This window comes from Hyaena hyaena, unplaced genomic scaffold, assembly GCF_003009895.1.
Source record: "Hyaena hyaena isolate Hyena2069 unplaced genomic scaffold, ASM300989v1 scaffold_66, whole genome shotgun sequence".
In the NCBI taxonomy this organism is placed as follows: Eukaryota; Metazoa; Chordata; class Mammalia; order Carnivora; family Hyaenidae; genus Hyaena; species Hyaena hyaena.
The window spans coordinates 4315877-4382183 of NW_024080696.1; the positions used below are offsets into that span (position 1 = coordinate 4315877).

The 66307-nt window shown below is 39.6% G+C and overlaps 2 pseudogenes; one reads left to right on the forward strand and one right to left on the reverse strand.

Annotated features, from left to right (window-relative positions):
• Positions 1 to 2779: 2779 nt before the first annotated feature.
• LOC120231873 lies at positions 2780 to 3477 on the forward strand (annotated as a pseudogene).
• A 34302-nt stretch (positions 3478 to 37779) lies between these two features.
• On the reverse strand, positions 37780 to 37922 carry LOC120231894 (annotated as a pseudogene).
• Positions 37923 to 66307: the final 28385 nt, after the last annotated feature.

Here is a 66307-nt window from a genome sequence, read left to right on the forward strand (position 1 = left end):
CAAAAATAAAGCAACACGTGTGGATTGGAGTAGAAGGATGAAAAACTCCAGGAAGAACAGTTTTAAGGAGAAAAGATTAAACTGATTTATTTGAGCGTATGGAAAATATTGATAGGTATGCGTGATAGAGACATTATAGCATTTGGAGGAAAATTACAACAGGCCCAAAGAAATGAAACAAATGCAAAGTGATAAGTATTAATTCCAAAAGGATTGTACAAGGTAAGAGGCAGGATTGTAGTATATTACTGGACTTGGAAGTGAACATTATGTTCACCATCATAATACTCTTAAGCACAGATGATCAATTTGAGCAAAATTTGTGATTCTACTATTTGGGGGTGGGGTGGGGAATAGTAGCTGGGGATGTGTGTGTCATCACTGTGACAAAAAATTAAGACGTGATGTCCTGAACATTTAAATCAAAATTGTGTGTGGGGCGCCTGGGTGGCTCAGTCGGTTAAGCGTCCGACTTAGGCTCAGGTCATGATCTCATGGTTCGTGAGTTCAAGCCCCGCATCAGGCTCTGTGCTAACAGCTAGCTCGGAGACTGGAGCCTGTTTCAGATTCTGTGTCTCCCTCTCTCTCTGATCCTCCCTGTTCATGTTGTCTCTCTCTCTCTCTCTCAGAAATAAATAAAACAATAAAAAATTTCAAAATTGTGTGATATATGTATCACATTAACAAAATGAATGATGAAAATCAAATGATCATCTCAATAGATGCAAAAAAAAGCATCAACATTAAATTATGATAAAAATTCTCAACAAAGTGAGTATAGAGGAAATGCACCATAACACAATAAATGCCATTTATGATAAGACACACCTCATATTCAACATCATACCCAACAGTGAAAAATTGAAAAGTTTTCTTTTAAGATCAGGAATATGACAAGGATGTCCATTTCTGCTACTCTTATTCAACATAATATTGAAAGTCCTAGCCAGGACAATTTAGTTTGGAAAAAAGATAAAAGGCATCCAAATTGGAAAGTAAGAAGTAAAGTAAAAGTAAAAAAAAAAAAAAAAGTAAAGTAAAGATGACATGACTTTATATATAGAAAATCCTGAAGACTCCACCCAAAAACCGTTAGAACGTTCAGTAAAGTTACAAGATACAAATCAATATACAGAAATTTGTTGCATTGCTATACACTAACAATGAACTATTATGAAGAGTAATTAAGTAAGCAATCACACTAATAATTGCATCAGAAAATATAAAATATCTAGGAACAAATATAACACAAGATGTTAAAGACCTGTACACTAAAAACTATAGGGAACAGATGAAAGAAACTGAAGAAGATACAAAGGAAAGATATTCTGTGCTCATGGATTAGAAGCATTAATATTGTTAAAATGTTCATACTACCAAAAGCAAACTACAGATGCAGTGAATCTCTATCAAAATTCCAATGGCATTTTTCACAGAAATAGAACAAACGATCCTGAAATTTCTATGGAACCATAAAAGATCCTGAAGAGTCAAAGCAACCTTGAGAAAGAAATACACAGCTGGAGGCATCATGCTCCCTGATTTTTTTTGGGGGGGGGTTGGCTTTTTAAGTTTTTATTTTAATTTCAGTTAGTTAACACACAGTGTTATATTAGTTTGGATATACAATATAGTGATTCAATAATTCCATGCCTCCTGATTTCACACTATACTACAAATCTATAGCAATCAAAACAGTATTATACTGGCATGAAAATGGGCACGAATGGAATAGAACAGGGAGCCCAGAGGGCTGGCTGGGTGGCTCAGTCGGTTAAGCATCTGACTTCAGCTCAGGTCCGTGGGTTCGAGCCCCACATCGGGCTCTGTGCTGACAGCTCAAAGCCTGGAGCCTGTTTCGGACTCTGTGTCTCCCTCTCTCTCTCTGCCCCTCCCCAGCTCGTGCTCTGTCTCTCTCTGTCTCAAAAATAAATAAACGTTAAAAAATTAAAAAAAAAAAAAAAGAACAGGGAGCCCAGAAATAAAATGAATGGTCAGTTAATCTATGACAAAGGAGAAAAGAACATACAATGGGGGGAAAGATAGTCTCTTTAATAAATGGTGTTGGAAAAACCAAAATCTTTTCATTCAAAAGAATGAAACTAAAATACCACCCGAGACTACACACAAACATTAACTCAGAGTGAATTAAAAACTTTATTTTTTTTTAAATTTTTTTTAGCATTTATTCAGTTTTGAGAGACAGAGAATGAGTGGGGAGGGGCAGAGAGAGAGGGAGACACAAAATCTGAAACAGGCTCTGAGCCATCAGCACAGAGCCCGATGTAGGGCTCGAACCCACAAACCGCGAGATCATGACCTGAGCTGAAGTCGGATGCTTAACTAACTGAGGCACACAGATGCCCCTGAATTAAAAACTTTAAAGTAAGACCTGAAACCAAAAACTCCTAACGAAAACATGGTCAATGATCTTAGCAATGATTATTTTAGATCTGACTCCAAAACCAAAGGCAACAAAAGCAAAAACAAACAAATAGGACTACGTCCAACTAAAAAGCTTCCGCACAGCAAAGGAAACCATCAACAAAATAAAAAGTAACATACCAAATTGGAAAAAATATTTGCAAATCATATATCCAATAAGGGATTAATATTCAAAGCATATAAAGAACTCATACAACTCAATAGCAAAATAGCAAACAATCGAATTAAAAAATGAGTAGAGGATCTTAATAGACATTTTTCCAAAGAAGACATACAGTGGCCAACAGATACATGAAAAAATGCCCAACAGTCTATTTTCATGCCTAGTACAGCCATGGCTCATAGTCCCAAAAAGCATGTGAAGCATTGTAGCAGCTCCAAAGCATTGGATACTGGATAAACTGACCAATGTGTTTGCCCTTCATCCAACTACTTGTCCCCATAAGGAGAATGTCTCTTTCTCATTATTTTCCTTAGAAACAGACTTAAACATATCCTAACAGGAGATGAAGTAAAGAAGATCTGTATGCAGCGTTTTATTAAGATTGATAGTAAGGTTCGAACTGATATAACTTACCCTGCTGTTCTTATGGATGCCATCAGTATTGACATAACTGGAGGGGATTTCCAACTGATCTGTAATACCAAGGGTCTCTTTGCTGCTTATCAGATCACACCTGAGGAGGCCAAGTAGAAGTTGTGCAAAAAGAAAGATCTTTGTGGAGACAAAAGGAATCCCTCACCTGGTGACCCATCATGAAGTTCCCTCCATCCTTATCCCGATCCCCTCATCAAGGTGAATGACACATTCAGATTGATTTGGAGGCTAGAGAGATTAGTGATTTCATCAAGTTTGATACTTATCATCTGTGTATGGTGACTGGAGGTGCTAACCTGGGATGAACTGGTGTGATCAATAACAGAGAGGGATACTCTGGTTCTCTTGACGTAGTTCACGTAAAAGATGTCAATGGCAACAGCTTTGCCATTCAGCAACAAAGGCAACAAACCATGAATTTCTCTTCTCCATAGAAAGGATAACTGCTTCCGTACTGCTGAAGAGAGAAACAACAGACTGGTGGCCCCAGCAGTGGGTAAAATGGTCTCTAGATGATGTGATTGGAAATCTTTATACTTAATAAAAAGTAATACAGCACCAAAAAAAAAAAAAAAGACAGAAAGAAACGATGCTAAACATCAGTAATCATCAGGGAAATGCAAATCAAAACCACAGTGAAATACAGCCTCACACTTCCTAGAATGGCTATTATCAAAAAGACAAGTAGCAAGTGTTAGCAAGGATAACAGCATTGCAGTATTATTTACATTAGCCAAGATATGAAAGCAACCTAAGTTCCCATTGACGGATGAATGGATAAAGATGTCACACACACACACACACACACACACACACACACACACACACACAACTACTCAGCCATCAAACAACAAAAAAAAAAAAAAAAGAATTAAATCTTGCCATTTGCAACAACATGCATGGACCCTGAGGGAATTATGCTAAGTGAAGTAAATCAGAAGAGAAAGACAATATGATTTCACTTATATGCAGAATCTAAAAACAACAAATGAACAAATAAGAAAAACAAAACAAAACACATAGAGAACAGAGCAGTGGTTGCTAGAAGGGAGGGGATCAGTGGGTAAGTGAAATGGGTGAAAGGGGTCAAGAGGTACAAACTTCTTTAAAAAAGAGGTACAAACTTCTGATTATAAAATAAACAGTCATGGGGGTGTATAATATACAGCCTGATGACTATAGTCAATAATATTGTAGTGCATACTTGAAAGTTACCAAGAGAGTAAATCCTAAAAGTTCTCTGGGGTACCTGGGTGGCTCAGTCAGTTGGGCATCCAGCTTCGGCTTGGGTCATGATCTCACAGTTCGTGGGTTTGAGCCCCACGTCGGGCTCTGTGCTGACAGCGCGGAGCCTGGAGCCTGCTTCAGATTCTGTCTCCTTTTCTCTCCGCCCTTCTCCCCTCTCCTGCTCACTCTCTGTCTCTGTCTCTGTCTCTCTCTCTCTCTCTCAAAAATAAACATTAAAAAAAATTTTTTTTAAGTTCCATTACAAGAAAAAAAAGTTTTGTTACTTTGTATGGTGACAGTAACTAGACTTATTGTGGTGATCATTTCATTATATATACAAATATTAAATCACTATGTTGTATACCTAAAATTAATATAATGTTATATGTCAATTATATTTCTCTAAAAAATAAATAAAATAAATATATAAAATAAACTAAATGAAATTATACTCACACATACACACACACACACACACACACAAATTATGTGACAAACATAGTTAGCTAGATTTGACAGTGGTCACCTCTGGGATTAGGATTTGGGATTGAATGGGATATGAGTAGATGACTATAATTTTTCATTTTAAGCCTTAATGCATATATTACTTTAATTAAATTTTTAACTTTTAAGTAACTTTCAAAAATAAAGGCAGTCTTGTTTCTCTCTCTCTCTTAGAAAGATAAGTGAATTCCCAGCTGTCCTTCTCAAGAAACTAGGACTTGTGAACTAGGTGATGAGGGGGTCTCTCCTGAGTAGGGTATCCCAATGAAGACAGAGCCAGACAGAGTCAACTGGACCCAACAATAGAGCCTTAGTCTGACCTCAGAAGGCAAACAGAGCCTCCCTCATGCAGAGCATACAGGCTATCCCTTAGAACTGTTTTCACCCCAAATTCCCACTGAACCCCTACCTGGGGATTATGGAAGAGGGAAGCACAGTTGACTCTGAACAACACGGGTTTGAACCGCACAAGTCCACTTATACATGGATGTTTGTCAATAAATAAATACAGTACTATAAATGTATTTTCTATAACTTACTCTGTTGTAAGAACACTGTATATAATACATATAACATACAAAACATGTGTTAATTGACGAGGCTATCAGTGAAGCTTTCAGTCAACAGCAGGCTATTAGTAACTAAGTTTTGGGGAAATCAAAAGTTAAACACAGATATTCAACCGCACTGAAGGGGAGGTGAGGGGACCAGTGCCCTTACCCCTCATATTGCTCAAGGGCCAACTGTATGAGCAAAAAACACAAGAACTAATTCACTAAGAACTATGTAGGGGCACTCAGCCCAAAGACTGTCTGCCTTGGAATCCCTCTACCAGAATGTGTCCTAAAAGTGGGGAAATCCCTGGGCACAGACCCTTCCCCAGCTGGGCACCTTAAGAGCTCCAGGACAGTGGAGCAGTGTCCAGAAGGAGACCGAGGTGCTAGAAGAAATGGACACGGCTTCAGAAACTAAAGAGCAGGGCAGGAGTCTAAACTGTAAACTGAGTGACTGCTGACTGGTCTTACTCAGAAGGCACACGGGTGTAATTCCTGAGGATTCTCCCCTTTGGAGCATTTTGCAGTCACCCAATGGGCTGTGTGAGGAGATGGAGTGACACCAGCTAGTTCAGGATCTATTGCCCTGTTGCCCTTGTGGGCTGGTGACCTGAAAAGGCAAGTCTTCCTGAATGAGATACAAATGTGCTGGCTCAGGCCTCTGGCTCTGGAGCAGAGTTTCACCCGACCAGCGTGGAGTGCTCTTGCCATGGGCAGTCTTCCCAGATACTTCCCAGAGAGAATATAATGCTGAGCAACGGCCCACACCTCCCAGAAACTTCCACGACACCACTCATGTGCTGCCGCACCTCAGACATCTCCAGTAAGTCTAAGAAAGGGGCTGTGACCTTGAAGAGTCAAAGCTAAAGCATGCTCTTGATGCTTGGGTACCAAAGAAGAAGCTCCCATCACCTCCTGAGAGACAAAGCAGCATTTCTGAACCTCCTCCCTTCCTCTGATGGTTCTGTTACAATGGATAAGGGGGATTTTCCACTTGAGGATTATTTCCATTTCACTAACAGCAGGACCTCTCAGAGATCACATTTGAGCCCCTAACCTGCCCTCCCCAGCCCAGATACCCAAACCACACATCCCATTATTCAATGATATATCCTCTCCAAAGGAAAGACCCCTATTTTTCATAGGTTGATCCTTTTCCTCCAGCTAGACATTCCAGAAAAGCAAAGATCAACCTTAGACATCTATTCTACAGTCCCCAAAGCACCAGTCTTAGCTTAATAAATATGCTGGAACTCAATATGACTTCACTAGTGTTTCAACTGAAATGGCTAGTTTAATAAGAAACCTGAAAATGGGCTTGTTAGGGAGGGAAAAATAAAGAAAAATTCACAGGTCCTTCAAAGTGTTTTTGATATTCTCTTCCTCTCCTTTTTCAGCCCCTTCCCCAACCCCCTACATGCTAAATATATATAAATATATATAAGTAAGAGTCTGATAGAAGCCAGACATTTAAAATAACATATTTTTAGGGTTATTTTTTTTTTTAAATAAGGTCTGAATGCCTATGCAGGCTGTAAATTTACAGCTGATGACCCTCTGCCAGAAGCTCTTTTGGGCGCTTACAGCTGTGAAATACAATCTTTAGTCGACTACACAGCCCCTCCTTGCTCCCAATCTGATTCCAACAGCCTATATTCCTGACAAAATAACTCATCACAACAATAATGAAATAACAAGAATATTTATTTGGATTTACACACCCCCTTTCACCTAAGGGTCCCCAAGCAACTTCAAACATAGCTGAAATGGTTCCAAACCATGTACCTTTCCAACTTTGATTTAGAAGCTAAAAAAGGAGTCACTCTTCTGTGTGTAATTCCTTGGCAAAAATCATACACTTCTCCATAAATGGAAACAGTGAGTCTTGGCTCTTCTTCGATAATCTTCTCTGCCCTCCTTACACCTTTCTTCTTTGCTGAGAAATAAGCCAGTGGTGTAATCTAGACCCTCCCCTGAAATTTGTATTGTTTTGTGCTTTGAAGATTTTTTTTGTGCAAAAGATACGTATACTACAAAAATTAAGCATCTTTCTACTTTGCAAGATTCGTTGAAATAATTCTCATTTGGGATACCTAAGCATTGGGAAATTCTACATAAGCTATGATTTTATTTAAATGGAAACAATGTCTTTTCCATTTCTTTATTTTGTCAACACTTAACCTTCTCTTTGTATGCCAATTTCTGTCAGTACTGGGTGCTGACACAGAGTATATAGATCTGTGATGGACTGACTTGTTTCTGAATTGCATCCACAACGGAACATTTTTCTAAAATATGTTATGACCTCAATGTCTACATTAGGGTACAAATGAGGGGTAAAAATAGCAACGTCTAAACCCTATCTTTTACTCTACTGGACCTATACAAACAACTACCCTGTGTTGTTAGGTGTTAAAGGTGTTAACTATCTTTCTCACTGGAAATAAGGAAACCAGCGTACAAGACCTACCAGCATAGAACCCAGATCTGCTTTGGTCAAACACAACATTAGAAGGAAATTCATCTGAAACCTCGGATTATGTCAGCCCTATTGCTGGGCATTTAAAATGCTGATCTACTTAGAAAACTTTGGCTCTTAGTCACTCATGAAATCTAAAAAACAAATCTACGATGTGGAGACATTGTGCTAAGGGCTGAGGATATAAGAATGTAAAGTGCACTGCCCTGCCCCCAAGGAATTTGTAGTCCAGGGAAGGAAACCATCAGAAAAACAGAGAAGAACACGATAACACTGTATGTGGCATGACATAATTATACACAAGGTGAAGGCAGCTCCATTTGAACCCAACTTGACTGATGCTTCTTCCCAACCACAGGCTGGGCCAGAAACATACTTTAAAACCCTGGGCTTTGAACCTACTTGCCCTCCTCTGGAGTATCTAGTTATCATCACACCTGGGGCAGTACTCTGTCTTGGCATCTGAGAGTGGTGTTTTCTGGCATCCTCTAGAAGCTTTCTGGCTTCTTCCCTGCATGCCATCTTTTTGTTCTCTCTTGGCTTATTACTCTGGAGCCCACAGCCCTGCTTGTTTTCTCTTTGTACTTTAACACTGTGGCTAGATGATATTTTCAGATTTAATGTTTTTTCTGTCTGTATTTGTTTGTTGCCTTCCTCCATTTCAGATTGGTAGCAGTCTCGATATGCCGTGACTTCCAGAAGGTATGCATCAGGGCCAAAAACAGAAACTGCCAGCAAGTCCTTCTGGCTCCCCCCCCTCCCTCCTACCCCCCCCCCCAAAAAAAACCTCATGTTTAAGCCTTTAATGGAACTCAGTGGTTTGGGGATAAGATGCGAGACAGTCTGAGAAGCAATAAGGAGGGGGATTCATCCTTCCTCTCCTCTCCGCCCTAGAAAGAGACGTCCTTCAAGTAAAAGAAGGAGGGAAGAGAGATACCACAGGGTCTCAGAGCACCCATGCTTCCCTATGCTCCCATAATGTTGACATCTAAACTCCAAGTGGAAGGCCTAGGTAGAGTTGAGGCTAAGCAGACAAGACCCCAGGCAGCATCACAAGGCACAGCCATAACAGAGAAAAAGGGATCTGGTGGGAAGGATGGCAGTCTTGGCAGTAACCTACCTGGAGAGATGACCAGGGACCAGATAACCCACTCTGCATCCTGATGCCTTGGCACTTCTTAAGAGGAAGGAAAACTCAAATAAATGAAATTAAGCTTTCCCTGAGACTAAAGGAAGGGGTGCTCAGTATGAAATGAAGTCAACTTATAAATGGTAAAAACATGTGACATTTCTAACACACCTGAGGTGTATGGGCTGACTAGCACCACACTCTTTCTGGATGCTCTGCCTTATCCATTGTTGAATTCTAGATCTAAACCTCAGGTTTTGTTTCCTTTCTCCATAATTTGGACTGATATCTCCAGCTGCTTTCTAAATATTTCATTTCAAACTTATCAAGTCAAAAGGACTGTTATCTTTTTTCCTCTTCCCCACCCCCACCCTACCATCTCTCTCCCCCATATTCTTTTCTCTGATAATAGCATTAAATTCCACTCATACTAAAAACCTCACATATACTCTAAGCTTTTGTATCTCCCTTACCATCCAGGCCAGTCAATTCTACCTTAGGAATCTTCTCTATTGCCTCAGCCATATCAGTTTCCCAGAACTTCATCATGTGTACTCTATCCATGTATCAGCCTCCTCACTGGTATCTGTGTTATCAGATTCTCTTCTACTCTGCCCAAGGCGTCCAAGATCTTAGACTCCTCCAGCATCCTACTAGAGAAAATCCACATTCCTTATCAGAGAATACAGGACTCTGTCTAAATAAGGCCTGTGACTACTTTACCCTCCACTAACTTATATGTGGTACACCATATAACTCACACACATACTCCAGAATCTCACCACCTCTCATGATCCAAGAAGTGACTATCACTAAGCAATGAGTTAGAAAGTGGTAAGCTTGTGGCTGAGCCTAGCATACAAGCTGGTTAAGCATAATTAAGCACGAAGAAAGTCAGAGCTTTCTTCCAATGAGGAAAAAATATTGTGTGGTTTCCTTCTAGAATTCTCTTATGTTACAAGAAAGCAAACCCAGGAGGGGCTATTGCTTAGGATCATGGTCAACATGAATGGCAACTAAAGCTGAATTCTGTAAGGCTGCTCCGGCCAGCCCTCCAAGAGACCTTGGCCACTTTTGCGATGCCTGTAATACTGCCATTCTTGCAGAATTTTTGTAGGAATGAAAGTGACACTTGAGGGAAGAGGGAAGTTCTCTGTAAACTGCAAAGTGTTGTACAAAATGTAAGGATTCACACTTCTTTCTTGTAAATAAATATTCATTCACTTCTGTCTTTTACACTTCAAAATTCCTTAGGAAAATACAACTCACAGAGGGTCCATCTTATGCAAAAAGGAAATACCCGTGACAATCCAAATAATTTTTTAATGAAATAGTGTTGGGAAATGGCAGGGTATCTTTTACTGAGAACATGGGAATCCGTATGAATTCAGAAACATTACACCATGGTTGTTATCATCGGGGCAGCCTTGGTGTGTCTGGCTGAATTTTTAATATTCTATCTTTTTAATCTTGCATGACTCTCCCTGGCAAAACCAGTCCAAAAGAAGAGACGCTTAATAAACATTTGAGACTGGGGACTAGCTGTTTGTGAAACTCGCTGTCCATTAAGTAATTGTAGGTTAGGCTAAATAAAATGTTTTATGGAGAGTAATATATCCATGGTGAGGCTTCATTAAATGTGTTACTGTTTTTATGGCCCCTTCAGTATAGAAAACAAAAAACCTGTCCTCTTTCTCCAGAGGCTACTCTGACCCCCAAATCTGTTTTGCACTCGCCTCGCATGCAGATCAGGTGTCACAGCTGGTTTTACAAAATTTAGGAGTGCAACCAGTGCCTCCCTGCTTACCAACACCCTGATAATACAAGGAGAGGAACAGTTTTATTTCGGTATCCCCCAAACTGTGTTCCATGGAGCATTCATTCTGTAAGATGGTAACATGTATTCTGAAAAACTGAAAAAGAAGGAGGCAGCCATGACAGTGGCTCCTCCATGAGCAAACAGGTTTGAGAAACAATAGGTTAAACAAAGGTAAGCAGTCTTCCTTCCCACAGGATATGTAAGGCCTTCAGTCAGCCAAAATGCTTTGTGAATCTCCTAGAGGGAAACACAGTAAATAGAGCACTTCTAAAATTATTTGACCATAGAACTTATTTTCTATAGAACACAGTACAAAAGGTACTAGTGTTCCACAGAACATAGTTTAAAAGAGGCTGTTTTATTTAATAAAGCCAAGTAACCAATGACAACCAGTTCAATAATTTCCAGAACATCATATTTCTCGGTGAAAGTCCTAAACAAGGGAACATCTCCCACAAGCAATATCATTACAAGAAGCATGAGACAGAAGCATCTGCAAATGAAGTTTTGAGTAAAACGCATTAAGATTTCCCTACAGCCCGAGGATCTATAATTCAATATTTGGAGTCATTGTTTCTCTTATTGAGAATAGGAAAGAAAATTGACAAAGGAGGTTGCCATATTTTCTACACTTTGCTGCAGGATGACAATCCTTACTTAAGCACAGGAAGGCAAATATTAAAAAACAAAAAGCCAAGTGTGTTTGCCATCTATGTTTCCCCTTATAGTTATACAAGAGCATCTTCAAGAGCAAAAAGCTTATAAAGTAATATACGTCAGCCAGAGCGGCCAGCGTGACCAAGAATAGGAGCCACATTCATGTGACTCTACGCTGTCTTAACATAATGGATGCTGATGGTGCCCATTTGGATCCCTTTCACCTGGCATCCCCACTTGCCATGAGTGTGGATTACTGATTAGCCCCAGAGGTTTCTTCCCAGGAGAGTAAACCTCTGCAGACCAAGACTTATCTTACCCAGTAGATTCTATCACTCATCCATTCCGGAAAGACTGGCCTCCTTTCCTCAAGGCAGGACCAGCTATGTGCAATTCATGCATGGACCTCTGGCTGAGACCACAGCCCCGCTTAGTGTCTTGCCTGGCCCTATTCTATTTCCCTTATTCTCTTATTCCTGAGACTACTCCAATGATTCATACACATACCCCAATACCAGTCACAGGCTCTGCTGTTAGGGAACCCAGCCCAATACATCCAGTTTAGAACTTTGTACTTAAAGAAGCAGGGTTTTTGGGGGGGTTTTTTGGTTTGTTACTTTTTTCTCTCAATTATAATTATCTGGTTCATAACAGCTCATCTTCTTACCTCTTTCAGGAATCTTACATCATGTTCCACCAAGAGACCTTACTTAGATCAGTATTTCACATCGTGGGGATTTGAATCATGCATATTAGAGTTAGCAGGGTACTTGCTAAAAAGTAGAGGTTGCTAAGGCCCTCCTCAGGCCTACTGTGTCAGAATTTTGAGATTCGAATACACAAATATTTTATACATCATGTACTTCTGATGCCAAGTTTAAGATCCACTATCAAGCTGCCATGATTGGGGCACCTGCGTGGCTCAGTTGGCTAAGCATCTGACTCGTGATCAGGCAGGTCATGATCTTGCGGTTCATAAGATCGAGCCCCAAGTCAGGCTCTCCACTGACACTGACAGCATGTGCACACACACACTCTCTCTCTCTCAAAATAAATAAGTAAACATTTTTTTAAAAAGATGCCATGATGTAGCCAGCTTCCCACTCCCCACCACCACCCTCCTCATAGGAACTGAGAGATACTCTCAAGGCAAGCTAACTCACCTTCTTTCCTTCTGGGTACTGATACACTCGTCTGAGAGTAAACAATTGTATAAATTTCTAACTGAAAACTTCCAATGTGGTCTATAGAGAGAGAAAAAAATGAAACCCAAGCAGATTATTGTCTTGCCTAATGACAAATTACTTCAAAATGTAAATTTTGTTTCATTTCTTTGTAATCAAAAACTGCGATCTGAGATGACACTCTCAAAATAAGTAAGTTGGAGAAGCTATGTTTAATCATCTAAAATCAATTATTTCCAAGTATTTATGAGCTATGGGAAGGAAGACAATCTGAAAACATGTTTTCAAAGCACAATGCAGAAAAGATTTACAGTAGCTCATAAACATCCAAATTGCCATATTTATTCATCTCACTAAGGGTGACTGTTGCTTGAGAATTATTTACCTAAAGTCTTAGATCTCTGAATACAGGGTGGAAAACATCACTGACTGCCATGTTTTTGCATACCTCTGACAAGCGTGTGACAACCTCAGTTGAGGATAAGTACCTCAATCAGCAGGACAATCACAATTAACCACTGGTATAAGTTAGTGCCAAGAGATCAAACAGAGCTCCAACAGCAAACTTGCTGTCTACTTTGGAACCAAGATGGATCAAGAGAATCAGAAGGTGGATGCAGATGGCTTCTCAGGACTGGTGTTTCTTGAGCAGCAATTTATTCAAGCCTGGACTGTTTGTCAGGCATACACCAATCTCTTCATTATCATTGTTTTGGAGTGTGTGTGTGTGTGTGTGTGTTGGGTTTTTTGATTCAAGAGAAATGAAATGGTCTCGATTCAATGCCAAATAGAGCAAGCATGCAGCTCCTCACTGGCTGGCATTTCTTAATGATCATCTCAGCAGGGATCCCAAAATGAATCAGCCACCCCTGGAAAGCTCACTCTCACCCTTAGAATATGTTCCTAATAATTATCTGGTAATAGAGAATACAAGAACACACTTCTAATCAAAGTGAAGCACCCTTTCAAATCCCAGACGTCCAAAAAGCTACCTGGTAGGAGGATATTGAGTTTTTCAATTTGTTGTTTTCTCCTATAAGTTGAAACATGACTGTGTGAGATTAAAAAAAGATCTAAAAACAAAACTGAAAAGGAAGTCTAAACTTGCAAGTTATAAAAATACATTAAAACCAATATTTTTAAGAAGAGATATGCTAAATATAAAGCATCACAAATACAGTTTTTAAGAAAAGGCAATTCTTCAGGTATGAACATGTAGTTCTCAAAGTCCAAAGTGGTTACAGTGTGTCATTTTAAAATGAGTTCAAATTTCCCTAGGAAATGTGTTATTAGAGTGGCTCCTTTTGGGGGGAAAGTTATACATATCACTCAATGGGGTTAACACACAGGCACCTGGGGCCACATCAAGAGACAGCACCTTACCTTGAATTTCATAATCAACTCTGTTGGTATACAGCAAATTGATCAAGAGGACGTTGGTCATCTGAAAAACTTGAGATTTTCAAACAGACACAACAAAAAGGAGTCAGAACTATTTTAGAGAAAGAAGCCTGGCAATGGCACCACTAAATGCAATGAATGCTCCAGGCTTCTATCAACAATTAGTCTCACTACCCTGACAGTTTCAGGAAAAGTAGGAAGAGACAGGACATGATGATGATTATAAACTCAATTCCTCAACATTAATTCCTATGGAAACACTAAGACAAATTATCAAATTCTGGGTGCCTGTTTCAGAAAGCCAGAGAAGCACCAAGTTCAAATAACCTTACATGGCTCCATGAAGAACCAGCCCAGGAGGACCTATACAGCACTTCAACCACAAGTTTGATCTATAAGGGGTATGCAGATAAAGGAGGCAGAATTAGAGGTAATTTCCTCAAGAACTTCAATTCCAGTCTACATGATATTCTTAGCAATTTCCTATCAAGATATGATTTAGCACCTAACTGGTCAAAGGCCAGACCCAAAACATATTTACAGTGGCTTAGTATACATCAAAGCACCACAGCACACGTCACAATGAAGGCTGCAACTAAAAATATGCACCTTAGTCCTTCAGATGAGACAAAGTTGAGTGAGGCTGCTTCAAAGTCATAGAATTCTAATTAAAAGCAACTGTCATAAAAAGAAGAAATGCTCAATTTTATTACAGTCATCAGGGACATAACCTGTATGTTTAAACATACAGGTTAAAACCATATATGGTATCATTATATACTACTAGAATGGTGAAAATAAAAAAGACTGAGAATGTGAAATGTTGGTGGGGTGCCTGGGCGGCTCAGTTGGTCAAGCATCCAACTGTTGATTTTGGCTCAGGTCCTGATCTCATAATTTGTGGGCTGGAGGCCTGCAATGGCTCGGCACTGATGGCACGGAGCCTGCTTGGGATTCTCTCTCCCTCTCTCTCTTCACCTCTCCCCCTTCTCAAATCAATAAATAAACTTCAAAAAGCATTGTTAAAATTTTTTTAATGTTTTACTACCATAAAAAGTTTACTTAGAATAAAACAATAAAAAAAAGCAACTGTAAACCACTAGAAAAACAGTCCATCAAAACAAGAATATACCTGAAAACTGTGATTTCCGAACAATGTGTTTTAGCCTTAGTGAGATTGCTAAGAACATCCCAGATTCCTAAATTTGCAAATACCATTTCAGAGAAAAATAAAGTATCACTGGAATATGATACTAAAGACAGGACAGGCATTTGCTCCATGACTGGTTCTGGACACCAGCCTTACAGTCTTTGAAATTCAAATCTTTGCTTCAGTAAAATGGCAAATGACTACTTGTTTGGTATCATTCACACATACACACAAAATCCATTACCATAATCTCCAGAAAGTCAACTATACAAGGTTTGGAAATATAAAGCAAAATCATAGGTACTAAGAATATATTTGGCAGAAAAGGTCATTATGGGCCACAAACTAAACATTAGTGATATGAAACGCCTTTTCTGAAAAGCTAAAATTAAATATGTCACATGTTTCTGTTAATAAAACGTGGGCGTCTGTATGAGAAAAATTCAATCAATGACACAGACTAGCTACTCACTAAAAGATGATATTTAGTTTGGATAGAAACATTTTAACAAATGGTATAAACCATGCAACATAGTAAAAATAACACTTGTGAGCAAAAACTAAGGGTATCCAGCTAGTTAGCTACTAGAAGGCAGCTATGCAAGGTGTACATATTGAACCTGGCTCCACCCACCTGGTAGCTCTACCCACTTGACTCACACAAGTTACTTAACCTTTTCATGTCTCAGTTTCCTCATCTGTACACAGTGTGATAATAATTATCCCCCCATGAATCATCATTGTGAATCAACTGCATTAACATATGTGAAGTGTGCTTGTCATCTATTAAAAGTATGCACACACAGATTGTCATTTCAGAACAGGAAAGAGCTTTGAAGATTCTTAGAGCTAGTAAATAGGACTCCACGAGTGTTCTCCCTTCCTTACCTCGGGTAGAGGAAAGGAAAAGAGAAAGCAAGGCTACTTGTGGGATGGGGTTACAAAGACCTCCAGCCCCCAGAGCATTTCTCTCACCTGCTCAGAGGCACCAGAAATGCCTAAACATATTCTCCAATCAGAAAGGCTTGAAATGGCAATAGCTCCTTAAAGCAGCCCTTTGATTTTCACTTGATTCACACTACACAGTAAATAATTGCTGTCAGGACACTCTCCAGGCACTAATTTGAAACTTGAAATACAGAGGACCCTGGGACACTGGATACTTGAAAGTAGAAGAGAGTCTTAGATGAACGGATAAAGAAGATGTGGCATATATACAATGGAGTATTACTTGGCAATCAAAAAGAATGAAATCTTGCCATTTGTAACAACGTGGATGGAACTAGAGAGTATTGAAAGACAAATATCATATGACTTCACTTATACATGGAATTTAAGATACAAAACAGGTGAACATAAGGGAAGGGAATATGATATAAAAACAGAGAGGGAGACAAACTGTAAGAGACTCTTAAATATAGAGAAAAAATTGAGGGCTGCTGGAGGGGCTGTGGTGGAGGGATGGGCTAAATGGGCAAGGGACATTAAGGAGGACACTTCTTGAGATGAGTACTGGGTGTTATATGCAGGGGAGGAATCACTGGATTCTACTCCTGAAATCATTTTTGCACTGTATGCTAACTAACTTGGATGTGAATTAAAATAAATAAGTAAGTAAAGAAACAACAACAACAACAAGAAGGCAGTACAGTGTTGTAAATGTATTTTCTCTTCCTTATGATTTCCTCAATGACATTTTCTGTTCTTGAGCTTACTTTATTATAAAAATAATACACACATACATATTATATGGATAATATGTAAACTATGCATTGATTGTTTACATGTTATTGGTAAGTTTTGGTGGAGTCAAAACTTATACACAGATTTTCAACTGAAGGGGGGTCAGATCCCTAACCTCCACGTTGTTTAAGGGGCAAATGTATTTCCTTATGAGAAAAGATTTAAAGAAGTACCTGGGCAATGCGATCTCCCCAAACCATTTCTCCTCAATTATTTGCATTTGTCAACGTGCTTTTAAACTTGAATTAACAGACACTGGTTACAATTTCACCTGTGCTTTCCCTATGTAAACACAAGTTTAGTATTAAACACTAAGGCTATCACAGAAAGCTATAGAGAAATGGTATGCGCAATTTAACAAAGATGCAACCCTTCAGAAGAGTAGATGTATGTTTTTATGTGTTTTAAGTGCGAAAGGGGAAGGTGGTTAAAGCAAGCGCCCTGTTGGATAACAGACATCTCTAAAAAATGGATCTGTGATGAGCTTTTAAGGGTGATTTAGTAACTGGCTATAAATGTTGACCACAAAAGTTAGCAGGCAATCTCTAACACAACTTTTTAAATTTATGAAATATAAAGACCTTCTTGTAATGGCTGTGCAGGCCCAGAATCTAACTTCACACCACACTTATGATCTGTGCCTGCCTGAGGCAGCAAGCCATTCCTAGACATCCTCTGGAGACCTTTTCAAGGGCCGTGGTTTCCCAATAAAGATAACCTACAAGAAGGGAAATCAACATGCAGAGAAAACACCTCCACTGAAACATTCCTTCGGGTCTGGATTCTCCACAAGATCTACTCCTGAGAATTTAGGACTATTGTCCTCTCTTAATACAGGAAAAAGAATATTCAGAGGTAAATCTCCTACCCTTCCTGATTTCCATAAAGAGAAAATATCAAACAATTTCTTTCTGTATTGAATTAAGGATGGTTAAAAGTAGTAGATTGGTAGGAATTATTGTAACTATCCAGAACCACACTAAAACAATTAGCAAGATAAGAAAAGAGAAAGAAAAGAACCAAGAGACAGTGAACTAAGAAGATTCCAAGTAAATAATTCTCATTTTTTAGGATCTTGGCCTGAGGCTTTTCTGTGAATTTTAGATAAAGATATTCAGCCTCTGCAGAAATCTTTAATAAAACACCCAGCCTAACAAATAATGTATTTTCCCGCTGTGGCAGAAGACTGCAGTTAAATTTTCCAGCGGTCATGATCTGTGTTTCCGTGCAAGAAAGATGGCCAAGTAAAAAGGATTTTTCCATAAAGCAGTTAAGGTATAACACAGATTAGGAGGAAAATAAAATGAGTCTTTATCTTCTTCTATGTAAATATTTTCCTAATATACCACCTGCTGGAAGCCTCTGGCAGAATACGATTGTAAGAACACAACTTCTGCGAAGCAATTTTCTGAATTCCTGAGTAATTCAATTAAAAGTGGGACAGCCCTTGAATTATCCAAGATATTATCTCAAACTGCAGCTTTGCCCTACTTTGACCAACATGCCCCAGAAATCTCCATTTATCAGTTTTCCTATTTGGTAAGATGAATTTCTTTAGTTGAGTCTGAAACCTAATCAGTTAACAAATAACCTTTCCACTTCCAAGTCTGGGAGTCATCTTGGGCCTCCTCATACTCTCACCTTCATGCCAGCAAGGCCCACTGATCCCCCCAACACACACAGACACACACACACACAGACACACACACAGACACACACAAACACACACACACACACACACACACACACACAGCTCGCTATACAGAGTATATTAAAACATGCTGGTGAATATGTTATGCTTCCTATAGGCTGTGACTTTTTCCTCCTTTACACCCACTCAAATTCCAGACCTCTAAGACCAAACTCAAACTCATTTTCTCCAAGAAACTTTGCTGGATGAAACCTACTTCACTGCCTTAAAACTTAAGTATCAAAGCTAAATCCTGCCCCAAAAGTCCAGATCTTTGCTTATAATATACTTTGATTCTTTTCAACATTGCTTGAAATAACTGGCTCTTTAGTATTTTGTTCTTGGTTCTCCCAGCCCCAACCCCCACTTCTACTCCCACACCCCATTCTTACACAGACACACCCACACACACACACACACACACACACACACCAGACTGATTCTGAGCAGGAATCTGTTTAACTATTTTGTACAATATGTCCCATACTTTTTCTTCCATCTTTCCTAGATTACCAGAATACAGTATTTTTAGCATGGCACTTATGGCACAAATATTTGTTCACCATCCTTTTGATAGCTTTGAACAGGACATGGAAGCTAAACTGCAAAATAAATACGTGACCCAGTAGGCACCTAAAATGTCAACACCAATGGTTTTCTTAAGGACTGTCACTGAGGGTGGGAGCTGGAACAGAAAGGATTTTAATTCAACTACATATTGTATTATACAATGTCTTCACAAAACTGTTGGATTTTCCCCATCTCTCAAACACAGAACTGTAACAACCCTAGCTTTCTGACGCATCAAACTGGAGACATACTTTGGTCAGGCTGCCCATTCATTCCCTGCCAGACTTTCTTCTCTGCGAACACCACAGAGGTAACAGCTAGAATACAGAGCACTTCTACCATAGCACTTACCCTAGTGTTGTGTGATTGTTTACTTGTTAGTCTCCATCAATGAAGGTTAGGTTTAACAAATTAAAATACAGCATGTCAGTTAAATTCAAATTTCAGATAAATCGTGTTAAAAAACAAAATTCAGCAGAATAGGTTTTAAAGATCTTATTGGCTTTATTCAATGAGTCATGAATTGGGCTGTACCCCATTTAGTAGAGAGAAAGGAGCTCTTAGAGCTATACAAAATGAAAGATTTTTATAGGCAGAGGGGACAGAACAAAGACTGGATTATTTTAGGCAAGGTCACCTTCCTTTAAGGGATAGCAAGGGTCTATCAGTTGAATTACTTCACTAGTGCTGCTTAGGTAATTCCAGATTGACTGGTTAAGATTACATGTCTGAAAGAGGCTGAAACTGCAATTAAGTTAGGTTTAAGTCTCAGTTTGGTGATGTGGGCTTAGCACCAGTGACTCCATTTGGAGCCTGTTGTCTCCTTTTTAAAATTTTTAAAAATATTTTTTAATACAAGTATATCCCAAATTTTGCATGGGATATACATCTACTTAAAAATTATTTGTTTTAAAAAACATTGTTTTATATCTGAAATTCACATTTAACTGAGCATCCTCTATTTTATCCGGCAACCCTACACCAAATAGGCTAATACCATTGCTAGATCCACCACAACCACCTCGCCCAGTGCCACATATATAGTGGGCATGTGTATATATAGATATACATGTATACATATATGTTGATATATGTATACATATCCATTTTCCTTGGATGGATGTAAAGAACTTTCACACAGAGCTTAAATGGCATCAAATTGCACTTAAAGTTAAACTTCCACAATAGAAAGCACAGAAAGATTAAATGTTCATTCTTTAGCCCAATCAACATGGGGTAGATCCATGTGAAAAGAAGATACTGTTCAGAAAGAGTAAATAAGAATATATATTGAATAGCAGCACTGTCCAAGTGATTCTCTCAAATATTATAAGGACAGGATAACCAATGATCCAGGTCAGAGGAAAGGCCACTGTCAAGTGCGCAGCTGCCTATGATGTAGCTTTCCAATGAGGCAAAACTTAACGGCTGCATTTCCACCAAGTCTGCTTTATCTTCTTCCCTCCTACTCTAAAAAGTAGTCTACAAGTCATATTTCTCAAAAGAGAGATAAGAAGCAGGAAAATCTACCACCATGGAGTTAGAAAGAGATAAGAGAAATAAGCTGTCTAGATTCCAGCTCAGCAATAGAGAAAGGAATTAAGAACCCAACATTTCATAGGTGGAAAGATAAATACAGAAGATAAAGAAAATAGAAAAGTTTCTTTAGGGCTGAAGTACATACTGAGATAAATAAAAGACAGTAAAATATTCAAGGCTACATTGCAAAGTACTTCATCACGACAATATATTTTTTGGAATTGCAGATCAAAGGTTTCTTCACAAGCACTTCTTCAGATACCCAAACCTTGTTAGTAAAGCTGTCATCCTAACAAACCATCTTTTGTATTCTTACTGAAATTCAAAGCTACTTCTAACATTCAAATACTATATGCAGATTGGTTGAAAAGAAATGGTCTTCAGAAAGCAGAAAGAATAAACCTATATAACTCACTGCTCAGAATACCATTAAAATATGGCTAAAATCTTTTTTATTATAAATACCTAAGAAAGGAAACTAGCTTTAAGGTGGAAGAGTGTAGCTTATATACTAGCCCAACTCCTTAGCAGCTGGGGATCCCTTGGACAAGTTTTTTCACCTCTCTGGCCATGTCTTTAAAATGGAGGTATAATGCTTACCATATGGGGTGACCATCAGTTAATTTCTACAGAACACCCAGCACAGTCTCCAGGACATATCTGTTTCCTCATTCATGTATACATACTACCTTGCTGTAATCATCCCCATCATCCGCATTATCGTCCTCAATCTTAACTTCAGTTACTGATTAGTGGCTATGTGCAAACTGCTTTATATACTTCCATTATCAAGCATTGGCAGATCTAGGATTCTAATTCCTATTCTGTTGGTTCTAAAGGCCCTTCCCTGTTTACTACATAACATTGCCTCTAAGGATAAAATTTCTGTCACATAAATCCCTTCCCTTCAGCCTTATACTGTCTGTACTTTGAAAAGTCAGAAGATTTATTGATATTGATAGCAGGAAAGCTGAGGTCCTCAGAGATGTGAGAATCAAGCACACCATCCTGTAGAAATCAGGTGAGGAATTTTGATTATTCTAAACTTCAGTGAATAAGAACCTCCCCGAGCCCAATGAAGAGCACTACTCCAGTCCTGGACCCTGCTGACAAAAATAATTCTGGGAGTGGTGAGGACAGTTCTGGGGGTGTGAGGACAGCTTAAGAAAGGAAAGGAACCTGCTGTGGATGATTAGAGAAGATAGCATCCTTTCCCTGTGGCAGCTGGAAGTCAATTATCAAGGCTGATAATGAATGAAAATTTGAAATATTGTTTATAAAAATTAAAGAAGAAATACCTCTAGAGTTGAGGATTTTTTAAATCAAAGTACTTTGTTTCTCGTTTGAAACCAATTGTTTCAGACTCTTAAAAGTGGCATAACCAAGCTTCTTCAATGTGCTCACACAGGTGCACAAAAATGTTTAGATAAGGAAATTTGTGACAGTATTTTTTTCTAAGAGCAAAAGATCAGAAAGAACCCAAATATCTACGAAAAACCTTAGATAAATAAAGTACTGTTCATTTACTACAACAAAATGCTCTGCATCGGTGAAAGAGAACCAAATAAATCTCTATATGCCGATATAGGCAAACTCTAGAGCCCAAGATGCCCGCCCCCCCTGCCTCCAAGCAGATCTGGCCTCCTGCCAGAGAACACACTTTATTGAATTTTAGCCTCCATTCTCCCCTCAGCCAAGTGCTTTGTGCCCAACTATATATGGTTGCTCTGCCAAGAAATATTATAGAGAGAAAGGGAGGTGGGTGTAATTTGATATATTTGTGTGTGTTTCAAATAGCACATATACAAACACTAAATATATACCTTTGTGCATAAATATTTCTGGAAGAACACTCAAGAAATTGGTAACAATGGTTGCCTCAGGGAAGAGGAAATGAGGGTTGTGGGTGGGGAATGATGTTTTACTGCATTCTCTTTTGTACCTTTTTTTTTACCACGTACATGTACCTTTATGGGGAGGGGGGAGTTCTGTTCTTTTCTAATGTCATGCCCAGAGACTGTTGAAACAAAGGGCCATGGCTACAGCTGCAATGCGACCTGTCCTCTGGGCAGCCCAGTAGCCCACATGTGGTGTCCTGGCCCTGTTCAGCCCATGTGGCTTCCATTTATCAGTGTACAGTGCAGATTTTTTTAAAGTACATTTTGGAGCTGGAACATACTTTGCTTCTAGACATTTCTCAGCAATGACAACTCTCCAAATTATTTTCACTAGGTACTTCTGATGCTAGGCGCAATACCCAACTTGATCCAAGCCAACCACAAACTCCTTTTTTACTTCTGATAACCACAGTGAAAATGTGCAGCAGCCTCTGAAAATTCCTCCAGCAGTAGGTTTCTGGGTACAGTCTGTAGGCTGTGTGTTTGGTATTGTGCTTCTGAACATGGGATAAACTACTCTGGAGAGTTATAACTGATAAAAGCCATGGTTCCAACAGCACTGGTTAAGAACTGCACTTGGTCTGGACCATTTACTAGCAGTGCAATCCTGGGCAAGTTCCACACATACACCCTATGCCTCAATTTTCTCATTGAAAATTGGGAATAATATCTCCCTCAGAGGGTTTGTGTGATGGTTAAATGAGATAATGCATGTGTCACACATAGTTACCACTCAATAAATGTTTGCTCTTGGAAGGATGAGGCTGAAACAATTAAAATGATTAGGTAACAAAAAATGCTTATCATCTGAACAATTAATCTATACCTATCAAATGCAATCTGGGACGCCTAGGTGGCTCAGTCAGTTGGGCGTCCAACTTCAGCTCAGGTCATGATCTCACAGTTTGTGGGTTCAAGCCCCACATCGGGTTCTGTGCTGGCAGCCCAGAGCCTGGAGCCTGTTTTGGATTCAGTGTCTCCCTCTCTATCTGCCCCTCCCCAGCTCATGCTCCGTCTCTCTCTGTCTCAAAGATAAATAAACTATAAAAATTAAAAAAATAAATAAATGCAATCTCACTCAGTACATTAGCTCCTATCAATAATAATAGTTGCTATTTGATCCTGAAATTAAGATACATTGAAATACTACAACATATCCTTTATGTTGTTGCTTGGATTTAATTTTTGTTTAATTATAAACTACTTATTATTAAACATTGACAGAACAGTAAAATACAGACAAAAAGAAGGTAACCATCATTTATAAGCCCAGTCCAGAGAACCACTGTTAACCCTTTAACGTATTTCCTTCCAGTCTTGTTTTTCATGCATTTTAATAGCTGAGACTATATTAAATATATAATTTTCTATCCTTTCTCCTGTTAAGGCTTCTGTCAACGTGTTCTCCCATATGATTAAAACCTCTTCATAAATATCATCATTTTAATGAGTGGCTAATATTCCACTGTGGTCATTCATTTCTTTAGCAAATACCTCCTGAGAACCTAGTGTGGGTTAGGCACTGTCCTTACTGCTGGTGCAATAGTAGTAAATGAAATGGACCAGATCCCATTTCCGTAAAGTTTCTGTGCACTGCTAAGGGTTGTGCTACAAATTAGAGTGGACTAAGGTGAAAATAGGAGGTAGAAAAGTGAAGACATTGCTTCAAGAAGTTTAGCTGTAAAGTGGCAGTAGCTGAAGGGAGAGGTGGGGTTCGTGCCATACCTTATTTTATTCAATTATTGCACTGAGGTAGAAATACAGATGTGCATCTTAAATGAGTTCTTGGACATTCGGTAATACTTAAAAAAGACTTCTTAATAAAACTTGCCAATGCAGCTCCTAAACTGTTTCTGGTGAATCTATCTGCAATAATTACATGGTCTTTCAAAAGTCATTAATACAGGGGCGCCTGGGTGGCTCAGTCGGTTAAGAGTCTGACTTCAGCTCTGGTCATGATCTCACGGTTCGTGGGTTCGAGCCCTGTGGTGGGCTCTGTGCTGACAGCTAGCTCAGAGCCTGGAGCCTGTTTCAGATTCTGTGTCTCCCTCTCTCTCTGACCCTCCCCTGCTCACGCTGTCTCTCTCTCTCTCTCAAAAATAAATAAAATCAAAAAATCAAAAAAAAAACAAAAGTCATTAATACAGAGTTGATTTTAAGGGCAATGGCACTGATACCAAGTTCTCATGCAGGACTCCACTTGAGATATCATGTTATCACCTCACAATAGCCACCCGTTTCACTCTAAAGAAAGATTTGATAGAAACCATCTCTGCCTGGTATCCCATCCAACTGTGTTTTTGTTTTTAAGGCAGGGAAGGAGGGAGTATTGTTCTTATAGATTTTTGTACCAGAAATGTTTTATAGTTCCTTCCCACGCCATATTCAATGGGAAACCATCTGTCCACAGCCTTGTTAAGGAACAGTAGCCGTGTTTTATAACACATGGTCCTACCACTCCCCACCCCAATGCACACACTGACCACACCTAACTGAACCCAGCAAACCTTCTGACCCAATGACTTAAGACCAATGACCAATGAACCTAAATGGTTCAACTTGAAAATTAGATCCTCTCTTAGTTTCCATTTGGGAATTGGAGTGACACGGCAAATACCAGTAAGAGCAGAAACAGAAGTAGTGTCAAAACAAAAGACTTAGCTGTCCAAATCACAAGAAACTGGAATTCTGGAAGACTAAAACCTTCGAATAAACCGAATAAGCTGATCAAATAGAAAAAAGAACACAGAGAGAGATCCATAGGGAAGTGGAGACACTGTGAGATTAATTCTTGATCTTTCAAACAACTCCCCGACTGAGGCAACTAAAATATCAGCTAAATTTTTTTAAGTTTTTAAAAGCATCAGTGAGCCAGCATAAAGTTTTCTATAGATCCCACAAACATAATCAGAGCAGGGACCTCACTTGGTTAAGCGGATACCAAAGCGGGATTTCACACTGAATGTTTCTGCCAATCCCTGGAGCATCTGAGCATCTGCCTTGAGGGCTGCAAAAGGCTGGGGGCCCACCTAAAATGGACAATCTAAATGAAGACCCCCACATAATGCTGGAAGCCCAGAGGGCTGCACCCTCAGTGTACAGATGAGCAGCAAGGATCATGTCTCTCTTGATCTTAGTGCTGAGTGGATGGTTAAACAATCTCCCATGAGTGTTCATAGCCATAAGCCAGGGCTCACATGGCTTGTGATCCAAATTCATGCTAGTGTTGTCTGAAAAACTTCAAGCAAAGAATATAATTCCTAGAGTTCCTGAGCTGTTACTTTCAACTGCAACAGGGGTCTCAAAAGATTCCACAGATAGAGTTTCAGGGAAAAAAAAAATCACAAAACACACAGACACCATCAGGGGAAAGGACCGTGCAGCTCTTGAAAGAGAATCGCCGTCACTCTGCAGTTCCTGTCCTTAGATAGCCAAAAGATTCTCTTTAATGCTGCAATAAAGTCTTCCTTTATTTGATCAAATCTTACAGAGACTTTGTTCTTTAACAAGTACCACAACTCCCTTGTTATCAGTTCTTGCCCTCAAATAGTATGCTGACAGCATGGATCTTAAGGATAGCTGTAGTGAGGGCTCTGTGGCCCCTCCCCACCTTTCTCTTTACTGTTGCTGCACTGGGTTCTGAACTGCATCCTGCAACCCCACTCGTTCCTTTGTAATCAGAGTGCCAATGATCTTATGCATCTCTCTTTGGTATCTGCTTGAATAACATACTGGATGAACAAAAGGGGCTTACTGTATCCATCGGGAGTTGACTGCAGAAGAAATGTATTAGGAAACTCTTATGGGAAATCTCGCTTATGCTAATCAAACACAATTTGGATGATAGTAAATGCCAATTAAGGAGAGTGAAACCAGAGAGGTAAAGGGATGGCCACCTAATTCCCCACAAGAGTTGAACACATGAAATAACTAGTCTTATCATTTTGAGACACAATGGGAAATAATCTACCGCCAAAAGTCTGGTTTCTGCAGATAAATCTTTCCCAGAAAGGTGAATAAAGCAACTGTTAGCCAGCTTTCAAAAACCTAACATGGCACTGTTACGAAGGATGGCATTTTGTAAACGTGTGCTCTGCTTCCGGCAATGATCGCACTGTTTCAAATCCCCAGGCCTATAGATGGGGATAAAACTGTCCTCGGTTCTCTGGAGAACTCTATGCTGGCTGGCTGCCAGCTGCACCTAGGACGGCTTTTTCTTGAAATTCCCACCAGCACTTCTGTTTGCAGTCTCACTAAACAAGCAAACCACCTGGTTGTTGACAAGACTCTGACTGGTAACATTGAAGGAGTGGCAAGAAGACAGAAGGGAACACAGCTCCTGACCTTCCTCTCAGGCTGAATTAACACTGTTTGGTTAATACAATTAATCACAGGGACAGAAGATGCGCTCAGGAGCTAAAGCCTGTGCCTTCTTCACAGCTTCCCTTTACTCAGTGAGAAACTATTTTGAGATTAATTGGACTTTTATCTAAAACACCCAGTAATGTGACCCTTCTTCGCTCTGCAATGAACAAACCGAGGCACAATTATTTCCTGCTGAAGGTCAGGTACACAGTGGTATTTGAAAACAATGCATCATCAGGCATTAAGGAAGTGAGAAGAGCATTCCACTTCCTCCTTTCCTTATTGGAAAGGCATTTTTGATTTCAGAGTAAGTGAAAATTTAGGGTCCAGGAGTAGCAATTCTGTCAAAACAGTAAATTAAGTATTCATCACTTGCAGATGAGCTTGGGCAAAACTGGATTTATCCTGTACAGAATCACTTCAGATACTGGGGCATTTAGGCTACAGAGTAGTTATTATACATTTCAGTTACTGTCTCAGCAAAAGATCTTTCCTTCTCCACTCTCAGTTCGCTTCATTTCAAAAGACATAGCTTTCTCTAGATTTGAGAAATCAGTCCTCCTTCAAGGATCTTGTTTGTAGTACTGTGATTACTGATCTTGTTTCTAGAACTCTAAAGAACAGGAAAGGGACGCCTAGGTGGCTCAGTCGGTTAAGCGTCTGACTTTGACTCAGGTCATGATCTCACAGTTCATGAGTTTGAGCATCAGGTTGGGCTCTGTGCTGACAGCTCAGAGCCTGGAGCCTGCTTTGGATTCTGTTTCTCCCTCTCTGCCCTTCCCTGCTTACACTCTGTCTCTCTCTCTCAAAATTAAACATTAAAAAATAATAAATAAAAAACAATAAAATAAAAGAACAGGAAATATATCTGTCCATAAACAAATAAATATGGGGCACCTGGATGGCTTAGTCAGTTGAGGGTCCAACTTGGGCTCAGGTCATGATCTTATGGTTTATAGGATAGAGCCCCACATCAGGCTCTGTGCTGGCAGCTCAGAGCCTTCAGCCTGCCTTCAGATTGTGTGTCTCCCTCTCTCTCTGCCCCTCCCCCACTTGCACTCTGTCGCTCTCTCTCATAAAAAGTAAACACTAAACAATTATAAATAAATAAATATGTTTTCACACATATTTTTAAAAAGAATGATGCTTGGATTTTTAGCCTTAGTAACTACTGATGCAGCCAGCTAGTCCACTAATTTAAATGACCAAGTATTTATTAAACATCTACATTTCAAAGCATAATGCTGTGCCAATTAAGTCAAATGTCAAGGGAGTGATAAAAAAGTAGTTGAATTTCATAAATTTCATACCTGAGGGTCTCAAATCAAAATGTGGTCATTTTTTAAAATGTTGAATTCTGACTCAGTTGAATGAAAGGTTTCCTACATACTCCTCATTAGGAAATAAGTTTAATGGCCCTGTCGATCCCTAGGAATCTATTCCTATTGAAAAATAAAATGTCATTTTCTCACTATCATCATCAACAACAACACACTCTTAACCATCAGAGTCTAGGAAAGAACCCAAATATTAAAGGGTGGCTCGGGGAGGGTCTGAATACCCTGTCTGTCATGGGGGTTACAAGAATCTATGCATACGTACACACTCATAGAACTGTAACCAATAAAAGTGAACCTTACTGCATGTAAAAATTTTGAAATCCATTTTTAATGCTTTAGAGGAATTCAGAGGCAGATTTTCCATGAAGCTAATGAAGCTGAAGCTTCAGGGTTGCTAATAAGCACACATCCTTCTAAGGTCTTGTACCTATTTTGTACTCTTTTTCATAAAGTGGGCTCCATCCCAAACTGTATAAGCTCCAGGATCTATAAAACCTGCATTCATTCCTTGTAGGTATGACTCTATAGTAATTAAATTTATTTCCATGAGTTCAATACAGGGAAAGTTAAAGAACAGAATGAGGCAGCAGATGCTGAATTCTGGGAATTCATAAGAAGAGTGATATCGAAGGATTAGGGAGCTCAGTGGGACTTGGATTGGGTCTTTGTAATAAAGAGTCTGACAAACATCTTTGATGTTTGACTACCGATGGCTTTCAAGCCTCATCACTCCTCTCCCCCTTCTGCAAGCTGATACAAAATCTGATTGCCACTATCTTTGGTGTTAGTAGTAAGTTCAAACCACATGAGCCCCAGCCCATGTGGGAGCCCTCATCCCAGTCACACTCTCTAATCACAGGCTCCTTTTCCTATTCTCTCAACTCTTTTGACGCCACTTTGGAAGCCTGCATTGCTCTCTATAGAAAGTCCCATATGTGAGTAACAAACCTTTCCTTCCCTCTTGGTGCATGCACAACATCATCAGGCTTGACATCCAAACCACATTTGGGGTGGGAACTGAATACTGGGTAATAGTTCCATCCTGTTCTATTTCTGCAGGGTGACCATACCAGTCTTGACAATCTATATAATTTAGATGCATCAAGAAGAGAAGGGCATTTCAAGGAGAGAAAATTACTTACACAAAGATGAAGAGTTGGAAACATGAAAACCATGTTTGCAGGATGATGTCATTAAAACTGCAAAAATTGCACTGATGAGTCAGAAGGTTGGTAAGAAGACTAATGTAGGAGGTCATTGAATAGACATTAGAAATGTGAATTTCTTCTTTCGTACATCAAGACACTACCAATGATTTTTTTTTTGAATGGAGAAATAATAGGGTCAAATAAGCATAAGAAGAATATCTGTCTACTTATTGGAGGTAAAATGGGTTGGAGACAGCGAGGTCTACGGGGAAAAAAACTATCAGCCTAGAATGGTAAGGACTTGGATGCTGTAGTGTCAATGGAATGGGAAGGAAGAGAGGGAGGACTATAAAAACACAGTGAATAGAGACTTACCAACAGGGATGTTAAGAAAAGGGGAAGGAAAAGACTAAGGATGGCTAAAAGATATTAAATGACCACCACAAGAAAAAATTCCATAGAACAAGCATCAATCACTAAATGGAGAGTCTCTTTGTGACACCTGTCTGGATCATTCATTGTAAAATGATTCACATCCAATTCAATTCAAGAAATATTGATTGAATTTTTCTTTCCGTGCTAATAGCACTCTCACAACCATGGTGAACATTTCTAAAATCCACCGGACTTTCTGCAAGAAGTGTGTCAAGCCCCAACCCCACAAAGTACAAGAAAAACAAAGATTCTCTTTACGACCAGGGAAGGTGGCATTATGACAGAAAGCAGAGAGGCTATGATGGGCAGACTAAGCTGATTTTCCAGAAAAAGGCTAACCCTTACAGAGAAGGTTGTGCTGAGGCTTGAATGTGTTGAGCCTGACTGCAGATCTATGAGAATGCTGGCTATGAAGAGATACAAGCATTCTGAACTAGGAGGAGATAAGAAAAGAAAGGGCCAAGTGATCCTGTTCTAAGTTTCATATTTTGTAATATTATGAAGTCAGTCAAGTCTTGAGGTTGTGTTAAAAAATAAAAGAAATACTTATTGAGCATATATTTATTCAACAAATAATTACTAAGAACAGGCACTGTACAAGGCAGGGGGCAAAGAGATAAATAAATAATCAATAGCCCCTTGCCATCCAGGAACTTAAATTCTAGCACAGGGAAACTGCTCTTTATTCAACTCAGTAGAAAACAATGTGGTAAATGCTCTATTCGTTTAGGAAGAAAGGTCCAGTGTATTCTGAAACATGGGAACAATTACCTTTTCCAAGAAGATAGCATTTAAGCTGTGCCTTAAAGAATAAACAATTTTTCATAGTGCATACAAAGACTAAGAATGTTTCAAGAAAGGAAGGAACAAGAACAAATAAATTTTTCAAATCAGCCATGTGTTCAGGCTAAAAGCATAGCCCTCTGCCTGGCTTATGGAGCAAAGTACATGTGGAGAGATGTGGTGAAAGAGAATGTGAAAAGGTTGACTTGAACCAGATTACAGAAAAGAAATCACTGAATGTTAAGGCAACAGGAAGCGATCAAAGGACTTAAATTGGAAAAATGATATGTCCTAAGTTTCAGAAAATTTACTCTGATATTAATGGAGAACCAAGGACCATACAGAGTCTAGATGCAGAAAGAGCAATTGAAATAAATATTATTAAAATGTCACTACTACCCAAAGCAATCTACACATTCAATGCAATCCCAATCAAAATTGTAGCAGCATTCTTCTCAAAACTAGAACAAACTATCCTCAAATTTGTATGGAACCACAAAAGACCCCAAATAGCCAAAGTCATATTGAAGAAGAAAACCAAAACGGGATACATCACCATCCCAGACTTTAGCCTCTACTACAAAGCTGTCATCATCAAGACAGTATGGTATTGGCACAAAAACAGAAACCTAGACCAATAGAATAGAATAGATAACTCAGAAATGGACCCACAAATGCATGGCCAACTAATCTTTGACAGAGCAGGAAAGAGTATCTAATGGAAAAAAGATAGCTTCTTTTCACAGGTGGTGCTGGGAGAACTGGACAGCAACATGCAGAAGAATGAAACTAGATCATTTTCTCACACCATGCACAAAAATAAACTCAAAATGGATAAAGGACCTGAACGGGAGACAGGAAACGATCAAAACCCTAGAGGAGAAAGCAGGAAAAAACCTCCTTGACTTCAACCACAGCAATTTCTTCTTTGACACATCCCCAAAGGCAAGGGTATCAAGAGCAAAAATGAACTATTGGGACCTCATCAAGATAAAAAGCTTCTGCATAGCAAAGGAAACAATCAATAAAACTAATAGGCAACTGACGGAATGGGAAGAGAAAGTTGCAAATGATTTATCAAATAAAGGGCTAGTATCCAACATCTATAAGGAACTCATCAAACTCCACACCTGAAAAACAAATAATCCAGTGAAGAAATGGGCAGAAGACATGAACAGACACTTCTCCAAAGAGGACATCCAGATGGCCAACAGACACATGAAACGATGCTAAGTGTTTCCCTCCTCATCAGGGAAATAGAAATCAAAACCACACTGAGATACCACCTCACGCTGGTCAGAGTGGCTAAAATGAGCAAATCAGGAGATTCTAGATGCTGGCGAGGATGTGGAGAAATGGGCACCCTCCTACACTGTTGAGGTGAGAATATAAGCTGGTGCAACCCCTCTGGAAAACAGTATGGAGGTTCCTCAAAAAAATTAACAATAGAACTCCCCTATGACCCAGGAGTAGCATTGCTAGGAATTTACCCAAGGGATACAGGGGTGCTGATGCATAGGGGCACATGTACCTCAATGTTCATAGCAGCACTCTCAACAATAGCCAAAACAAGGAAAGAGCCTAAGTGTCCATCAATGGATGAATGGATCAAGAAGATGTGGTTTATCTATACAATGGAATACTACATGGCAATGAGAAAAAAAGAAATCTGGCCATGTGTAGCAACATAGATGGAACCTGAGGGTGTTATGCTGAGCGAAATAAGTCAGGTAGAGAAGGACAGATACCATATGTTTGCATGTACAGGAGGATTAGGAGGAAGCTAAAGGAGGGCCTTGAGGGAGAAGAAGGGGAAAAATAGTTGGGGAGAGGGAGGGAGGCAAACCATGAGAGACTCGTGAATGTTGAGAACAAACTGAGGGCTGATGGGGGTGAGGGAGAGGAGAAGGGGGGTGATGGACATGGGGGAGGGCACTTGTGGGGATGAGCACTGGGTGTTATGTGGAAACTAATTTGACAATAAACTATTTGTAAAAAATAAATAAATAAATAAAATTAATAAATAAAATTTAAAAAAAAAAGAAATACCATATGTTTGCACGTATAGGTGGATTAGGAGGAAGCTAACGGAGGACCTTGAGGGAGAAGAAGGGGGAAAATAGTTGGGGAGAGGGAGGGAGGCAAACCATTAGAGACTCTTGAATGCTGAGAACAAACTGAGCGCTGATGGGGGTGAGGGAGAGAAGGGGGGTGATGGGCATGGGGGAGGGCACTTGTGGGGATGAGCACTGGGTGTTATATGGAAACCAACTTGACAATAAACTAAGAACAAAAAACATTAAAAAAAATTTTAAGTGAACCTAAATGTATATTTAGTTGGTGGCAAAACCATACAGAAAGGAACCAATTAAAGTGATTTTAAAGCATGATAATGTGACTATTCATACACAGTGGAACAGACTCTAAAAACAAAAGAACTGAAAAAAACCTTAAGGTGTTTTCAATAATCATTTTGTTGTTGGTAATGCTGACATTGATACTCTGACATTGTTCTGTGTTTACCATGGGGAGAAACAAGTATGCAATGAGATGATATGCTAATTCTATCATTCCAATGACATTGAGAGCCAGGATTCTCAGGGTATAAGGAAGAAACTATAGGGGCACCTGGGTGGCTCAGTCAGTTGAGTGTCCGTCCGGCTTTAGGTCACGATCTCAGGGTTCATGGGCTTGAGCCCTGGGTCAGGCCCCATGCTGACTGTACACAGACTACTTGGGATTCTCTCTCTCCCCCTCTCTCTGCCTCTCCCCTATGCATGCTCTCTCGACCTCTCTCAAAATAAATAAATATTTTTTAAAAAGAAAGTACAGATGTAAGATGAGATATATTTAGTAAAAGCCTTGTCCTCATTTAGAATTGGAAATACCATTTTGAGTTCCTAATTTTATCCTAAAAAAGTAAGTATTTCCAAGCTCTGCTGATTGAAAAGTCCCCCCACGATGATTATTTCAGTGTCAGTGTGTACACTAGCGCCAAGAATTTGTCTCCATAACCATTTTGGAGTACAAGGAACTAGGGATCCCTAAGGAAGTGTTTGATTCCAACTCTGGCACAAGGAAGAAGCTGATCCTAGAACACCTGGTCATGACAGATAGTACCAATGTTATCAGTCTACTGGGGTGTCCAAAAGACTCAGGAGTATACCTGAAGAGGCTCCCACTGGCCAAAGAGGAGAAAATGTGAGCATCTTTACCCTACAGTATCTGCAGAACTTTCTGAAAGTCTCTAGGCAGGAAGGGCCATGCAGAGAGGGGAGTAAAGATGCAGTACTAAGCTGAAAACAGAGGAATCAAGGAAACACCTGCAGTCCGGACGCTGGAACTCCAGCCTTCTCCACTGCCGACTACAAAACACAGGCAGCCAGTCCCATACCCCCAGGCAGAAGACGGTAGTGACCTTCTCTGGAGGAAATGAACCTGAAAGGACAATACATACTATTGTTGCTGGGAGGTCAGTTAAAAAGCTCTGTGTCCACAGCACAATCTACCAGTTAATTAAGCCTGTACACGCACACAGATCTTCCAATCAGCTTTTTAGTGTCCTATTCTTAGCTATAAATGGACAATGATAATCAGCCACTTGAGGAAAGCCTCCACCACAGGAACCAAAATGAGACAATGCAGAAAACAGAAGAAAATTTCAAAGATACTATAGTTAATAACTTCAGAGAAGAGAAAATGATGGCAAAAATGACAAATCCAATTGGAGGGTTGGAAAATAAGGTCTAGGAGAGGACAGGAAGCTCAACAACAACAACAAAAGCAAAGATTTAGAAAAGTAAACAGAGAATTAATCCAGAGATCCAGATTAATAAGAGAAAAGAGAGAGAACAATAGAAATAAAATTGTTGAAGAAATATTATAAGTTCTTAAAACTAATGGGCGTAAATCTCCAGATTAACAAGCCAATGAAATTAATGAAAGATCTGCATCATTATGAAATTTAAAAACGCTAAAAAGAGAGAAGATGTTGAAAAGCTCTGAGGGATGGGATGAGGGAAGAACGGATTCCACTATGGATCATAACATAAAATGATGGGAGATTTTCAACAGCAACACTGAATTTAGAAGACAGTAGAGCAATGTCTCAAAAAAATTCTGAATGCAATTATTTTTAATCTAGAATTCTCTAATCAAATTATTTGCCAAATATGAGGATAAAGACTTTTTTAATGAATAGACTTAGTTTTTTTTAATGTTTACTTTTCAGAGAGTGAGAGAGAGCAGAGGAGGGCCAGAGAGAGGGAGACAGAGAATCCCAAGCAGGCTCCACACTGTCAGCACAGAGTTCAACATGGGGCTCGAAGCCACAAACCATGAGATCATGACCTAAGCCAAAATCAACAGTTGGATGCTTAACCAACTGAGCCACCCTGGTAGCCCAAATGGACTTTAGTTTTTAGAGAAGCTTTAGGTTTACAGAAAAAAATGGACAGAAATCACAGAGTTCCCACATGCTCCTTTCCTATACTTTTCCCCACCAGAGCAAGAGCCCCAACCCTACAAAGTCACCCGTATTACATTTTATTACATTTATAACATTATGTTACATGTGGTACATCTGTTATAACTGATGAATGAATACTGATACATTATTATTAAGTAAAGCCTATAGTTTCCATTAGGGTTCACTCTTTGTGTTGTACACTTCCATGGGTTTTGACAAATGTATATTGTTATGTATTTACCACTCCAGTATCATATAGAGTAGATTCACTGCCCTAAAAATCCCCAGTGCTCCACTTACTCATCCCTTTTTTCTTCCTCCTAAACCTATCAGCCACTTACATTTTAGTAAAATATCTCTATAATTTTGCCTTTTTGCAATGTCATATCATTGGAATCATGCAGGATGTAGCCTTTTCAGACTAGCTCTTTTCACTTAGCAGTATACATTCAAGCTTCCTCCATGCCTCTGCATGACTGGATAGCTATTTTTTTTTTCATTGCTAAATAATATTGCATTGTATGGATGTTCCACAGTTTGTTTATCCATTCACCTAGTAAAGTACATCTTTGTTGGTTCCAAGTTTTGGCAATTATGAATAAAGCTGCTATAAATATTCATGTGCAGGGTTCTGTGTGGACACGAATCTTCAGTTCATTTGAGTAAATACCAATGGGCGTGATTGCTGGATTGTATACTATGTTTACTTTGTGAGAAACTGCCAAACTGTTTTCCAATGAATCAATGACTGTTCCCCAGCATTTGGTGTTGTCAGTATTTTGGATTCTGGCCATTTTCCAATAGGTGTGTAGGGGTATCTCATTATTGTTTTAATTTGCAGTTCCCTATTGACCTATGATTTGAGCAGCTTTTCATGTTTCTTTGACATCTATATATTTTCCTTGGTGAGGTATCTGTTCAGATCATCTGCTAATGTTTTAACTGAGTTATCTGCCATCTTATTGTTGAGTTTTGAGAGTTCTTTGTATATTTTGGACAAAGGTCCTTTATCAGATAAGTGTTTTGAAAATATTTTTTCCCAGCCTGTCACTTGTATTTTCATTCTCTTATATAAAGACACTTTTAAACAAGCAAAATCTCAGGAAATTTACTTCCCTTGCACCTTTTCTAAGGAAGCAACGATGATCTTCTCTCTATCCAAATGAGATAAAGATCTCAGAAGGATGACATATGTGAAACATGGAACCCAAGAAACAAGATCCAACACAGGAAATAGCCAAAATTGAATTTCCTAGACTAATGGCAAAAAAAAACAAGCTCCAAGACATTGGGAGTAAGCCTAGAGCAGAGGTCTCACATTCCAGTGAGTGAAAGATAATTATTGGGGGCATGTAAACAATATTAAATTTATTTTTATGTTAGCCTTTTAGATTTTCTATTTTTGTATATATTTCATGATGTACACACTATTTTATTACAGAAAACATCTATTTTATAACAATACAAATATTAAAGGTATGTGCTGAAAATTGATAACAGTCCAGCATTTAAAAAAAAAAATCTAGAAGCTCCTAATCCAGGAAGAACCAGTCCAGAACAGAACAGAAGGCCAGAGATGCACAGAAAGAATTTTACAGAATAAAATGGAACTGATAAATGACATGGGAGTTTTGACCATGTGGAAAATTGCATAGAGAGCCATTTTACAGAGCTCTTGGGAAGTGGGAAGACTTACCGTGTTTCAAAGAAACTTAAGCAAATAAAAATGACAATTATTAATTCCAAGAAAAAAAAACAAAAAATACACAAGAAATAAAACATAATTATAGCATCTTACTTACATCCGTAGTGAACAATATTCTCATAATTATCATGAAAACACTGACTTTGTGTTTAACTAAAAATTAAAATATAATTACATCAGGAAGATTCAAGAAAGAGCAGTTAAGAGAAAGTCCTCACTATCTGTATAAACTTGGTAAACGAAGAAATCCCATTTCTTTATTATTATTAATCTCAGGGGTTTTTTTATTTGTAATAGTTTTTTAAATTTTGTCTCAGACTTCTTCCTACCAACCTCTATCACCCGGCCAACTTGGGTCTCTGGTTCCCAGTTGATGATCTGCCTCTCTAGTGTGGGCTCTACCTCATCCTTCCTGAGCTTTGACCTCCAATCAAGCTGCTGCTCTGACTTATCTTCCCCCCCACAACCCCTCACTCCCAGCCTGGACACCTCTCTTCGCTCTGAGTACTCCCCCGTGATTTCATATGGATGAAAAAAAGTGGAGGCGCAAATAAAAAAACAGCAAAAAAAAAAAAAAAAGTTCAAACTTAACGGTTGTCTTCAGTTGCCAAGTCAGGCAAAAAGAAAGTTGCGTTGCTTAAGAGCTCAACACGGAACTTCTCAATGTGACTCGCTCTCACCACTTAGTGAATTCTTCCTGTGAGAACCACACCCCCACCCCCACACTCCCCGGTCCCCCCATCCCCACCCTCCCCCGNCCCCCCCCCCCCCCCCCCCCCCCCCCCCCCCCCCCCCCCCCCCCCCCCCCCCCCCCCCCCCCCCCCCCCCCCCCCCCCCCCCCCCCCCCGCAAACAAGGAGTCTGTCCTGCCCCTAACCCTGGGGGCAAAACGCAGAGAGAGCAACTATGGAGGCACGAATTGCTCAAGCATGGTCTCAAACCTGAGAAGAAGGGGAAAGAGGGAACCAGTGCCCCACAATCACAGATTGTGCAGGAAGTTGCAGGGGTCAGCCCAGCCGGAGTGCAATGGGCAAGCCTCGCCCCGGGAAAACCACCTTCAAGGTCATCGCATCTCCCCTCCCAGGTAAATATATTAGTTTTAAATATGGACATACGTGAGGCGCCTGAGTGGCTCAGAGGGTTAAGCCTGACTCTTGATTTCAGCTCAGGTCAAGATCTCATCGTAGGTCAAGATCTCATCGTTCATAAGATCAAGCCCCTGCGATGGCTCCGCTGACGGCATTTACCCTTTTGGGATGCTCTTTCTCCCTCTTTCTCAGTGCCTCCCTTGCCTGCACACTTGTGCTCTCTCTCGCTCTCTCTCTCTCTCAAAATAAATAAGCATTTAAAAAAAAATATGGAGATATGTATCAAAAGAAGCTGCCATAAAATAACAGAAAGTGGTTCCTCTTGAGACCGGCAAAGCAAATAAGGCTGAGTGGAGAAGGGATTGTTCTCTTTTTATGCCACTGAGCACTATTTCGTTTTGTAGAATATTCACATATCAAAATGTAGGAAACTATTCAACATATAATGTTAAGTGAAGAGAGAGGATTAAAATTGCTAAAAATTTTATAGCAATATATAGCTATTTGGATAAATTTACCAAATTCCAAATATACATGTCTTCTGTTAATAAAAAAGCTAAATGAACTACATCAAACTATGTTTTTAAAAGTTAAAAATATACCCGAGGCACCTGATTGGCTCCGTCGGTTGAACATCTGACTTTGTCTCAGGTGGTGCTCCTGTGGTGGGTGGGTTTGGCCAGCATCAGGCTCTGTGCTGACAGCTCAGAGCCTGGAGCCTGCTTCAGATTCTGTCTCTGTCTCCCTCTCTCTTTGCCCCTGCTCTGCTCATGCTCTGTCTCTGTCTCTCAACAATAAATGTTAAAAAAAAAAAAATTTTTTTAAATTAAAAATATACCCAAAGTAGTTACCACTGCGTGCTAAGCTAATGGAAATTTTAACATAATTTTGTATTTTTTTTCACTATCCGCAATAAGATATATTACTTTCTCAGGCAGGGGGAGAACTTTTTAAACTTTTTTGACCTTCAATCACTAAGGAAATTGATGAATTGCAAACAGGAGTCACATGTAACTAACGTGCCCCAAACCACAGAAGCCTGAAAGGCACAAATTGGGTAGCACTGGGTCATCACCCTTTTTGGGGGAGGGTTGTTTGTTTTTGCTGAATTTCACCCTGCAGGATTTTTCTACAAAGAGCTCCCAGCCACCCAGCATTTCTGGCATTCCCAGGGCCTGCCTCAAATGCGCTCAAACAGGAGCAGTCCCATATGGTGTTAGATAAGGCTGCTGCTTCCTCTGCCACCCACTGGAAGTCCTGCGGCCCAGGCATTGACAGTCATGCCCTGTGACCTCTGGAACTGGCAATCCTCCAAAGCCTCCGCCTTCCCTACCTCTGCCCTGAGTTACAATCTGCTTGAGGGCTATGAAAGAAATCCCACCAGGGCCCTGGGGTTTTAGAGAGATTTCAGTAAAAATAGCTCTTTCAGGATTTCATTTATTGGCTTATAAACCTAAAGTTTCAGAGAGAGAGAAAGAGAGAGAGAAAATGCAAGAATCAGTGCAAAGAACTGGGTGAAAGGAAAACATTCCACAGGACAGCTGTTCTTCCTTGACTCCCCATATTCCCTGGGGCTTCAGCTGAGCCAGAATTGCCGGCCAGACTCCTCTTCCTTAAGTTCATCTCGCTCAGCTTTTTTCCTTGGGGGCTCTTTGGTGTGTCAGTGAAAAGAATTTTGTTGGGTGCCCCCACTTCACAGACTTGGGGAAATGCTCAGTCATATCTGAATTCCAGAGGAGAACATAGATAGATAGGTGCTATTACGTACCCTCATTTTCCAGATGAGGACACTGAGGCACAAGAGTTGAATAAATTGCTCAAGGTCACACACTACTAAGTGGCAGCATGGCCCCAGGGTAAATATTCTCACCCACCACAACACACTGACTTGGGAGGGTGGAATGGAGCCTCCACTTCTTGCCAAGCTCCATGTGGTTACAGGTAGACCACTGCCCTCAGAGCCTTTACCACTCGTGATAATAACAATTACACCTGCAGACATCTGATAGAAATTCTAAGAACAATCTTACGCATGCACCAGGTCTAATTCAATTACCACCCCTTTTATGGAAGTAAGTTCCTGGAGTCTCCTAGTCAGGATGGAATCTCTTCCTCTTTGTTTTCCCACAGCTCTTCAACTCTAGACAAGGTAACACTGCCTGAGTCTCCTTGCAATGAGTGATTCAGGTGATCAAGCTCTGTAACTACACTGTAACGCTGTTTGCGGCAGTGTTCATCACAGCACATGGCACAGAGCAGGTGTTCAACTCCTAGGTGTCTTTGTTGAGTTACCCTGGCCACTGTTCAGAGCACATAGTGGGCACACAATGTCTGCTGATTGATTATTAAATGGCCATTGAGGTGAGGCCCCTCCACAGAAGACCCTGTAGAATAAAGTATTAGGTTGAATCCTGGGACACTGCCATTTTATAAAACAAACTGTTCACATATTGGCGGTATCACATGGGTCAATTCAATATAAGAAAAATATCCTAACTGAAATAGCCAATAAACCGAGGAAAATGTTCCCTTGGAAGATTTTGAAATCCTTATTCTTGGATACCTTTTATAATCTACCTGTAGCTGTTTAAATATTTTTTAAAATACCCAAAAAGTCCACATTCTAGACTATGTATACTCAAATCTTAGAGATGAAATTTGATTCCAACATCTTTGTTCAGCCATGAGTCCCTACGATTGTGTGCAAAAGGCTAATTCTTAAGAGTTTACCAACAGAGAAAGCAATTTTGCTCACTTAAGTATCTTTCAATCTTGGCCCAAAAGACAGCTGAGAAATATCTTCTGGGGCCTGGTAACGTGGGGTTTCTATGTGCAGTAAATTCCCCCACTCTCCTTCTCATCCCACCCTCTATCTGCCTGCATATTGATGTTTGGGGACTATGCTGACCTTTGGAACTGACATCAATAGTGGGGATTCACCCAGTAGGTGAGAATGTTCCTCACCTGGCAGTGTTCTTGTGCCTGGCTCAAGCCTCTGCAACTGAAGGCAGTAAAGGTAGCTGACAATGTAATTTATCCACACTTCACCTGGAAAGGGTATCATTTCTTTGAGCTCTCTGGAGACCCTCGCCTCATAAAAAGGCCCAAGATGCCTGTCAGACCAAACAATGCCTGTTGTATTTTATTACATCGGATGAAACACAAGGCTTAATGCTCCATTAGCGGAAGGTTTCATGTTCACTCCGGGAAGGTGGTTCAACATTACAGTATCTTATCTTGTTCTTTCTTATGTTTTTAATATAAACGGCCTTAAAATTCCCTATTTTCATCCCCCGCACCCACTGCTTCAGGCATCCAGAAGCTGTATTATCAGATTCTACAGTCTAAGAAAATGTGGTATTATAAGAGTGCCAATATATACGTGGTATATTTTTTTTTTCTAGATAAAACTACAGTCTGAAAGAAAGAAGAAGTTTGCTCTCTAGTGGCTGATTTACAAAAGGCTCTGAAAGCCACACAATGAGATATCTTAGAGGAAATTTAACAGTGCTATCTGTGTAACAAGGTCTGAGTAATTATTTTGTTTTTATTTATTTTTTTAATTTTCCTTACAGTGAAAAACCACATCATAGAAAGTGTTTTGTGAATATTTTTTCCAATTAAAATTTTTCCTATCATTAAGCTAATTTCAATTCTAAATTCTTAGAGTAGCAATTAGGTTTCTAGTGTTTTATTAGCATATTATACCTTTAGAAAGCTCTGTGGATTTTTTTAATACCATATAATTAATGTCTATTATAGCCACGTTGCCCCATAATATAATATCATTAGAGCTTTTTAAGCTATCTTTTAGCCCTTTGCAGAAAGATTACACAAATTCAGGGAGAAATAGTATAATTTTTAATATGATGCTAATTAATATCATTTTATTGCTCCTTTTTCTACAGCAACTCAATGTATAAAATGTTACTAAAGTTAAGAATTATAAATGAAAATATTTATTCAATGTGCCCCTCTTTTTAAGCCCTCCTACCATGTTTTACTTTCCCATTTTATTCTCCCAACAATCCACCTCTGTCTCCCCAAGTCCACACTGTTTTCCCCAATTCTCTCTAGTACCCCTGGTCAAATGATAGGAAAGTTAACAATACCACTGGTCCCTGAAATTCCTACGCTCCAAGATTCAAAAAAGGAGGGGATTACCTAGGAAGCTTTCTTACCTGCACTGTAATAAATACCTTAAAGGATTTCCAGATCCGTAAATATTTTTGTCCTCATTTTATCTATGAGAAAGGAAACAGCATAAAGAAGTCTAAACTTTTCAGCAGGTCAGGACTACAAGTGCGAGTAAAGTACTGAACAATGCAGAAAAGAGTGTTTTATGGTACAGCGGAGCAAACATACAGGACAGTGCAAGGGGTGATGAAGAAGATTAATGATGCATCCTTGTTTACATTTTTCAAACGTATTCTGGCTGCTGTATGGAAAGTGTCACAATAAGGACAAGAGTAGAAACAGGGAAACCTCTTTGGAAATGACTGCAGCCACACACACAATGAAAGACAGGGGTATGAACAAGGGGATAGTCATGGAGTTGTGAAAAGTGAATGGATTTCTGATGTATTTTGGAGGCAGAGCTCAATGGTGATGGGTTAGAAGTGGGGGTGTGACTTTTGACTGAACAGCTGGATGGAAGGTGATACCACTTAGTGGAACTGGAAAGGCTGAGAAAAGCATGTTGGCTAGGAGAGTGGCAGTGAGAATAAAGAGATCTGTTTTGGTTGGTCATGGTTCCATTTGAGATGCCTATTCAAGAGGAGATGTCAGGTAATCTCTTGGAGACATCAGAAAGAAATGTCAGGAGGTGTCTGCCCAACTAGATCTCTTCTTGTTAGGAGTCTGGAGCTTTGGAGAGAGGTCAGGACTGGTGACTGATACTTAGAAGTCTTCCAAATATAAATGATACTTAAAGATGAGATCCTTCAGGGAGAGACTTTGAATGGAGAAGAGAAAAGGCCCTAGCTGGGCCCTGGGGCCTGGGTACTTGAAGTGGAGAAAGGAGACTCATCCAGGAGGAGTGAGCAGCAGTGACCAGGAGGGAGAAGAAATGCAGGAGACGAGTGAGTCAACACTAGTGAGAGATCAGATAAGATGAGGACACCAAAGTGGCTGCTGAATTTGACAACACAGAGGTCACAGTTGACCTTGACAAAAGCCCTTTCAATGAGTGGTGGGGACAAAAGGGCCTCTTATCCTTGCACCTCTACTATAAGTTCTTGCCCCTCCCAAATATGGCCCTAGAACATTCCTTCTTCATGCAAATACTCAAGACAGAAAGGAACTAATTGGTGCAGTGTCTGGGAAATTTCTCTCATGTCTATGTTGATGAACTCTACTCCATCTTTAATCCGGAATCATTTTCTTTGAGTCCTTTTAGAGTCCATTTGGACAGGGAATGGGATTCTTGAATATCAGACATTGAGCTATCTACCATTTCACAGAGTATTTCATTTTCCCCACAGAGTAGATGGTGAGGTAGAGAGAAGCTGAGATAAAGGAGAAAATAACTAGGGAAGGTAAATCTGACCTAGCGAATGTAAGAAGAGAGAAGGAAGAGGGACAGAGAATGAAGAAAAGAGTACCTTGGAGAAGGAAAAAGATATAAACAGGAAAAGAAAGAACAAGGGATAGACTTTTTTCCTTGAGGCATAGCCCAAAATGAAAGTCGAACTACCTGCCAATCTCAGATGCAACAGAACCCAGACAGAGTAAATATGGAAAAGATTTCCACTTCAGACTACATGCAAGGGTTGGGGAAAAGGAAAGCGAGTAACGCATTGAACAGCAGAGAGGAATTATAATGTGAACAGGTGGACTGCAGAAACTGCCTATTTTCTAAAAGTCTTCTTAAAACTCACACAGCTATTTCAAACGTCCCTTCCTCCCCCCAGGCCTCCTTGCTGGTTAGTTTCTGTACAACTGCGTCTCCTGTTAGGCTGCAGGAATGCCTAGGAGAACTGAAGTAGGAGACAGAACCAAAAAGAACTGTGGTCAATAGAGTTCCTTCTTTTTACTTCATATGTTGATATTTTTAAGAGCTGGAATAAGCACGGTGCAGAAAGGCAGAAACTTCAGGACAATGCAAGGAGAAACAACCTGTTACTTCTGCTCTTTCACACTCCTGGGATGCGCTTTTGTTCAACTCACATTACCATACATGCAATTTAATGCCTCGATAATATGATGCTGAAGACCACTGGACTTCACTGGCAATGCTAGCATGTGCTAACTTTGTAGAATTTACAGGCTCTCAGAGACAGCAGCAAACATGGTCAAGTAGGAGTACCTTCAGCTGAAAAGAACTGGCCAGAACCCTCAAGCCAGTCTTGGGATTTGTCTTCTCATTTCCAACCATGGCCTGCCATTACCAAGCAATATCATTCTCCACCAGCCCAGCTCCCTCTCACCAGGGACCCCAAAGGTGGGTGTGCCTGAGAGCCAAGCTTAGAAGCCTTTCATCACGAGGTTTCTGTCTGCAATTGAGTCACTATTTCACCTGACCTATTTGTTTGCCACAACAGAAGCTCAGAAACAAATTCCAACTTGTTTCTCTTTTTCTGCTTTATGGCCACCAGTTGTTTCACTGTTATTTAAAAAATAGAGCACTCTGAACAGAACTGGGGAAGGGGATCATACATCTCAGCAACCCGTACCAGAGAAACACACATATGATCAGCTGAGGTCTAGTGTGCATCCCTTCTCCTAAACAGAAGCATGGGATGGAGGCAGGAAGTTCCCTCTCCTAAAGGAAGGAAGCCATGCATGGTTGACTAGCAATAACATCTGAATAGAAAATAATGGTGGATGAAATGGCATTAAAATGATGTCATGACTTCTGTATCTCCTGCAGTTTAGAAGGGAGGCATCAAGAAAAGGATCAATATTAATTTGTGGACCAACTGCCTAGAAGAGACCAGAAATATTGCTTTCTAGCTCTGCTGTGCTCCCATCCCTGAAGTAACTACACAGAAGGGGCTATCCCCAAGTCTTCATCTCCAGACTTAAACTTCAACAAAAAGGTCCTTGAGAACTCTTCTGGTTCCTTGCTAATTAAGAAGTCTCCAAGCTTAGGCAATGCCAAGTTGTGCCAGAAAGTTATGTTCTTGGATCCTCACTGAGACTTAGCAGACTAATTCTGGCAAGTTGAAGTGAGGTGAGTCTCCTCTCCATCACAGAAAAGTAAAAAGTTAAAACAGAAGAAACTGCACGCTCATATTGCAGAGGGTTTATCTGAAAAAGGTAAAAGAGGGCAGCCCAGCCCAGAGGCCAAATATTACTTTATAAGACTCTCTTAGACCTTATGACTTCAAGTAAATATCTGATTTGCCTCAATATTTACACATGATGGTTTCTATGGTTTGGGGTATTTGTGTTTCAATTTGATATGAGGAAAGAATAGGCATAAGGGTATAGACATCCAAGAAAGGTAAAGAAAACAGCTTCTATAGGTCATTCAGATTTCTGAACAGCTCCAAAGAGGAAACAAGCCAAGTATACACATGTGCTTTAAATATAACACCCCAAACAGCAGTGAAAGCCCCTCTCTGCTATGTGCGTATGTCAAATCTTGGTTAACCCCCAAATTATAATAGATCATCATGAGAACGTGATTCTATGTTTTATCTTACAATAAAAAAGGAAAGATTAAGTTTAAGTGAGGGGCTAGATTTGGGGGTAATGAAAGTAGAGGAAAGCCCACATCCTTTGATAATTTTTTCTTATTGTAATCGTTGCTAAGGAAACCACTTCCTATCCGTACACTGCACATATTTCCCCTATTTGTCATTCTAACAAAATGCACAATATCACACTTAAAAACAGGAGAACAAGAGCTGGGTAACATATATTCAGGGACACTCAAAGCTCTAAAATAATTGGAAATAGATTAATGAGGTTTTCCAAGAGTCAGGGAACAAGGGGCACTTAGCTGAGAGACAACCTACTCTCTGTTGTTGGCACTTACTGTCCAATCCAAGCTGGAATAAATGCCCTTGAGCATCAGCAAAGAGGCTTCTTCTATCTCGACAACTCTCCCTCCATCAGGAAAGGATGGTGGAACTCATGCTTCCTAGAATCACAGAATGTGAGGCCTGGAAGAGTGCTAAGTTAATATAAGTCCGTCATTCGACAGTGAGGAGGCAGAGACACTTGCCAAGGTAACATGGCCACTTCATGGCTAAAGTAGGAGTAGAAGTCATTTTCTGACTCCCAACACAGGAACAGAAACTCAGGAAGTGTTGTCTGAGAGCTGGAATTGAAAGACTCATAGAATCTTGGAGTAGATGACCCCTTGAAATTTTCAAGTCCAACTTACCTTGCGTTACAGAAATTCCCAGAAAGTTTCATTTTTATTCACACTATGGACTTGGGCAATCATGACCCCTTGTTTAATCCATCAATAAATAATGCAGAGATCCCGGTGTTTGAGGAAACGAGGGGATTTAAGCATAGTTCAGATCTCGTGGAACAGACATAGTCCCTATACTTGTTCAACTCTTCAAGGCTGGCGGCATTACACTCCCAAAGGTTTACTCAGGCTCTGAAAACTGTTTAGCTCACATTTTTTCTCCTCCTCCCCTCTTTCCACTTCCCTATCACTGTGCCTTTGTTGGCTACATTAACATCCAAAGAGGTGTCCTCTAAAGGAAAGAAACGTTTGAAAAGGGATTGGGAGCAACCAAGAAAGAAACAATCCAGAGAGGAATCCGGCCTTTGATGTGATAACATGATTGACAATAATGATAGTGAGGAAGAATTTTATACCAATTTAGTTTTCCATTGCTGAAAATCAAAGTTATTCTAAACAACTAGGTCAGACTATACTTATTTAATCCCTTTTATTTTCTCTAACAACAAATCCCTTAGATTGCCTAGAGTTAATTGGAAGCTCCCAAACACTACATATATATTTCTTTTGTTTGCTGGAATCATTGCATTTTCTTTTTCACAAATGTCTTGATTGCAAATATTTCAGCACAATGGTACTTACCAATCTGTCAAATGTCCATTAGCATCCTGTTGGTACATTGTCTGAGATCCATTAGTTCTATTCTTTTTCATGCTCTCAGTCACCCACCAACTTCGCCAATAAATACACACACACACACACACACACACACACACACACACACAGCATAATACAACACAACAAAAATATTGTTTTGCCTTAACCTTCTGGATTTTTTTTTAAATCCAAGAATTCTGCTCTGTGCCATATAACTCATGTGCTTCAAAATAAATGTAATTGAAATCTCTCTAGACTGGATTTTTTCCCTTTATGGCTCTAGGCCTGAATATAGTTAATGGCCCTGCTTCCCTTAATCAGTGCACTTGACCTCTGGCTAACACAGGGAGAACATACCAAGAGATGATAAAAAAGAAAAGAAATCTTAGCAAACCAAACTGACTTTCAACTCTTTTACCTTTCCACTTCTGTGCTTTTGAGGTGATGTACGACCCATAATATCATTGATTATTTGTTTCAAACGTATTTCTTGCACAATTTCTGATCCTGTGATCAAGAACCTAGAAACCAGCTGAGAAACTAGATATCTCCTTTTTAAATATGGCCAAAATGACTGCTTCAATTATAAAATCATTTAAAGATATGTGATATAAAATATTATGAAATTTCTAAGACCTTAGAAATAGCAGTGTTCCATAGAATAGTAATTTTGATTTGCATAAAGGTATGTACTTTTGAAAATACTTTCTCATGATAACAGTAATAGCTAACATTTATTAAATACTTACTGTCTGTCAGACATTGTTTTAAAAGTTTTGCATGCTTACACACTGCATTATCTTTTCCACAATTTAAAGAAGAGAAAACCAAGACATTGTTTTCTATGTAAAGTTTAATTCCTTTGCTAAATAAATCAGGAATTATCTCACTAAGCTTTCATCAATTTGTAAGAAAAGATTAGATCTACAGCTTCCTGTCTCTGCTATTGTACTTCATTTATGAGTATAAGAAACTGAAACTCTTATTTTCTCTCAGAGAAGTAATTTTATTTTCAGCTTACTTATTTGGTTTTTATATATGAAAAGCAAGTGTCAATTAATATCTGTAATGGGAAAAAAAACCTACTTGTAAGTTAAAATATTTATTTTTCTACTGGTCCTATGTGACTTCAGGCAAATTGTTATTATAAATAAAATATCTGCCCTGAACAGAAGAGAAATAGAATTGGTTGAACAAAGATTTTGAATAAAATGAAAAACTCCCAGGATTCTTGAACTATAAACAAAGCAGTGGTCATCCCGTAAAGAATTAGCCTTCAAATAGGAGGCCAAAAAACCCCAAAATACATGTATTTTATCTACTTTTTCTTTTCTTACTGCAAACTTTTAGTTTGTGACCTTTAGCAGTGGCTCAAGTGCATCTGTGTTTATTTCTCTATGTGCAGAGAGATAGAGAAACAGATGGACAGTAGGAATATCAAGCCCTTGGAGAGGTATTGGCCATTTGTAGCTGGAAGTCGGATCATTTTTTTCAATTCAAGACAATATTTAGGACAATTCTAAATCCATAGTATTATTAGCTTTAATTTGAGATATGCCATCACAAAAAAAAATATACTATCCCTGTTACTAGAAAGGTGAGTTCTGCTGACTTAATTCATCAAAGTAAAGTTGTCTAAATACCTTTAGTCAAGTCCTCAAGTTACAGAAGTACAAGGACATATCCTACTCTTTCTTGTATCTTCTCTTAACTCATAGTGTAACACCATGACTTGATGGGAAAATCATGTGGAAAATGCAATACTTGAGTTCTAGTCCTGGTTCTCCAACTAACTGGTCTCTGAGACTCTGATCTAACATAGACTATAACATTCTCGAAGTTGAGAACTTGAACTTGACACACAGTGAAGACACAGTAACTACTCATAAGTGAATAAAGATAATAATCTATGATCCTAGTTTATAATCAAAAATATTTCTCTGAATTGGAGTCAGAAGTGATACACCATTTATATTCAAATACTCATAAATGATCTTGTAACAGGCACTCAGAATGTACTCAGGCATTTTGGAAAGAACTCAACTGGCCACTTGCAGATAAATGTCCCTATTTATAAATAAGGATGCAAACTAACATTTTCTCATTAAATGCTTCCTCTCCCCTACCAGTAAGCCTGCAGGAAGATTTCTGACCTCCATTTTACTAAATAAGAAACTAAAAATCAGAGAAGATAACTAGTTTTGCTCAAGTTCACAAAGCTAGTGAGTGAATGAGCCAGAATTTAACCCAAGACTAGCAGATTCCATGCAGACTAATTTCTTTGTACTATATTTTGCCACCTCAACATTCCCATATTCACGCATATACTACAGTAATGCAGCTCCTCAAGGGCAAGGAATGAGTACTGTCCATCACTTTATTGCTAATGTCAGCATATGATGAATAAAAATTTACTGAATGAAGGAATTTATGTTCAGTAACACACAATTTCCCAGCCAGGATTAGAAATGTGCCTTGGACAATATTTGCTCCTCAGGGCAATTGGACAGGGCTCCATCCATAAACAGTCTCATCTGTTACTCCAGATTGTCTACCAAGATTATCATTTTCTCTGCATGCTGTGCTGTGGGAAAGGTTGGGAAGCACTGTATAACTTGTGAATGTGAGCAAGGGCAAATTATGTGCTCATCATGGTCTGAGTGATTTCCAGGCTGGGAAGAAAGGAAATCTTAAAGTTTGAAAGTCACAGCTTGGCCACAGTTGGAATGAAAAAACACACAATGGACATAATAAGTTGCCTGAATAAGGAAGAATTCCTTGGCAAGAGAGAAGAAACCCCATACCAAAAGCAAAGAAGGAAGAGATAACATGTTAAATCATTCATCAGAGCTGTGGATGGAATTGTGGGCCAGCCAGAGGGTGAGGGAGGGGTGTAATGGAGTTTGCTAGGACTAGAACTCAAATTGTTTTGCCTAAATAGTAGAGAAAACTATATTGTATCTTAAAAGAAGATCCAAGCCCTTTATATCATTCTTTATAATGACAGTAGTTACTACTGACTGTGTGTGTATTATATGTCAGGCATTTTATATACATGTATCATCTCATGTTTTTAAAAATCCCACATAACTCTCTAAAGTGTATATTATTGTCCTTACTTACACACCAGGAATCTGACTCTCCCTGGGAATAAGTAACTTACCCAATACTACCCACCTGGTAAGGAAGGAGTAACCAGGACTCAACCCCAGGGTATCTGACTCTAAAACTCACATTCTTCCCATCATGCCTTGCTGCCTCAGCCTGCATTAGCTCCATCCAAAAAGAAGATGTTTCCCTTCATCTACTTTAGCAAACATCCTCCAATGAGAAAAGGTGGAGCAAAGATTTATCTAACTCCCAAAGCCCTACTATAGACTAAAATTAATGGTGACAGAGTACTTTGAAAATGCCACTGCAGCCCCCTCAATGCTTGGGTCTTTGTTGGGACTCTGAGTTCCTGGGATGAAAGGCTCTACAGAGCTTCTAAATCTTACAACAGCCAAGGATTTCAGGAAGAGCAGGGAGCCAGTCTCTTGAAGAGCCTTCAGAACCCTCAGATAATGGGACAGTAGGAAGACACTTCATAGTACTGGTTAGCAAATGGAAGGAAATGGACCATAACCTTTCATAATTATCTCAACACTTTTTTATAAAACATGCTGAGAAGAAAAATTAGGTAAGAGAAAGCCTGTTTACTTGGAAGAACCATGAATTGCCTCAGAAGGTTTTGAGTGGTATAACTTAATGGAAGGCTAAGAAAAAAAACAAACTGAAATTTCCCAAACAAATATTGATGAACAATTAAAAGCACCTACCACTGCCTAGACTACTGGGCTACCATCTTCTTACAGTTATAACTTGACCAGAAACCTCAGAAAGCCATCCAGAGAAAAGATTGCTTACGACAGCAGAGACAGCAGCCTTGTTTTGTTCTGTTTTGTTTTGTTTTGTTTTGTTTTGTTAGCTCTGAGACAAACCCAGGATCTCACATGGAGTCAGACTGAGCAGTATATAGCTCATTATTTATATGGAGGAAAGACAGCATACAGATACTAGAAGATGGAAGATGGAAAAGCTTAGAGAGAGACCACTTATGGATATTCAGTTCTCTTGTCAATTTTAATCTTGGCTCCATGTTTCTATCAGAGCACAATTCATTATGGCATGATTTCCCACCCTCCATCTCTCATTCTCTTTGCTCTTCCCCTGCTTCACTACCTTCCCAAGCCCAAGGCAGTCTACCAGTTAGCTTTCACTGTGTAACAAATCATCCCAAATCTCAGTGGCTTTAAAAAAAATGATTTATGTAGTTCACAGTTCTGTAGATTGGTCAGCAAGTTGGGCTAGGCCCAGCCGGGTTGTCTTCTGTTCAAATATAAGCTCATTTATACTGATTCTTAACTGGATGGGTTTGTTTCTGGAGTTGATTGGCTGTCAGCAGAGGCCATGGGGACACCTGGGCCATCATCATCTAGCAGGCTAGACTTGCTCCTTGGGAACTCAGCAAGGCTCCAAGAGTTAGAAGTAAGCAAGGCCTCTTGAGATATAAGTTCAAAAGTGACAGAATTCACTTCCCTCAAATTCTCTTGGCCAAACAAGCCATGAGGTCAGCCAAATTCAAGGGGCAGGGAAAGAGACACCATCTCTTCATGGCAGGAGCTACAAAATTACATTGCAAAAGGTCATCGATTTAGGGAAGGAACCAAATAATTGTAGTCCTTTCTGCAGAACATTTAACATATCTGAAGTTTAGGGAAAAGGGCTAATACCCATATTCTTCTCCTTGTCTCTCACTCTGATTTCCTTTTCGCCCTCTACTCAATGACTCACCCAAATTGCTTTAAGTTTTTACTTCTTGTCTCTGGCAGACTCGTCTGAGATGATCTGGTCAACAAGGCTTTAGACAGCTACCTCTTCTGCTTAGCCTTTGTTTAAATGTCAAATATCTTTCTGAGACAAGACAAATAATATTAGGAAAAAGACTTCAGAGTCTTAGGAATCCAGTTTCAGTTTTTTTTTCTAAATCAACAATTCAGTTTTCATCGAGTCCAAAACCCAAGCCACTCTCATATTCTTGGCACATTATTTGCTCTCAATAGCTTCAAGCTTACTTTTAAATCCTTTGTAATCCTGCTGGAAATCATTAAACAGTGACTCATGGAAGGTCTCTGATGGCCTCCAATAATGATTTTACCATCCACATGAGAAATTTTTTAAAGCTCTATTTAACAAATTTAGCCCATTGCTGAGATTTCTTTTTGGGAGGGTCCCAATTTTTTTTTTCCAGGAGCTTCAAGGTCAGTGAGTCCCTGGTACTCAAAGCCCTCCAGAGGCCAGCTGCTACAGTCTGATAAACCAAGGTGCCTCCTGAAAAAAAACACCATTTCTCCTGCTTCTGCCTTTTCCTACATCCTGGAATTTGTTCTGAGATGTCTCTGGACTCTCCTTTACATATCTCCTGCTTGCAGAACTTCAAAAAAGGAGATCATTCTCGGTTCAAAGCTGGAGTGTGTGCCAGGGAATTGAACTGCTTAAAGCCAGGTCTCTTATATCTGAGTGCCTCGCAGAGATTGAAAATGCACCATACCATGCTCCATAAATTCAAATACTAGTAAAAATTATTTCAGGTATCCATCACTTTTTGAAAGTTTGCATTACATCACTTTGCTTTTACAAAAGACCTATATTAGTATCTGTTTTCACTAACTGAAAGAAATTCAAAGAAGTTTCTCACTTTTATGAAAAAGGGCAAAAAGTGAAAATAGCATTGAGTGTCTGTTTTGCAGCAAGCCATTACAGAGGCACCCCGAGCAGTGAGAGTGGCACCGCCAGGCTTCTTCCCCAGGAACCATACTTGGCATCTCAGCGTCAAGCCACCATAGCATTGAACTCTGTCTGTGAGCATCTGTGCTTTACTTCAATTTATTTTGTGCATCCCAGAGCAAGATACGTCCCATGGTATCAGAAAAGTCTAAGAAAGGTTATTTTGAGACTCTGGGAATATTCACAGATTTTCCATATACATTAATGGTAATTGTTTCTTTGCTTTACTTCATTTCAGCTTACAAAAGAATTCATAGGAACACATTACTTTCAGATAGTGGGCAAAACCTGTATTTGGAAAGTCTTCCTTTCCTTCTCAATGTATCTTCACTTCCTTTACCAATTGTTATCATCTGCCTTTTTTGTCCCAGGGAAAGAGGTTGGCTTGCTCCCTTCCATGAAAAAATCCATCCTGAATTTTTATATCACCCCATCTACCATACAAACACCACACCATTCATGTCCTCTCTCTCTCTCTCTCTCTCTCTCTCTTCATTTCAGTCTCTCCTCCCTTAAAGCCATGCCCTCATCCTTCAGACATGATCAAGAGTTCCTATTCCCAAAATAAACTATCTTTCAACCTACCTGCTGCCCTTTTCTGACTGCCTATCTACTCTTCACAGTTCCACTTCTTCACCCCCATTCACAGCTCCACCCACTGTAATTTGCCTTTAAGCCCATCACTCCCCTCCACTGAGTCAACAGTGGAGGAATCAAATTACTTCCTCACACCATTTTCTACTTGTCCACTCAGCAGCTTTTGTCCCTCTTGATAATTTCTCCCCCCTTAAACTCTTACCTTGACTTCAGAGATAGGTACATTCTCCTAATTCTCCTCTTCTCTGTCTGCTCTCTCATAGTTTCTTCTGGAGACCCTGATTCCTCCACTTACTCCTTAAATGTGGGCCCATTCTTATCTCTTCCTGGGCAAGATTTTATCCCCTACCCATATTACTGGACATCTCATTCTAGACATAATTCTAGTCATTTTAGACTCAATACTTCTCAAGTGAGACTTATTTTCTTCCTGCCCAGAGCTTCCTTACTCAACTCTTTCTACATTCTTAGTTAACAGAAATACCACTGATTGTCTCCCCAATATTCATTCTGTCTTTTGTAGCAATAGAAGTTTTACTTGGGCATATGGCTATCCAACTAAAAACTATACTTCCGTTGCAGTTAGATAAGGTCATGTGACTAGGTCATGGTAAATGAAATGTGAGCATAAGTATTGCAACCTTCTGGGTGGTGCCTTATTGGCCAATGTAAATTCTGTTGTCTACAGCTAAGAACACTGAGCAATATAGTAATTGATAAAAAAAATAACGTTTGTGAGTTTGAGGTGCTCAGTCATCCAGCTTATCCCAAATGTCCTCATTCTGCTTTCCCTATCAATGTCCTAATCTTTACTTAAGAGAATTGGCAAGACTATAAATTCAAGCTACATTGTAATTCAGCAATTCACAGGACTAGAGTTTGAATATGATTTTTGGCTACATAAGTCTTTTGTTATGACTTAAAAAAAAATCCTCAAGACAACTTTAGAAATTTCTTGGTTCTCTGATCATTCATGGAGCTGAGAATTTAAAACTTGAACTTATTAATTTGTTCTTTAAGTTCTCCAGAGTACTTTGAAGCAGTAAGCTAAACCCACAGGACTCATACTCTTCATGTGGTCTCCATAGTGATTTCTTGCAATAGCCACTCACTCCCAAGGACTTGTATGGGTAATCAGGTAAGTACCTCTTTCACTATAGGTAACAAAATCTACCAGTGCTCCATCTTTAATAATAATGGGATTCTTATTGCCTTCAAAATCCAACCTAAACACATATTCAATCCTAGATTTCCATTTCTTTGAGGATCTATTGGATCCTCAAAGTGAGTGAGTGTTTTCAATAAAGAGAAATAGTGCCTGTGAATATTTATATATGAAAGGAATAGACTGAAACAAAAGTGCTAACTCCTTATCCCTATATCCATTTTTCTCCTTCCTCCTTAGTAACATAGCTCTGATTTTACTTGGGGTGGCAAGACAGCCAGCTAAAATGTCACATTTGTGAGAATCTTTAGCAGCTGGATATGGTCATGTATCTAATGGCCAATGAGACCTAAATGGAAGAGTTGTTTGGGACTTCTGGGAATCCTGCTGGAAGGAACTATCTCAGGAGAATGTCCCTTGTAAAGAATGACTTTTATTACAACTTTTTTCAATAACTCTGTGAAGTGACTTAATTTTATTATCCTCATCTTTCAGCCGAGATAAATCCAAGCAATGAAATTTTAAAGGATCACTTCTGGGATTACAGAACTGTGTGGCAGAAAGGTAACCAAAACATAGAGTATGTTTGTCTATAGGTTTAGGCCCTATAGATGCCCAGTTAAAACACCAAAAATATAAGAAGTGGGCCATAACAGGAGCAGCCAACATTCCCGCCTACAAGACTAGCTTTGGTTTAAATGATTTAACAGCTGCCCCTGTTACATAAGCTATTTTCTATGAAGCCTTGTCAGGCATGTCCCTGTATGGGTCATAAAAAGAAAAAAAGTGGATAGCCCTGAAATTTTAGTCTCCCTCCAGCCTTCCTCCCAAGAAGCTGTGGCAGCACTTCTGTTCAACACATATTCTTGATCTCAACACAACCAAACGAGTCTGTGAGAAAGGGTGTAGATCAACTCTATGCAGCTTTTAATCCTTTCCTAACAGAGCTTTTTACTCATCTACTCCATATCTGGCTAAAGCCAGGATCATGTATGAAAGGTTTGTATTAGAAACACAGTACCAATGTTTGGTGAAAAGGAAAAGAAAGATGAGAAAAAGGACAGAACTTTGTCTTACAAATTAGGAATAAGTATAGCTAGGTCAACCATGAGGGTTCCTAAAACTGAAATAAGAAAACCAAAATCAGACTGATGCTTCCATAGCCATGACTATTACTGAACAAATTTTTCTGATGCTGGCAAAGCCTCCCTTTACCTATAAAGAGTTAGTGTCCAAAATCTATAATGAACTTATCAAACTGAACACCAAAAAACAAGTAACCCAAGTTAAGAAATGGACAGGGGCGCCCGGGTGACTCAGTCGGTTAAGCTCCTGACATTGGCTCAGCTCATGATCTCAAGGTTTATGAGTTTGAGCCCCATCAGGCTCTCTGCTATCAGCATAGAGCCCACTTCGGATCCTCTGCTCCCCACCCCACCCCCTCCCACTTATCTCTCTCAAAATAAATATAAATAAAACTTAAAAATAAAAGAAATGGACAGAAGACATGAGTAGACATTTTTCCAAAGAAGACATACAGATGGCTAACAGACACATTAAAAGATGCTTCAATATCACTCATCATCAGGGAAATATAATTCAAAACCACAATGAAATACCACCTTACACCTGTCAGAATGTCTAAAATTAACAACAAAGGAAACAACAGATGTTGGCAAGGTGCAGAAAAAGGGGAAACCTCTTACACTGTTGGTGGGAATGCAAATTGGTGCAGCCACTCTGGAAAGTAGTATGGAGTTTCCTCAAAAAGTTAAAAATGGAACTACCCTATGATCCAGCAACTACACTACTAGATATTTACCCAGAGGATACAAAAATACTGATTCAAAAGGATACACCAATGTTGATAGCAGCATTATCAATAGTGGCCAAATTGTGGAAAGAACCCAAGTGTCCATCAACTTGATGAACAGATAAAGAAGATGTGGTATATATATATATATATATATATATATACATACATACAGTGGAATATTACTCAACCTTAAAAACCATGGACTATATATAATAATACACACACACACACACAGAGTAAAATCTTGGATTGCAAGTTAACTTGTTCTGCAAGTGTTCCTCAAGCAAACCTTTCTAATAAATTTTAATTTATAAATGAGTGATGTCTTGCAGTGCAAGTAGTATGTGACACTGAACATCACATTATCACAGCTGAGCCAATGGTTCTTTTCTCTCTCTCTCTCTCTCTCTCGCTCTCTCTCGCTCTCTCGCTCTCTTGTTCACTGCAGGATTTTGAGTGATCATCTCCCATGCTCAGATGCTTGGTCTCATGCCATGGGATTTGGCAGAAATCAGTGATTTTTCAGAATATTGAAAGGTGTCCACAATTGACACTAGTGTATTTTTTTGTCACTTCAAAGCATATATGGACAAGATTATTTGTTTTTCCTACAAGAGTAAACTTAGGAATGATGTGCTTCATTCTAGGTCAGGCTGCCTGCAGATATAGACCCTTTCTGCTGCTGCCTTATTGCCAGTTACATTAAATACAGTATATGACAAGAGTTTATTAATACAGCACCATAGCAACATCTGTTAGTGATAGTGAAGATCTTCCTACACAGTAACCCTCCTCTCCCTTATCTCCTTCACACCAGCCATGAAGGTTTTCAAAGGTAAGTGCAGGTTAATTTGTTTATTTTTCTTTATATTTTGTATTTTCTTTATCATTTTGTATTATATTGCAATATTGTAATCACTTTTATATGAATATTTTTGGGTTGTGGAACAAATCATCTGAGTCTCCATTATTTCTTATGGGGAAATTCGCTTTGATATACAAAGTGCTTTGGATTACAAGCATGTTTCCAGAATGAGTTATGCTCACAAACCAAGGTTATATATTGTTTACATATATACTATTATTATTATATTATTATTACTATATTATATATAATATATTATTACTGTAATATTAAATTATTACTATAAATTATTACTATATTATATTATATATAATATTAATGGAACATTACTCAACCATAAAAAAGAATGAAATCTTGCCATTTGCAATGACAAATACAGCTCTACTCTATAGAGCTAGCGAGTATTATGCTAAGCGAACTAAGTCAGAGAAAGAAATACCATATGAGTTTACTCAAATGTGGAATTTAAGAAACAAAACAAATGGACATAGAGAAAGAAAAGAGAGAAAGGCCAACCATAAAACAGATTCTTAACTATAGAGAACAAACAGGGTGGCTGGAGGGGAGGTGGGCAGAGGGATGGGGTAAACAGGTGATGGGCATGAAGGAAGGCATTTGTGATGAGCACTGGCAATTGTATCTAAATGATGAATCACTGAATTCTACACCTGAAACTAATATGACACTGCGTGTTAACTAACTGGAATTTAAATAAAAACTTGAAAATAAAAAACAATCACAGATAATTTGAAGGCAGGTTCTGTTTTTTATCTGTGTTGTCATAGTCCCTAGCACAGTGCAAGACATTCTCGTCCCTCAAAAACTGTAAACTGAGAAAATGAAGCAGTGCCTCGGTGATAGTACTGTGTGGCATGGCCCGGGACACACAGGGATGGCTTTAGCATCAGAAAATCTGCCTTAGAAAACATGGTTCCATCACATACTTACCAGATTACTCTTAGCCTCAGTTATCCCATCTATAAAACGAAAATTATAATCCCTATTCCATAGGATAGTTGAAGAATTAAATAAGATAATATAGGTAAAAGCACTTAGCTAGATTTCCAGTAGTCACTTACTAGATATTATTTAAATGTTCTATTTGCACTAGTATTAGTGTCAATACATGATATGTTCCTTCTGCTTTTAAATGGGTTTTATAACCCATCACAGGCAACAGAAGATGCTTCCTTCTTATTCTAAATTTGACTCAGTCTAATGGAAATGATTTCTCAAATTCTGTTTGACTCTTGCATTTATTTATTGGCTGGGATCCCTCTGCCACCCCACTTGCTGCCCACATGAAAGTCTCTCATCCGTATCTACAATACCCAAAGGACGGGCAATCTCAAATTCCTCATGTATAATATAAAGAGTCAGACTAGACTACCACTCAACTGCCTTTGATTTATGATCAGTGCCCTTCAAGTTTGTGTTCCCTGCAGTATCTCCAGGACCTAGAAGAGTGTCTGGCATTTTATAGGCACCCAATAAATATTGCTTGAATGAATACATGCATGAATGGATGAATTACTCATGTTTATACTAAGATAATAAACATATTTTTCAATGCTTCCCATAAATTAATTAATGGCACTCTGGATTTAATAATTTGTTGAGTATATTTTGAATAAGAATCTTCACAGCGGTAGCTCTCTAAAGGCAACAACACTTGTTCCATTTGTTCTGCTAACCTGAGGACAAAATGGTGCTCAGGTTTAAAAAAAAAAAAAAACCAAAAACAACCAAATGAATACTGTGAGTCTCCTCACTAGCGGACACCACTGCCTTTGCCAAATTGTAGAAATAAAGAGGACACTTGTTCCCTTGACCTTGTCTAAATGCTTCCACGGAAGACCCAATTGCCCACAACCTGTGAATGGTGTTTAGTATTTATGATAATGAAACAGTCAAGGACCACCAAACATCACCTGCTTCTAAAAGACAATCCACAAATGATTTTTTCCGTGCTCATATCTTGCTTGCTCCCTTAAACATCCTAGGAGAAAGGAAGAAGGCAAGAGATACAAGAAGTAGGACTTCCTTTCCTTTCCCTCTTTTGGGGTGCTAGGAAACTTTGAAATCTGGGGAAAAGTTGGTCTCTTCCTCCAATGGCCAGGGTGTTCTTCAGTCTCAGTTTTGTAATTTAAGAGTCTTTTCTGTTTCATGTTTGTTAAGGTCCAGGAAATGAGTTTGAATATAACTGAATAATGTTGCCCAATGTAATTTTCCCTCATATAAAAGGATCTCTGAATCCAAGAGGCCAATGAGTACAGCAATGTGCCTCCACTGCATACCCAACCTCGTATTAAAGCCTGCATTTATTTCCACTCCACCCAGAAGGGCAGGAGCTGTATTTAAATGCTGGGTAATTGTGTTAGAGGAACAAAGTGCTTTAAGACATAGGGCTTGGATGAAAGACTATGTAAACCGAAGTCCAGAGTCATTACCTCCTTTTCTTCTGCTAAAAACTTGTAAAAAGCATTTATGCCTTCTGAGTCATGAGCCTACTCCTGTGTACCAATTCATTTCACTGAATGAGTCCTAATCCCTCATATTTTGAAGAGTAGTCAAGTCATTAGATCTGACTAACAAACCTTTCCAAACCATGCACACCATTTAGTGTAAGCCTTGCTAGACCCACACGGTTAAATTACATGCCATTTAATCTCCCAAACACACAGGGAGCTTGAAAAGGTGGGCTTCAGCTCTGAAGCAACCACTTAAAGGTTTACTCTGTAATCTTGGTGTTTAGTTAACATTCAGAAAATAGAATAGCTATGCAAGTCTTTCAAGGCTGCCCAGTAGGTTGGAAACTGGTAGGTGTGAACATGGAGTTTATGCTTTTCACAACTTTAACTGAAATAATTTACATTTTTGCAATATTGTGACCTCTGAACATAAATAAAATACCCTATCTAATGCCTTCTCAGCTACCAAGAGTATAGACAAAACCCTGACTGTATTTTGAAAATATCCCTTAAAGTGTATACTATACAAAATTCATCCTCATCTAAATGCAAAGCCATGGATAAGGCACTGGAGGGGGGGGGGGTTCCTCAAAGTTGGATTCATCATGGTCCCTTTACTCTAGGAGTCCACATTGTAGTGGGAGATGGACATTATAGAAGGCATAGTAGAGTAAGTGCCTACTAAAGAAACTAGTTATTTCTGTGGAGGGTGGGAGGACAGAGGTTTTAATTCTGATTAGCAGATCAGGGAAGGTAACAGAGAGGAAATGGACTGAAAGGATGAAGGGGATTTTGATTGGAGGAGGGTGAGGATGATGACATTCCAGGAAGATGAAATAACAACAGCAATTGCATGGAGGCATCAAACCCTTACAATGCGGAAACTATATAATTATATCAACTCCTAAATCCCACTTACGTGCCCAACCTACACTATGCTCAGAGCACAAGGTTCGTGAGAAAAAGAAGAAGAATGCTGCTTCTCTTTCTGTACTCTAAAGGTATGTGATGAATCTCCAGGTACCTTTTATCAGAGTCATAGTCAGAAGAAACCAAATAGTATCTTCATTACTCCCTACAGAGACCATAATATAGTAGTGCCCCCATATCCAAGGTTTGCCTTTCTGTGGTTTCAGTTGACCCACGGTCAACAGCTGTACAGAAGCAAATGATCCTCCTTCTCCTATATCATCAGAAGGTCAATAGTAGCCCAATGCCTACACCATTCACCTCACTTCATCTCATCACAGGCATTTTTTCATCTCACATCATCACAAGGAGGAGGGTAGTATAGTGCAATATTCTAAGAGAGAGAGACTGCATTCACATAACTTTTATTACAGCATACTGTTATATTTGTTCCATTTTATTATTAGTTATGATTATTAATCTCTTACTTTGCCTAACTTACAAAGTAAACATTATCATAGGTTTGCCTGTATAGGAAAAAACATAGCATATACAGGACTCTGTACTATCTATGGTTTCAGGCATCCACTGGGAGTCTGGAAATGTATTTCCTGCAGATAAAGAGAGTACTGCTCTAATAGCCCATAATTACCTCTTGGCCACTGGTTTTCAGTTTCCAATCTGTTCTGCACAATAAGGCCCGTTAATCTTTTTTTTAATGTTTATTTCTTTTTGACAGATAGAGAGAGAGCATGGGCTGGGGAGGAGCAGAGAGGAAAGGAAACACAGAATCTGAAGCAGGCTCCAGGCTCTGAGCTGTTAGCATAGAGCTCGATGCGGGACTCAAACTCACAAACTGCAAGATTATGATCTGAGCTGAAGTCAGACCCTGAACCAACAGCCACCCAGGTGCCCCAGGCCTGTTAATCTTCTAAAAGAGGTATTTCTTCCAGTAAAAAGGAGTCAGGGAGTGGAGGAGCATGTAATAGTCTTCTAGGGTATCCTAATGTTCACAAGATGAAACCTGAACTTCTGACCCTGGACTTCAAATCTTTCCTTGATCTGGTTTCAATCACTCTTTCTGTCTTAATCTTCTGCTAATCCCCATCATACAAGCCATAGTGTCATCTTATCACTAAACTACACATACACGAAACCCAGGGATTTAAAAAGAGGAAAGCTCTGCTCAGATTGACCAGAGTCCAGGAAGCGAATGATTAGTGTGTGTGTGTGTGTGTGTGTGTGTGTGTGTGTGTGTGTGGAGGGGGAGAATGCTAGGAAAGTGCTTCTGATGAGAGAAAAGAATGTCTCAGTGAAAACTGCATTTCAAATCTAAACTTTAAAAGTAAAAATTAAAATAAAATTTTAATAAGATGTTAACTCACATAGTATTTGATCTAGTGACTCTCTTCCATGACTATTTAAAGCGATCGATTATTTACTCATTCTGTAAATACTGAGTGCTCATTGTATCAGGCACTGATCTAAGTCTAAGTTCTTGGGGATACAGCAGTAAACGTGGCATGAGTGGCCCTACAGAGTTTACTAAAAACTAAAATGTAAGACTGAAGTGAAGTGGTTAGGCCAGATCTGTCTATGATGTGCACTCACACAACCACACTCAAGTTCAGCAAAGCAGTGACTAGGGACATGTAGGTTACCAGGCAGGGCAATAAAAGACAGATGCTCCTCGATTTCGCTGGCAGATTGCCCATCTCCTGTGCTTCGCTTGCCCTTCTGAAACCAGTGATGATTATAAACTTTGCCAAAACACAAATGGGGATGACTTGGAGGATTTTCTTATTAATGTTCATTATTAATGTTTTCTTATAACAAATGACTTTCAATTTTTCCGGAGGTATTTTCAACTGCACCTTTAAATAAGAGTAACATGGGAGAGGGCAAGATGGCAGAGAAGTAGGGAGCTCCATACATTGCACTCGCCCCCATATCTTGCACAGACAAGATATGAAGCCATAGAAAACCTTACAGAACCCAAGAGATTGGGAGAAAAATGACACAGAATCTACTGAGAAAGCCTTCTAATGTGAGTGTGAACTGAGGAAGATAAAATTGGGCCAGGATGGGAGACTCCCGGGACGGGGGCGATCCCCTTCTGCGGGGAGTGAGAGGGGGAAAAAGAGAGAGTCTGAAACCGCTCAAGACATGGTCCCTGTTGCTGGGAAACAGAAAAACCTCCGCTCGGGGCACAGGAGGACCATGTGCACCAGGTCCCCGCGTGCCAACTCGTACCAGAGGGACTGCACACTGACCACTTCTTTGTGCTCCTGACTGGCTAGACCCTTAGAGGAGCTGCACGCCGCGCCATTGTGCTTCTGGATGGCGGACTCCTGGAGGAGTACGCGTGTGTACCGGGCTTCTGCGCTCTTGGCTGGCTGGAACTCTAGGGGGAAGGCGAAGAGCTTAAAAACTGGGAGATGTGCCCGCGAGTTCGTGTTTCGGCTGACAAGACACAGAGGGACCAGGTTTCTCTCTCTCCAGCGGGCCCGGCGGGCCCTGCAGGCAGACCCCCGCCCATGTTCGCCAACCTGACCCAGAAGAGAAGGGAGTAGCGATTCTCGCTCCACCCCCAGGGCTAGGCAAGAAGGTTGGAATTGCCCTGAGGGGATCGCCTCGAGGTTGTGTCTACTGCAATTCCAGTGGGGCACGCGGACGGGGATTTGGAAACTAGGCCTGGTCTGGGTTAAAGAGCACGACCCACTTAGGCTGCGGCCCCGGCCCGGGGAGTTTACACACCCAAAAAAGCGAGGTGCAGTGCTTGGCTCAAGAAGGTACTGGAGCACCGTCACTCTTCTCCTCACAACAGCCAAGGCAGGAATCCTGCCTGACACAGTGGATCACACCATGCCCATCCCTGCTTGAGAGCTGCCCTCCCCCTTCCCCCCACCAAGAACACTGCCCTGACTAACTCCAGTCACCATTTTGCTTAAACAGTCACATTTAGTCCATTCTGTAGATTTAAATTCTACACCTACTGACCTTTTCATCTCTGTCTCTCAGGAGTAATTAGACTATATAGTTTCTCAGGATAACATCAGCATCATTCTCTCACCTATCCATCCATATTCCACCCTTTAGCTCTTTGAAAAAAGCTTCGTATCCCTTCTGCCTATTCATTCTATTTCCAATTTTGCCTCATCCTCACCATGTCTTCTCTCTCTCTCTCTATGCTCTTCAACCAGCACTGCATTCACCCGACTACTTAATTGTAGCTGGGAAATCTGGATATATGCTTTAAACCGTTCTTTGTCCATCGGTTTTCTTCTTTTTTCCTTTTCTTTACTTCTTTTTGACCTTTTTATGTATTTTTTAATTTTCTATTATTCGCCTTCCCTCTTCCGTCTTTTCTCTTAACTTCTGGGTTTTCCCTCTCGGTTTGCAGGTTAGTTGGATTTGTCTGTGCGTTTGTGTGCCTCTGCTCCCTGTGTGTTTGTCTGTTTTCCTCTCCAGGGCTACCTCAAGAAACAAGCCAAAGTACACATGGTGGAGAGTCCCAAATATCACTATGAGTAGGAAAATAAAATCACCAAGGTCTCAAGAAGAGAGACCAAGAGATACCATTCAAAAAAAAAAAAAAAAACACTCTCTGAAAGGATAGGCCCTGGACAAAGAACCTTCTTGGATACAGCAGTGCTCACAGGTGCAGAGAGCATAGCAACTCTTTAAAACTAACAAAAGCCAGGGACGTCTGGGTCGCTTAGTCGGTTAAGCGTCTGACTTTTGCTTAGGTCATGATCTCGCGGTTCGTGGGTTCGAGCCCCGCGTCGGGCTCTGTGCTGACTGCCAGCTCAGAGCCTGGAGCCTGTTTCAGAGTCTGTGACTCCCTCTCTCTCTGACCCTTCCCTGCTCATGCTGTCTCTCTCTCTCCTAGAAATAAATAAAAAAAAAAAAATTAAAAAAAACTAACAAAAGCCAGAAAGTTAATTAAAATGACAAAACGAAAGAGCTCTCCTCCAAAGAAATTCCAAGAAAAACTGACAGCTAATGAACTGCTCAAAACAGATATAAGCAGCATAACTGAACAAGATTTTAGAATAATAATCATAAAATTAATAGCTGGGCTTTAAAAAAGCATAGGGGACATCAGAGAAACTATGGCTACAGACAACATGGAGAATAAGAATAGGCATGATGAATTAAAAAATGCTATAAATGAGATACATAATAAATTAGAGGCCTCCAATGCACGGATTGAAGAGGCAGAAAGGAGAATAAGTGATTTAGAAGACACCATTATAGAAAAAGAGGAAACTGAGAAAAAAAGAGACAAAATGATCCAGGAACAGGAAAGAAGACTTCGAGAGCTCAGCGATGCGGTCAAAAGCAACAATATGCATATCATAGGAATCCCAGAAAAGGAAGAGAGAGGGAAAGGTGCTGAAAGAGTCCTGGAACAAATTATAGCAGAGAACTTCCCCAACCTGAGGAAGGAAGTAAACGTTGAAATACAAGAAGCTCAGAGGACACTCCTCACATGTAATTTGAATCGATCTTCGGCACGGCATATCATAGTAAAAATGGCAAAATATAAGGACACAGAGAGAATTTTGAAAGCAGCTAGGGAGAAAACGGCCCTAACATACAAAGTGAAAACTATCAGAGTGGTGACAGACCTATCTACTGAAACTTGGCAGGCCAGAAAGGAATGGCAGGAGATCTTCAATGTGATGAACAGAAAAAATATGCAGCCAAGAATCCACTATCCAGCAAGCCTGTCATTCAAAATAGAAGGAGAGATAAAAACCTTTCCAAATAAACAGAAATTGAAAGAATTTGTCACCACTAAACCAGCCCTACAAGAAATCTTGAGGGGGACTCTCTGAGGGAAATATTGCAAGGAACGAAGACACCAGAGACACCACCACATGCATGAACCCCACAAAGGACACAAAGACTCTAAACCGACATATCTCAAAAATAACACTGAATGTAAATGGGCTGAATGCTCCAATCAAAGACATGGGGTAGCAGAATGGATAAAAACCAAATTCCATCTATATGCTATCTACAAGATACTCATTTTAGACTGGAAGATACCTTCAGATTAAAAGTAAGAGGATGGAGAAATATATATCATGCTACTGGAAATCAAAAGAAAGCCGGAGTAGCTATACATATATCACACAAACGGGAATTTAAATTAAAGACAATAAGTAGAGATGAAGAAGGGCATTACATAATAATTACAGGGTCTATCCATCAGGAAGAACTAACAATCATAAATGTCTATGCACCGAATATGGGAGTGCCTAAATATTTAAAACAATTAATCACAAACAGAAACAGTCTCATAGATAAGAATGTGCTAATAGCAGGGGACTTCAATACTCCACTTACAGCAATGGATAGGTCAACCAGACAGAAAATCACTAAAGAAATGATGGACTTGAAAGACACATTGGACCAGATGGATCTGACAGATATATTTAGAACTCTACATCCTGAAGCCAGGGAATTTACTTTCTTCTCAAGTGCGCATGGCACATTCTCCAAGATAGATCACATACTGGGACATAAAGCAGCCCTCAATAAATATAAAAGAATTGAGATCATACCATGCACTCACTTAGATCATAATGCTTTGAAACTTGAAATCAATCACAGTAAGAAGTCTGGAAAACCTCCAAAAACATGGAGGTTAAAGAACACCCTACTAAAGAATGAATGGGCCAACAGGCAATTAGAGAGGAAACT